The sequence below is a fragment of the Tenebrio molitor genome, chromosome 4 (genome assembly GCF_963966145.1).
Source record: "Tenebrio molitor chromosome 4, icTenMoli1.1, whole genome shotgun sequence".
In the NCBI taxonomy this organism is placed as follows: Eukaryota; Metazoa; Arthropoda; class Insecta; order Coleoptera; family Tenebrionidae; genus Tenebrio; species Tenebrio molitor.
In genome coordinates this window covers 24,034,325-24,106,413 of record NC_091049.1, presented here as the reverse complement: position 1 = coordinate 24,106,413, position 72,089 = coordinate 24,034,325, and the positions used below count along the sequence as shown (strand labels likewise).

Below are 72,089 nucleotides of genomic sequence, written 5' to 3'. Positions count from 1 at the left end.
TTAAATAAAATTTAAGTGAAGTGTGCTCAATCGTTTTAATTCTATTTTTTGAAAAACCTCCGAAGGTACAGCCTCTCGTTAGAACCTAATTAAACAAAATAAAAATAAAACACAACGTAGGATCCATAAATATTTCTTTTCTCATTATTTTTGTTTCGTATGTTTCCGCAAAATTTCATTCGAGGGAATGCGGCAACCAACAATACACCAAATGAGGGAAAAAAAATCATGGAGGAAAAGTCAAGGAAGTCGAAAGGTTACAATATTTTGAGTTATTTATGACGGCTGACAGCAACGGACTGTCCCTAAGGTTCTAACCCTCATAAAAGCATTAGTAAGTTATAAAGACCTGCATAAGACGTGTCCAATATCTTGTTGTACTCTTATTATATCATTTGAAATTGTAATATCAAGACTTAGAATATTGATAATAATTTAAAAGTATTGTATATAAAACCAAATATTTTAATACTAAACTGAAAAATAAACCCCAAGGAGCTTATAAACCTTGAGTTCTATTCGAACGCTCAAAATTTCTGGGTTGATTTTACGTCACGAGTTACTTTTCCCCCCGCCCCCCAATTTTCAATGAGGCAAACCTACTATACTAATTAGTCAATTCTACCAACCTTGATTTTGTATTACATATTACTTATTAGTTATTATTATGTAAAATACTATGTATATGTTTACTTATGCCAGATTAGCATATAACTTTACTCAGTGGTATCTACATACACATCTACATACACTCGGTAGTACATTTTTGAACTGCTGAAAAACAAAAATAAAACAAGGAAAACTAATCCTTCATTGTATTTGTAATCAAAGCAAATGTATTTATTTATTTTACAGAATTATTTATTAATAATTTTTAAATTTATTGACTAGCCAGTAAAATTTTCTCCAGAAGTGAAAACTTCTATCACGTTAGTAATTGATTTTAAATAATATACCGGGTGATTCAGTTTGGTATTCGCGGCCCTATATCTTTTTTGTTTTAAGAAAAAAGTATAGCAAACCATATATATTTGTAAATTGCTTATGAAACTACAATAGATGAGGTTGTCAAATCTTCTCTACGATGACATATGTCAAAGTTAAGACAGTCAACTTTTTTTTTTAAACAGGACACTATACATTTCTTAGCCTATTCTTGTAAAGCTTTTTTTTCTACATTTGAATGTGTAAAAAAAGTTGACACTTACATCAGAAAAAAATCGAGAAAAATAATAAAATATGATTTAATTTATTCGAAAGCGTTATTTTCTGAAAAGAGCTGGTTAGCCAAACATTTGTAAATTCGCATTATGTTGGTTCCATGCATGTCACTATTTACAAGCAACCACGTAGCCAAAAAATAAAATTATTGACCTTGTTTGTTTTGAAGCCTCGGGTGCGCCTCGGCCAAAAAACTGAGACTCGGACGAAATACCAAATCCATACTGAATTTACTATGCTAAATTCGCGTTATGTTGGTTCCCTGCATCTCACTATTTTAAGAATTACATAGCCAAAAAATAAAATTATTTGACAGTGAAATACCCGATCCATTCGGAATTTACTTTATTCGAATATTAGAATTTACACTTATTCGAATTTTACATAGTCACCTCAAATATTCGAATAATTCGAATACGATTTCCAAGACTCATCATGTCATTCATGCACTATCAAAATTCAACTACATATTTTCATCGGATATGCATTCAAAGCGGTATAGTCAGGAAGAAGTTAGGTTTCGAAGCCAGATGTTGTATCATAGTTATTTATTTAAATGTAGGTTATAACATAGCTATTTATTTAAATGTAGGTACGTTAATAACTGACGCTATTAATGTCAAAATTCAATTGTCTCCATGGCTAACTAGCTCTTTTTAGAAAATAATACTTTCGAATAAATTAAATCATATTTTATCGTTTTTCTCGATTTTTTTTAATTGCAAGTGTCAACTTTTTTTACACATTCAAATGTAGAAAAAAAAGCTTTACAAGAATATACTAAGAAATGTATAATGTACTATTTAAAAAAAAAAGTTGACTGTCTTAACTTTGACATAAGTCATCGTAGGGAAGATTTGACAACGTCATCTATTGTAGTTTCATAAGCGATTTACAAATATATATGGTTTGCTATACTTTTTTCTTAAAATAAAAAAGATATAGGGGCGCGAATACCAATCTGAATCACCCGGTATATACATAATATTATACTCGTATAAATTATATCATTAGGGATGACAGTACTTGGAGGAATCAAGAACAACGGGTTTGTGTTAGCTAAAATGCGAAATAAATAGCTCAATTCAATTGTAAACTAGGGAAAAATGAAGGGATTTTTTCATTTTTAAATTTTTTATAATTACAATTTAAAATTTATAATGAAATGTGTTAGAAATACGGAATTATTCACGTAAGATCACGAGTCTGACCAGATAAAAATGCTACCCAAAAGACAATTCACAAAGCAATCTCCAACACTATTATATCTGTGGCGGTCGTGAAAAAGTAGGTAAGTCAAATAATTTCAAAAATGAGTTAACGATGTTTACACCTTAATAATAAATCATGGAATTAAATAATTTAGATTTTCACAGTTTAAAATTTACTTATATTGAAAGCAAGTACAGGTAGAAAGAAGTTTCTATTTAATTACAGGATTTTAGGAATGATGTGGAATTTTGAATCGTTGCCCTGAAAAATTTACATTTTCGACTTACCTACTTTTTCACGACCGCCACAGATATTATCCGGCATTTCGAAGCGGAAACAGGAGGTCGGTCGGTGACCGCGGAGCGGACCACCCGTGCCGCCCGTTGTGGCGCGAGTGAAAATTTTATTTCGGTGATCATCCGAGAGTTTTTGGCGCTACAGACCGCGAGGTACTAAAGTCCCTAGATTACGAGGTACGTGGGACATTGATCGCCGGGAGGTGTACCAGGCATGTCAGGTCCTAGCGAGGGATTGTCGACTTTTGGTTTACGGACCGCGAGGTATGTCGGATGTTGGTCGCCGGGAGGTGAGCCAGACTGCCGTGGCCGTAACAAAAGGTGAAAATCATATCGTATCGTCTCGAAGGGGATCACCGGATCAAATCGCCGGAAGCCGCTATCGTTAGGTCGCCCCTTTTTCCATCCGGAGAGATAATTATCGAAACATTCCATGTCCTCGTAACTAACGACGTTCATTAGGGGTATTTTGGTCCTATTTTGGTCCTGTGGAAGCCGTTGGCACTATTTTGGTCCTATTTTTTGTTCTGTGGAAGCCGTTCGCAGTATTTTGATCCTATTTTGGTCTTGTGGAAGGCGTTGGCAATATTTTGGTCCAGTTTTGATCGAGTTTGGTCCAATCCGTGCTGCAGAGTTCCGTGCATTTTAGTTGAGGATACCGTACCGTCTACCGTTACCGAAGGGAACGTAGTACCACTGGACCAAGTCGGAAAAGCATCTTTAGGTCGCCCCTTTCAGCGGAAAGGTAATTACCGAATCGTTCGCATTTCCGTTACTAACGACATTCGTTAGGGGTGTTATGTTCTTGTTTAATTTCGCACCGTGCTATGTTCGGTCCTGTTTTGGTTCAGCACCGTTTTGGCCCATGTTTTGGTTCAGCACCGTTTTGACCCATGTTAAGATAAGTCGTTTTTAAGTTATCGTTAAGCGCAGTTACGTCGCAAAAAGAACTCGCTATTTTCCAGTTCTCAATTTTAACGTCACTAATTTGAATTTACCACTGCGTTCGGCAGCCAATCTACCAGCCGCAGCACATAAAACTTCATTTTTGCTCCTCATAACCTAATATACTGTTATCCGTATAACAATTTAAATATATATTTCAGTACGCACTTCTATATGAAATGTTTACACAATTTCAAACTTCATTTCTTTATAAAGATACCGAACCAATTTTCACACGAGTTCAAAGAATTGGCGCCGATTGTGGTCATCGACTGTTCTAAACAGAAGGAAGAATTAAAGAGAAGTCCAATCGATATAAGAATTGAATTTGAAACCAGCGTAGTTATCCCCAACAAATTGCCATAATATGTTCCAGTCAAAAATATTGTTTCTTTAGTTCAATAAATACTGTGCATAATTTGCTTATTTAAAAGTATTCTACCTTTAGGAATAAACAGTTTTATTTTTCACAAGAACCTCAAGTTAACAGTTCAATAAAGATATTGTTTCTTCATAATCTTTTAAATTGATCGAAGACCATCTCGCAGAATCCGAACCGCATGTCCAACCCAGCATAGCTTCGAAATCATTTTTTCGTTTAGAAATGTTTTTCTGCAACCAGGTCATTATGGCAGCATGTGATTTTTTTAATACGAAGTATTATTCAACAATAGAGCTTGCGTAAACATTTCCAGGTTTTGACTGTCCGCCTGGTACGCTGCTCGACAGATAAATTCATCGATGCATGGGTTGATGTCATTATTCTTCAAAATATTTTTCACAGGATACTGCAAAACGATATACGTCGATAAGATTAAATCCAGATATACTCTATTTTTTAATCAAAGAACCACAACACCGCAATTTACACCCAAAATAGAGCTGACAACATTGTACACTTTTGACCTACATAACTAGTATGAAAAATCTTATCATATAAAAATTGAGGTTAGTAGAGATATTACTAGGGCAGCATTTTAGTAAAGTTAATAACAACTAATTTGAGAGTTTAATAAATGTCTCACTTCGGGAGGTATTTTTATTAACACGTTCAAATTTTAAATGCGACTTTCAAGGACATTAAAAATGACAGGCGTTGGTTGGTATAGCCAACAGATATCGTTAAATTCTCCAAATTTAGTAAAATTTTATATTTGCAAACCTAAATCAACAGGTCGTGGTTTTTTGATTAAAAAACAGACTATAGAAATTTTATAACATGTAGTTTATGAGAAATATTACGTTCCAAATTATGAGCAATTAAAAGTTGATCTAATTTGATTAAACTTAACTTTTCACAATTTTCCTTTACACATACAGGGTGTTTCTGAAACACGTGTGTTAATTTTAACCAGTGAACGAACTCGCCAATTTATGAAACTTTTCTCTATAACATTTTGTAAAATTCGTAAAAGTATTCCAAAATTTTTTGCCCCACAATTTTTACCAAACAAGTCGTTTTGTGTGATTAACTAGTTTCTATTTTTTGTAACCATGAGAATCTAAATTTTGATTATTTATTTTTGTCTATAACAATGGAACTGTTTAAGAAAGCTCTGTTTCTATCAGAACAGAAAATTTTCGCACTTACCCATAGGCGGGTATACACTTTGATGGTTAATTTATTCCAAATTTTAAATCAATTTGTATTGCTTTTTCGTAAAAATGTTATAGAGAAAAGTTCTATGATTTGGGGCGTTCTTCCACTGGTTAAAATTAACACACGTATTTCAGAAACACCCTGTATATCAACAATGTTGTTGACATAATTATTGTCTACATATATTTTTCGGTTTATCAACCGACACATGAGGGGCGGCATATAATACAACTTCACTTGATATAATAAAATCTTTCTTGTTCAACAAAAATGCAAGATCAATATTGACATTGTTTGGTTCCGTGCAAGAAATGGCACATTGAAAGAAATTTTGTAAACGGTTTCTACAGCCTCTTGTGCTGCAAGTTCAACTTGCAAGGTAATAAACAAGAGCACAATGAACAAAAGTATATCTCGGTAGTGCGTTTGTATGTGTGTATCTAAACTTATACTTGTCCTTTATGAAAATACCTCGAAAGTTTTGTGTTTGTACTGATCTAGCTGAGCATGCGCTTATCAACATATAAATTCAAAACAACTTTTCTCTGCTCGATTGAGAACATGCTTCCAGATTTGTTTTGTCTCCATCGGTTGGTTGTGCTGCTAACATTCTTTAAATTGTTCTTTAGCGTTACATAGAGTTAACTGATACATACGCTTAATATCGCTTTACAAACGATTTGAAATCGCTTTGTATTCAAGTGTTAAATAAAACGTTCGCTTTGGAAGGGCTTTGAAATACAAATAAGTATATTATACTATGAATTCGGAAAATAAAGTTTTATAGAGTTGGCTAAAAAATTAATTAAGAAAAGCGTTGCAGCACATCCCTTGAACGAATGCAAAACCATTCACTTTCCTTCTCGAATTTTGTTCTTGAACCTCCTTTTGTTAAATAATATATAATTGCTGTGGCGTCATTTTCGAAGGAGCAGTAATACAAAATGCAACTATTTAAGATGCAGACGTTTATTTGAGGACTGTTCGTCTTGTTACAAGCGACTCAAGCGACTGCTTAAAAGTTATAAGTCGGGGGTGAGCGATGAGGGTGGTTACCCCCTTCTCTAAATAGGCGTCAACAATTGCAACATTGCGATTCTCATGGATAGAAGGGCCTTCCCACATCATCTAAACACTAAATTCTTGTGGAAGATAACATTCTGCAAATCTACAAGTACCGGAGTGCGTAGACTTTTCCCCTGCCGCATGAATCGTCGACAAAAATACTTAACAACATGATGTTGCAATTAGTCAAACTAGTGAATTTGTAGATTATTTATTGTTATCTGAAATAATTTTGTTTTTAAAGCCGGATTTAAAATTACTTGCTTGTATCCTTGCAATTCTCCTTGCAAACCACAATCTACTCGTATTTCGTATTTCTCGCATAAATTTCCCAGTCAGATTTGCGACATTCTTCTTTATCGTTTAAACAGAATACGTGCTAAAGTGCTAAATCGCACTTCTTTTTTCATTATGTTCTCAATTGATTAATTGGTTTATTGTAGTCTCAACTGTGTACTCAGTCTCACACAATTGTTCGCTTCCAACCGAACAATTTATAATACATTATTTGAAGGTTTAGGGTTTAAAAATATACAATAATTTTCTAGAGTCACTTTTATTTCTCATCATTTATATATTTATGGGAGACTTCAATTGTCACAATAATCAATGGGGTTATGCAGACAACGATGAAAATGGAGAATTGTTACTTAGATGGGCAGAGTCGCATAACTTATATCTAATCTTTGATGCTAAAGACAGGAAGGCACGGTGGCAAAGGGACTACAACCCCGATTTGTGTTTTGTGACTTCAAATAACAATGATGAACCTTTGCAAACATCACGTTGTGTGCTAAATGACTTTCCCCATAGCCAGCATAGGCCAATATTGTAACGGTCCGAATAGGTTCGATAAATTTAGAATTTTAATTTATAAAATTATTTCAACGAAATGTTTTAAAAACCGTTCATTTGCGACGGAAATGCTGGTCAGTTGTAAATTTTATTGATGTCTTTGTCCACAAGAATGGTCCTACATTCCTCAAGTGAAATCTGCCAAACTGTTGGGACCAAACACCACCACACTCGATTATTTGTTAAATAAAATTTAAGTAAAGTGTGCTCCATGGTTTTAATTCTATTTGGAAAAACCTTCCGAAGGTACGGCCTCTTGTTAGGACCTAATTAAACAAAATGAAAAATAAACACAACGTAGGATCCATAAATATTTCTTTTCACATTATTTTTGTTTCAATTTTTCCGCAAAAAATTTCATCCGAGGGAATGCGGCAACCAACAATACACCAAATGAGGGAGAAAAAAAATCATCGAGGACAAGTCAAGGAAGTCGAAATGTTTCAGTATTAATAACTGTCGGTATACAGATCCCGTTATCCGACACTATTCAAAAACCACGTTGGAATTTTCAAAAAGCTGACTGGAAAACATTTCAAAATCAAGTAGAACAAACCGTTCGTTGGATTCCACCAACCAGCAACAATTATCAAAGATTCGTAGGAGCGATTAAAAGTGCCGCTATAAAGTTTATTCCGAGAGGATTCCGGAAAGAATATACCACATGTTGGTCGAGTACTACTAATAATCTGTTTGTCAAATATCAAAAAAGCCCAAATCTAGACACAGCGGATCAATTATTTAAATCACTGAATAATTCAAGAAAAGAAAAATGGAATGAACTTATGGAAAACATGAACTTCACTCATTCTAGTCGCAGATCTAAATCTACTATTAGTCCAAATTCGGTTGCTTCTCGTCTGGTTAACGTCTCAAATTCTATTAAATTAAACAAAAGGGAAATTAGAAATAGAAATTAGAGATGCAAGAAGTAGGTAAAACACTGAAGAACAGAAAAGCTACGAGTTTCGACGGCATCTATCCTGAATTCATTAAACACCTGGGACCAATTGGTTTAAACTGGCTTAGATCTTTTTCTAATGACATACTTTCAACAGGTAAAATATCAGCTGAATTCAAGAAAGCAAAAGTTATTGCCATACTATAACCCGGAAAACCAGCCAATGAAGCTTCGAGTTACAGACCAATCTCTCTACTCAGCGTGTATCATAAATTTTTGGAAAAACTTATCTACAATAGAATTTCACCTTTAATAGAAGAAAATCTTCCAATAGAGGAAGCAGGTTTTAGACCAAACAGAAATTGCTGTGACCAGGTGCTGACCCTAACATCTTACATCGAATGTGGCTTTCAAAAACGTCTAATATTCCCCGACATATCTAGGAATAACTCAGGATTCATCTCTAACCTTCAAACTACACATCGAAAAGTTACGATAGAAACTGAGAACGAGAAACAACTTTATACATAAACTCGCAGGCACAAGTTGGGGAGCGAATGCACACACTTTACGTGTCACAGGACTAGCTCTAGAGTATTCTACGGCAGAATATTGTTGTCCTGTCTGGAAGAACAGTGCACACGTGAACAAAATAGATGCTCAATTGAATACCACACTTTGAATAATAACGGGTACTTTAAAATCTACTCCAACACCATACGTCACAAAACGAATTTGAGATAAATTTCAAAATTCACCGAACATGTACTCCATTGCACAAGACTTGGCAAATTTACCACCCTTTAGATTAAAATCGCGTAAACCACTTTGGAAAGAAGAATTTCTCATTCAACCATTTTCCAAATCTGAATACTGGAAAGCAGCCTGGGAAGACGTAGATATTTTCAATAAAAATCTAATTGAGGATCCTACAAAACAAATTCCGGGATTTGAACTACCCAGGAAAATCTGGTGTAAATTAAATCGTTTTAGAACCGGCCATGGGAAATGCAATAATATGCTGTTTCACTGGAACATTCGTGAAAACCCTTCTTGTGAATGCGGTGCAGAAAAAGAAACCATCCAACACATTGTGGAAGAATGTCCCCTTACTAAATTCCAGCAAGGTTTCTCCAAACACCATCTACTTACCGAAGACGCCCTAAATTGGCTACAACAAATTAAAAACATATAATTTACCATAATTATTTTGTGAATTTCGAATTTTAATTGTATTTTTATTCATACGAATATACAGACTGTCTCAAAAATGGCGCCCAATCTCTTGAGGGGTTAAACTATTTGAAGAGTTGAGTTCAATTTGGTTGTGAATTTTTTTTCCTTTTGCTATTTTCCAAGTTATACACATTTTAAAATAAGCAAATTTGGCAACATCGGTTGGTATGCATAATCAACTAAACCAATTCTCTTTTGAGGTCAATGTTGCCACTGTTATTTTAGCGTATTTTGGTAGGTCATTACTCTAAAAAGAAGGCCTTTGGTGTTGTTCCACTACCCAAAGGGGTCTTGGAAAAAGTAACATTGTAAAGTAATTTATAATTCAGCTGTAAAATTTGGTAATAAAGGAGATACATCTCTTTGAAATTACCATATTTAAGAGCAAGTTATACTAAATCTGTTGGTCCGATCAAATTTTGTATTGAGATTTATATTCCCAGACTTCTATTCTTTAAGACCCTTAGGAGATTGGGCGCCATTTTTGAGACAGCCTGTATATACAGGCTGTTTTCTAAAAAACGCCGCAAGCCATATTTCCGTTATTTATGACTCAATTTCAATAAAACGAAACTGTAATAAATCACTTTAAAAACACTATAAGCACAAGATATATTTTTTTTTTTCAAAAAGTCATTCAAGGTCAGATTTTTTTTTTTTTTTTAAATATTGTGAATTATTAAAACTGGTCACTTGGACCAACCATTAATTTACTTTTAGATAGGCAAAAAAAATAAAAATATTAAAACTAATATTCACCCAATGGTGTCAAAAAGATTATGTTAATAACTATCACTCATTGCACTAGGTCACTAGGTCTTTTTCTTTTTAGTCTTCGGGTTGAACCGTCCTTTACCAGCAGTTGTGTGACCTCTGGGTTGACATGGTCTCTCACTCTTTGTTGGTGTTTTTGGGCTGAGCGTTTTATTTCATCGGCAACATACGGGATGTTTAGGTCCCGATGAATATCGCTGTTTCTCTCATATCTCGGTGCATCGACAATATTACGGAGCACTTTGTTCTGGAAAGTCTGTATTATTTTTATATAACGTTGACTAGTACAGCCCCAAAGCTGAATACCATACAGCCAGGACGGCTTTAGCATCTGATTATATAACAAGACTTTGTTATATATAGACAACTGGGAACTTCTACCTATCAACCAGTACATTTTCTTATATTTTAGGACGAGTTCTTTCTTTTTCTTTTTCACATGCTCTTTCCACTTCAACTTTGTGTCCAGAGTCATTCCGAGATATTTCGCCGTATTAGCGTAGGGTATTACGATGCCATTCATGTTAACATTATGCTGGCCCTCTATTCGTTTATTTGTAAAAGTTATATTTACAGATTTTGCTTCATTCAATTTGATTCGCCAGACACGAGTCCATTCTGTTATTTTATCACTAGCACTTTGCAATCTTCTAGTGCTACTGCTAATTTCTCGACCAACTGCTAATATCGCCGTGTCATCTGCAAAGGTGGCCATGGTGATGTTGTTTCCCTTTGGTATATCATGCGTATACAGTAAATAAAGCACTGGGCCTAGAACGCTGCCTTGGGGCACTCCGGCCTTTATATCTTTGAACTGAGAGTATTCATCTTCTTGTTTTACCCGAAATATCCTTCCAGTGACGTATGACTCCAGCAGGTGCACATATTGCTTTGGCAAGATCTTGTTCAATTTACTCATCAGTCCTTGATGCCAGACCTTATCGAAGGCCTGGGCAACGTCCAGGAATACCGCCGAGCAGGTTTCCCTTCCCTCTAATGCTTCTTCTATTACGTTTGTTATACGATGTACTTGGTCGATTGTATTATGTTGTTGCCTGAATCCGAATTGATGGCTCGGTATTAAGTTTTTATTTTCAATAATTGGTTTTAGTCTTTTTAAGAGCAGTTTCTCAAAGAGTTTGGAGATAATTGGCAAAAGCGATATAGGCCTATATGATTTAACCTCGTTAGCTGGTTTTCCTAGTTTATGTAGCATTATCATCTCTGCCACTTTCCAACAGCTGGGCATATGTTGCAACCTGATTACTGCATTGAACAGGTATGTCAACATTACTATTGCTTTTTTGGGCAGGTTTTTTAGTAATTCACCGGTTATAAGGTCATACCCCGGGGTTTTCTTTGGATTAAGATTTACTTTAATCTCGTTGGCGATTTCCTTTGGAGTAACTAGGGGAATTTTTTCATCGTCTTGGTTATTATATTCTTCCTGACTCATGGAATTATTTTGAGCTGTATAGTGTTGGAATGTTTGCTCTAGATAATTAGCAAAAGCCTCCGCTTTTCCTTTAGCGCTTTTTGCCCAATTACCATTCGTTTTTCTTAATGGCGGTATATATGTTATTGGTTTCTTCAGCTTCCTGGTAGCTCTCCATAGTGAGTAGTCCGTACTTCTTTCATTTGTCAGTTCTCTCAGGTAACACTTGATTGAGGATTGTTTCAAGTTTATAATTTCACGCTTTAATTGTTGGGTAAGGTTGTTTAATTTGGTTTTGTCTGCTGCGTTCCTAGTTGTCTGCCACTTTCTCCTAGCCCTTCTCTTGTCTCTCACTAGTTCTCTTATTTCGAAGGGATAATTGTTGCCCACTGTTTTGTATGTGTATGGTTTCGTGTTATTCCATGCTGCTTCTTGAATTTGTGCTATGAATTGTTCCGCTGCAGTATCCAGTTGCTTTCTATTTTTTTAATTGTACGTTTAATTGAATATTTTTTCTTAATTCCTCTCTAAAGCTCTGCCAGTCTGTAGTTCTATTAGTTAAATAGGGTTTGTTTTCTTTTTTTATTATATGATGGCTGAGGGTCAAAATTACAGCTGAGTGATCCGAAGTAACATCGAAGTTATCGTTCACATCTGTGAAATTTAGTGCTACTTTCCTGGTTATAAAAAAATCCAGAAGATCTGGTGTTTTTCGTGGGTCCGACGGCCAGTAAGTAGGTCTGGCGGTTGAACAAATGTCGCATCCTTTCTCCCTGAGTGCTGCTTTTAATTCTCTACCTTTGGTCGTCGTGATTCTTGAACCCCAATTCAGGTGTTTGGCATTATAATCACCACCCAGGATAAATCTTTCTCCAAGATAGTTCAGCAGGGTCGTGTAGTCCGGTTTTTTAAGATTATGTCTAATTGGACAGTAAACAGCCCCTATTATTAATTTTTGTTTTACCGAGTTCACGCATATTGTAGTGAGTTGATATTCTTCTCGTTGTACTGTCTGTTCCATATGGTGGTTAATATGTTCTTTAATTAGTATGGCGCTGCCCCCGTTGGCCTGGTTTAATGGGTGGTTTGCATTGTAAGTTTTATACCCCCTAATTTTGAGGTATGATTGTGTTGTTAGATGTGTTTCAGAGAGAAGGCATATGTCAATATTTTGCAGGTGTAAGAAAATCTGTAATTCTTCATTTCTATTCAGAACACCATTGGCGTTCCAAGTAGCTATTCGGAGATCATTTTTGCTCATTATTTACTGTGACAAGTTCTGCTAATATCGTTCTCTATTGTGGTTAACCGTGCTGCGAGTTGGTCTACTCTTGTAATTAGATTTTGCATGAGAGACGTTTCCTCCGTTGGGTTTGGATTTTTGGTGTTTGCAGGCGTTTGGTCTGGTTCGTTTCCTTTTTGGGCTACTTGTGAATATGATACTCCAGGTTTTATTTCGTTGGCTGTAAGTGTTCTAGGTTGTTGTTTTCTGCTGGCTTCATCTCTTCTTTTTTGTAATTCTTTTGCAACTTCGCATCCCCTGTAACTCGCTGGATGATTTTTGCCACAATTTGCACATACTGGTTGTATATTTTTTGCTTTATTACATTCTGTTGTTAAATGCTGTCCAGCACATTTAACACACTTTGGTTCGTGCCCACAATATTTCTGGGTGTGGTTATATCTCTGACAACGTTTGCATTGTGGTATAAGTTTACTACTTCTGACAGCTTCAACTGAGACTTTCATGTCACACAAGAATTCTATATCATATACTTTTTTGATGTCCTGGCTAGATTCAAAAGTTAGCATAAAGAGAGGTAGTGGTATTCTTTTATATTTTCCATTTTCTTTAATTGTTTTTATTTTGTTCACTACATCTGTAATTAGAAATCCTCTTTCCTTCAGTTCGTGTTGTATCTCCGTTGGTTGGCATGATGGGTGTAAGTGTCTTACAATTACTCGTAATGGTCTAATTAGCTTGTTTTCATAGGAGTGCCACTGGTATTTTTGCTTATTCCCTACTTTGGTTAATGCCCTGTATTCCCATTCATTGTCTACATTCACCTTTACTTGGTTATTATTTAACATAGTGGTTCTGTAATTAATTTTTTCGCTTTTAAGATGTGTGTTTAGTTGACTGTAGTTGTTTATATTGCTAATTATTACCGGTGGTGGTTTTTGTCGTTTTGATTCTTTTTTTTTTCACTTTGTTTTTCTGGAATTATTCTTTCCGGTGACTTACTTTGTTTTCGTTTCTTATTCTCCCTCAGTATCCATGCAGTTTCTCTATTAACTAGCTCTTCTTCCTCCTCTGAGTTTGCAGGACTAAATCTTGTGCGCGTTGGTTGCAGTTTAGCTATAATTGCTTTTAATTCTTTGATCTCCTGTTGAGCTTCTGCAAGATCTTGCTGTAGTTTCTCTACGTTACTTGTGTCTGGTGTAGGTACGTAATTCGCTTTTGGTTGGACGGGTTTTGCTAATGCCCCTATTTGTTCAGATATGTCCGTTCGTGAGTGTCTTCTGGCTCTCATTGGAGACCTTTCGGTCCTACAACTTTTGCTGAATGGATTATCCTGGTCCATTTTTTCTATTTCGTTGTTTTTCATTTATTTATCTATTTGTAGTATGTCAATTAAGCACATATTCACCAAGTTCTCGGACTTTTTTGTCTTTGTTATCTTATCACCGTACCGATATCACGGCAGTTTCTTATCGCAAATAGCTACTGTTATCGCGCGGGCACTTGATATGTCTGTCGTGAGCACAAACAAATACGTCTTCACTTAACGAGTTCGAGTCTCACACTCAATTGACATATGTGTCATATCAGGCACGGCCGTTAGCTATAAGCAAGGCGGTCTCTATTTTAACAGGCCAGGACACTGGCTGTGTTGCCAAATTTCTTAGTGGGCCATTCCAGAGCATCCTGAGTTTCAAAAATATTGGCACTTCCATAGAAAGGCGGTTCATTCAAAAATCATTTTGACAAGACAATTAATAGTGCAATTAATTTCAGTAATTGAAAAATAAACATGCCACACAAATGTTGTGTTCTCGTAGATACCCAATTGCAAGTCAAATTATGCTTCAAGTAAGTCTTCCTACGTTAGCGTTTTCAAATTCCCATCGAAGAAGATTAGAATGCAAGAATGGATGCGGATTTTGGAACTAGAAAACTGGCGCGTGAGATCTTTGTTGCTCGTTCCATTAGGTCTAAAATCCATTTTAAATTATAAACCTGTATTGATGGTAGGGTCCATACACCCGAGTGGGTAGCTTTTGCAGTTCTTATTTATTTTTAAAAATTCATACTGCACCTTTATTGGTCTTTAATGGTCTCTGTGTAAGACTTTAGAAAAAAAATCTTATCCTGAGCTGTACAGTGTACAGGTGGCATGCGTTGGAATTTGCACTCGAGCTAATGCAATCAGGGTGAACTAAAAGGACTTCTATCTTTATTTTGGATAGGACACTTGTTCAGAATACAGTACTCTATTAAATTTTACTAACAATAGCTATCTTATAAAACAGGATACACATAATTACCTTGACTTGGTCACCTGATATACTTTGACTGAAGTAAAGTTGCAATACGAGAATTAGAAAAATCTTTCAGTGATGATTAACTGACAGCTAACAATGACAAAATAGTGAGTGACAGTGAGTGATCACAAAACTTCAAAACTAGTAACTTTTTTTAAAGGTTGGCGAAGCAACGTTGTCAGACGTTAGTGGGCCATTCCACAGACCACTTTCTGAAGTCAGTGTCACGGCCTGTTAAAATAGAGACCGCCTTGGTAAAAACCATCCTGGTGGTGACAAATATTTATTAAGGGTTTTCCACATATATTCCGTTGCTATGATATTACGTAATTAAGCCACAGATGACTCGTCAATTATATTAGTGATGAAAGACACGCAAAATTTACGAGTCCTCAAATATTAAATATTAAAACAGACTCGGCTGATTATAAGAATCTAGGTAAATTGCTCGAATGCAATTGCTCGAAGACGAATTGCTCGAAAGTCAATTGCTCGGATATGACTGCTCGAATTGCAAGTTCCTCGAATGGCAGTTTCTCGAAAATGTTTTGCTCGAAAGTAATTATCATACACAGGATAATGCGGTGATTGTTATTACAAAAGCCACATCCGTATTGCATTTAATAAACTAGCCAAAAATGAATAGGGAATTTTTCCATTTTGGAATTTTTTATAAATACAGGTTAAAATTTGTAATGAAATATGTTATAAATATGTATCTATACACATTAAATGTAACGTTTCACGTACTTGTAACGTTTTAAATTTATCTAGAGTTTAAGAATACGCAGGAGGATTGGGGTAATTATTTTGCTTTTCAAGAAAAATTGTGGAATTCCCTATTCATTTTTGCCTAGTTTACATTAAAAAGTTTAAACAAGGAAGGTTCCTTGAAATGATTGAAAATTTTAAATTATTAATTTGGCGAATCTATCTTCAATCTGATTATATTGAATTACTTTTCTTTAAATGTAAGATTTACCTAGTTGAATATATTTGAATTGTCTTGGAAATTCCTTCAAAGTTTTAGCAGCAGGAATATTATATTTTTAATATGACGATATACCATTGTAATTTACTAATTTACAAGGTACAGCTCTTGATTGTCAACCGTGAACGACCATATACAGGCACAGTTAAAAGCGTTCCAGTGGTTGACAATCATTATGAGACAATTTACCTGAACGGCCATCAATTCCCAAGGAACCCTCAAATACGATTCCTAGAACCTAGAAGTGAGGTTCTATCAGAACGGTTTCCTGAACTTCGACGTCCAACAATTTCTAAAGAATCGGGGTAACCGGCGCAAACGAGTTTCTCCAAATGCAGATACCAGGGTGGATATTAGGTCAGGTAGCGAAATGTAGAGGATTATCAGGGACGGGCTAATACGACACCGCTTTCACATAACTAAAAATGTCAAGAACATTATTGTAGTATTTACTAAGCAAATACGTCTTTTATTCATTTTTTATTAAAAGTGTTTGCCCTTTTTCTTTTGTTTTAATAGTTATTTATTATACAAATTTTATAAGACACCATTTTGTCACACGCGTTTTTTAGAGCACGAGGAGCGCAGCGACGAGTGCTATAAGTAAACAAGTGCGACAAAATGGCTTATAAAACAAGTATAATACAATATTTTTTCTATTTTGTCCCTTAAATTAAAAAAAAGTCCAAAACATAATGCTAGGAAAATTATATTTGGCAAATATAAGGGTTGGTAACGCTGGTAAATAGACGAAGAATTGTAAGTTTTGAATTTAAAGTGTCGTGAAATGCAGTGATCACCTAGCAACAACTCACTATAAGTTACTGCCAACATTAAAAATTTAAGTAAATGTTCCTGAAACCGCGTATCGAAAAGAGCTCCTTTTCGAAACCCGTTTGAGTGTTATACTGACTGTGTTATAGGTGCAAAATAGAAAAATGAACGTTTGAAACCTCAAGAGAACATCAACAAATATCAATATGGAGGGATGGCTACTGTAAAATTGACTCTTAAAATGAAAAGATTCACTGGCATTTGTTGTACGTGTTGTGCTAGTTGATTAACAGGTGGCCAATGGTCAGTCCAGATCAAGGAGGTTAAAGTAAGAGAAGGGAAAGCGCCCTATGCTGGTAATGCATTGAAAGTGATGCCAATCGTTCCTTCTCTAGCAACCTTTTATGACCGCGAACGTCCTTGAACGGCCCACCGGGTATCGCATCGCTTTGGCACCAGTGGCGTTCCTTTAACCCCGGCAACAAGGTGTTAAGCGTTTTTATGTTACAACAAATGCTCCAGTGCGCCCCGTCATGTACATATAGTTTTTTCTGAATTATAAATTTACTTCTTTTATTTTTGTTAATTTTTTTCATGTACTTTATGTTACAAATTACAATAAATGCATCTGTGCGCCCCGTCTTTTATACGCCACTGGTACCATCCCCACCAACCACCCTTGTTTAGCAACCTTTTATGGCTCTGCACGATTTGGCGGGTGGCATCACTTTTTCAAACTGGCTTTCCCTCCTCTTACTTTAACCTCCTTGGTCCAGATGGACCGCCAGTCTCTAATCCAATTACAGGTACTTGGAGGAATTCGTTTGCCGATCAGGGTCAAAAAGGTAGAGACCTGCAAAAATTTGACCGCGTGGAGGAACTCATTTGCGACCGGGGTAACATTCTCTACCGCATCCGGGGAATCCCAACACACTCATTAACGCCTACAACTCGTTCATCCGCCGCACTGCAGAGTATCGAGCACCCATCTGTGCCCCGCTCTAGCCCAGCCTTTTAAAACAGATCTTCGCCTGCAAGAGAAGAATCATCCCCAAGATTGTTCGACTCTCGTACACCCTCAATCGAGTCCCAAAAGTCTCAAAGCGGAAACAAAAATATCCTCCGGCCGCCCTTCTGGCAAATTATTAGTGTCCAAATACTTTTAAAATTTAATAAAGTTGATATGGTGCGCAATGAAAGTAAATTCACTCGTAAAGAATAACGTTTCTGCAGTTATGTCTACTGTAATTCTGAGAGCGATTTTTACTCAAGTTATTCAATTCCAAGCTTTTCGTAGTTGGGTGTTATCTTGCTGAAACATGGTTTACTGCAATTCATGAAGATATGACTATAAGCGACAAATAATGAAATAACTTTTATATAACATTGTCACTATATACAAAGCAAATCAACCTTTACTATACGTTAAAAAATGTCTTACTCCCTTATCTAGCAAACATTAATTTGGTGTCTCGCTATCTGAATCAAAATAATTCATTCTGTAATTCCTCGATTTAACTGAAATTTCCTAAAATGTCGAACTCGTGTTTTACTGCAACATTTTTCTCATGAACATTTTTTAGCCTTCTTTCCAAAGAACTCTCAAATTCTAAAGAACCCGGCGAACATTCTCTACTGCATCCGGGGAATCCCGAGACACTCATCCACATCTATTCGCCTCATCGTAGAGTATCGAGCACCCATCGCCCTCGCTCTAGCTCAGCCTTTTAAAACAGGTCTCCCCTGCAAGAGTAGAATCATCTCCAAGAATGTTCCTCTCCCGTCCAGGAATCCAAGCAACCGCTTCTATCAAGACACGCGCACCATCTCCATCGAAAACCAAAATTGTATTTTAAATTAAGTACCTACCTATATTACACATGAAAATCTTTAAACACGTCACAATTCATATCTCCATTATTTATCGTTTTCTCAATCCTTCCAAACTCAAACGATCGTCCGTTTATACTCGTATCTTATCGTATCATAATCATTCGTATCAATGTTTACACTGTTTTTTTTTTTCGTAATTATTTAGGACGTCAACAACCAACCTTCGTTTCAAGGCCGGAACAATAAAAAAAAACATCACGGAGGTAACGCTTTTCTTGATATGGGGTAAGTGTGTAGAACTTCATTAAAAGTTAATTCACATTACGGCAAGAATCATTTGAAGAAAATGTAAAGATTGCCAGTTTTCGATGGCCGGGCACTTGCATTGGATGAAACAGCAGAAGTTAATGAAGAAGATGTTAGGAACAAGAGCACGAAGCTAATGTGGCAGTTCCAATTCAATAATTGTACTTTTGTGATAATTACTGTAAAAATGATGAATAAAATGTTACTTGAATTATATGTGTGAGCGTATTTTATGACTCTATAAGATACGAGGGTCATCCAGAAAGTAAGGTTACAAGGGCTCCTGAGGCCGGGGGAAATTTTTTGTTTCGAAGATCGGTGTTTAATTAAATTCTTAGAGGGTCGCTTAATTTGCGTATCTTAACACTCGTTATGGAAAAGTAAAATTACTGGGCATATTCAAGAAACCCTTTCATGTGGACGAGCGTAGTTTAGCTGAAAAATGGATTTCTGCAAATCGTTAACGAATTTTATTAACATCCGGGTTATGATGCGCCCACAAACAGTATCGAAATTAAACACTAAAGATAATTTGATGTAACTGGTAGGTCCAGTGAATTCTTTGTTTATTAAAAAAAAGGCAGCTGACTTGTCTAACTTCGTCTACAGCTTGTTTATTATCAATATTTTATTAATCGGAATTCGCTCTCCTAAATTATAATGAGAATCTCAGCGATAATGAAAATATTCTGCGATCAAGAAAATTTGTAATCGCGTCGGTGATTTTCAAACTTGTAATTCAACAACAAATTACGTATATTCGGTTTGGTCCTAATAAGAATCAAATTTAAAACATTCAAAATAATGGTGAAAAAAAAAACGGTTACATAAAAAAAAATCAAGGAGTACCTATCGAAAAGCTCTTGTGATTAGTTGACGTAACCAATTTCGAATGTAACAGAGTTGATTGGCCATTTTGGTCAAGTAGGGGATGTGAAAGTGGAGTGTTCGTGAATAATCAAAGAAAGCGAAACTACTACAGGGAAATCGGGGTTTGAACTATAAAGTAATTGGTAAGTTCCCTACCGAACTGTCAGATACTTGTAATTAATACGTAGATAGCAGAAAAATATGGAAGGGAACGAATGAAATCGTAGAAGCGTTAGATTCGTGGGCAAAGTTTTTCAGAAAGATAATTATAATAAGAAGTTATGGGTCGGTACACCTAATTTCAGGTAATAGATATTTGAAATCAACTTTTTCGAGTAAATAGATTCCTAGTTATTTATTTTGTTTTTAACACATAAGTTTTAACACCTTCAGAGTATTTTACATGGAGATTAAATTCGAAGTGTCTACGTAATTCGATGTGTCTACGTATTGGTAATATGATGTATATTGTACATTATTGTTTGAGACAATGGTGGCCAACCTTTTTGTTCTCGAGTGCCACTTTATTTTATTAAAAATTTATTAAAAATATTTGATGAGCCACTTTTTCATTTCTGTTTCATTCTTTTGAATGATAATGCATTATGTACCACTGCCCTACTGTTTCATCTGAATCGTATAACAAGAAAAAAGTTTTTACTTCGCGCGAGTATTGTCACGCGTGCCGCGGGTTGGCCACCGTTGGTTTAAGATGATATTTTTTAATTAAAGTTTGTAGGGATATTCAAATCCTACCCGTTACGCTGAATTGATAGTACAAATGCGCCCCGCTACTACCCTCATGGTGTCGCTAATAGTACCTTGCGGCAGTACCCTCCCTCACACCTCCATTGGTCAAACGTTCTCCCCGCTGCCTCATCATCGAGGGGAGGAGGGGACATCAACAGTCGTCAAAACGGCGCCAATTGTCGCCTATAAAAGATCCACACCCAGCCGGAATTAACAAGAAGTTTTGCTTCCGCAGGGATTTAACTTCTCTAACCTCTCTCCTACATACACTGCTTGCTTTTTGTGACTTGTAGGTATGTGTTTAGTTCATTTCTTAAATAAACAGCGATTATATTAAACCCCACAAATTAGAATTTTTCTAACACTAATATCTTATACTGTTTCCAGGGTGCATTTGAGCTCACACCTTATGTTTCCCATAAAATACGCTTTTCTCTATAAGACACGTCGTCAATAGCAACGTATCTTATTGAGTCATAAAATACGCTCACACACATCATTCAAGTAACATTTTATTCATCGTTTTTACAGTAATTATCACAAAAGTGAAACGTACAATTATTGAATTGGAACTGCCATATTAGCTTCGTGCTCTTGTTCCTAACATCTTCTTTTTTAACTTCTGCTGTTTCATCCAATGCAAGTGTCCGGCCATCGAAAATGGCAATCTTTACATTGTCTTCAAATGATTCTTGCCGTAGTGTGAATTAACTTTTAATGAAGTTACCCCATATCAAGAAAAGCCAAAATGACATCTTCCGTTACCTCAGTGATGGTTTTGTTCCGTCCTTGAAACGAAACATACACCTTTTCGTATGCACTTTTAGACTTCATTGGTAACAAATTGCCCCTTTTTTCTTATTTCTTCTGGAACGTTTTGTCACATTTCAACGATGGAAATTGTTTTTTTCCAAATTTGTTGATATTATTACCATAGTACCCACGACAACCTCCGCATTTTGTGTATTGTGACGCGCCTCGAATAATTTCAGAATTTATTAAAATTTCTGATAAGATGTTAGTGTTAGAAAAAATCTTGAAGACAACGCGTGTTTTATAGTTTAAAAATCGTCTATAAAACTCTTGTTGTCTTAATAGCTATAATAGAAAAGTAACTAATTTTAAAGCTACTAAACGATACTACATTTCATAGAAAATTCTGTTAAAAAGACAGACAGACTATGATCCTGATCGTTCATTGGTCCTGATCGAAGGTCTCTCTTATTTTATTTTCTACAAAATTTGGCATGGTGTCATACAGCCTTAAAATAAAATAAAAATAAACAACATAACATAACGACAAGTGGTTTGTATTAATAGTTAGGTATTTATTGTATAAGTGTTTTAGATAGCATTTTATCGACTATAACACAAATGTAATATAACGTTTTATCCACAATCACAAGCCCAAATTATTATTCAAAATATCACAAAAAATGTCCCTTCTGAAACTCGGTGAAACTCAGAATGAGAGGTGCTGGTTGCAATAGTTATTTGTATCACAAGGCTAGAAAATGCCATTTTGCAAGTGCAAGTACGGTTTGTGGGGCAGAGGTGCCAGCCGAGGGCCACAAGTGCAAGCATTCGCAGAACATTTTCTGGCCGTGTAATACACAAAATTTTTTCGGCCGACAATTTATTTAAAGCAAAATATAATCATTTTTGTTAAAAAATTACCAGATAGAGAATTTATTTTTCTTCCATTGGCAACATAAAGGATTCAAGAAGCGACTGTCACGACAAAAATCAACCAATTCCTCAAATATTCAAAACCGTCGTCGTCGTTTCTGTTATTCCTAAACCATCGCTTGGTACCCCCTCGGCCCCTACTCCTATACACAATGTACAGCTTGCGATAAAGGATACAAATTTGCCCGACATCAATATTGTACACTTAAAAAATTGTACAAAAATGCCACATGACACTTACATTTTGTGCTGCCAACCTAAAATCTTTCATTATTAATCTAAATAAGGACATTTTACAACCCGTTTTAGCTACAATGGATCAATGGATTCCATATACGAGTACCTAATGACATTAGAAAACTGATGAACATTTTTTGCACAGACCAATGATGTCAAAATAATAAATGTATGTGCATGAAGGAAGACTTAAAATGCTGCAGTGATTGTTCTTGCAAAAAATGTCACAACAATGTTTCTTGTTTAGGTATTGTAACGGTCCGAATAGGTTCGATAAATTAAGAATTTTAATTTTAAAATAATTTCAACGAAATATTTTAAATCCCGTTCATTTGCGACGGAAATGCTGGCCAGTTGTAAATTTTATTGAAGCCGTGTCGGCACCACATTCCTCAAGTGAAATCTGCCAACCTTTCTTTGAAAATGCAGGTACACGTCCTGCCCGAACACAACACAAAGAAACATTGCAAAATTTACTCGTTTGACAATTTGGGTGGTCCAGTTAAAATCAAGGGATAATTGAATTAATAAATTTGATGTTAGCAGGTTTCAAATTGAGACAACCACAAAATTAATGTTCATTGGGTTAATAATTTACTTTTTTTAGCATTCTCAAATTTGTGGCATATTTGTAATTAAAGGGCGAGAATTGCAAATTAGAAACAGAGCGCTTTATCGTAGAAAATAACTAGAATCGTTTGCACTTTTAGTTAGAAAAGTAACAAAGTAAAATAGGAAAGGAGTAGGTAGAAAAAAAACAGAGACAACAGGTTAACGGTAAAGCCAGGTAGTCGTAGAAATCAGATGTGTGAGTGAGAGAGAGAGAATGAAAATTACGAAGTAATTATTAATTAGAACTGTTTTGGGGAATCAAACCAATGTAGAGCAAATTTTAGAAGTAGCAGGTCAATGCATGATATAACATTTGCGTAACAGCGTTTCAAGCCCAATTTAGGTTTCATTTTAATTATGTTTGTTTCATTTTAATTATGTTTGTTTTATTTTAATTATGTTTGTTTCATTTTAATTATGTTTGTTTCATTTTAAATTATGTTTGTTTTGTTTTAATTATGTTTGTTTTATTTTAAATTATCTTTGTTTCATTTTAATAATGTTTGTTTCATTTTAATTATGTTTGTTTCATTTTAAATTATGTTTATTTCATTTAATTCTGTCGAATTCTTGTTGCTGATTTTTATTATTGTATAGAGCCAGTAATTCAGTGTTCGTGTTAATTCGGTTTGTCCCAATTTTAGATTGTGTTTGTTTCTTGATGCTGATTTTTATTATTGTATAGAGTCAGTAATTTAGTGTTCTTTTTCAGGCTTCTAATTCAAGAACAAATTTGTAAATTTGGTCTAGTCCTAACAAAAGTCTAAATTTAAACATTTAAAATAGTGGTGGAAAAACGGAAACTGTAATTTCATTATATGTATATGAGAATGAGGATGACGAAGAAAGCATTTAAAATAGGTAAATTTTAGCAAAAATACAAAAATTTTACCTACTCAAAATTTTACAATTATTGTTTTTAAACTGCTGAAGTCCTCGTCGAAAAATAGTCAATCTTGACTTAAATTGAATATCATTTTATTCGGAATCGTATTGTAATATGCACATTCCTAACATTATACGAGGGCGGAAAGTTAACCATTCCTTTTTATCTTTACTTCCCTCTCTTGGTCAGTAATAGGCCACTTTCCACCCTATTATAAGGTTTTTCCAGTGGAGTACTTACTGAAAGTCAAAAAACAGTAGAAATGAAACTGCATCAAATTAATTGTTTATTTTGCTAAAAATGTAATGATTCCGAATAAAATAGTATACAAACCTCGGTGGGAATGTGTTTCATTCCTGTCTCGAGCATTAGTTCACCTCGGTTACGCCTTGGTAAACTATCTTAGCTCTCGACAGGAATGAAACACTTCCCACCTCGGTATGTAATCTACTATTCTCGAAAAGTATACGGGCTATCGACTTAGTTCTTTTTTTAAAAACTTGTCTAATATCTTAGTTACATTTGACTCGCGACATGTGTATCAAAATTTTCAACATTTCAGATGGGTTCCAGCAGAGTGAAGAATTATTTTTTTCAAAACTATCAATATTTGCGAAATTTTCAATTCACTGTTGGATGCGCTGTACTTTTTAGTATAAACAGGTACACAGAAAATCAGAATTATACCTTCAATAGTTGAATTAACACAGCGTTAAATGTTATGAGAAGCGTAGTTTTTCGGACTACACCTCAACTATGTATAAAGGCCGTTTTCAAAATTCGGTCCTATTAAAAAAAGTTGTAGATCACCATTTCTTATGCCCCAAAATGTTCTCAACAAGATAATATAGGTCTCATTTAGTTATACCTCGGTATCACCTACCCTCAGAAATAAGCGAGCTAGATATGTGATTTTACTCCTTGAAACGAAACATACACCTTTTCGTATGCACTTTTAGACTTCATTGGTAACAAATTGCCCCTTTTTTCTTATTTCTTCTGGAACGTTTTGGCACATTTCAACGATGAAAATTGTTTTTTTCCAAATTTGTTGATATTATTACCATAGTACTGTAACGGTCCGAATAGGTTCGATAAATTAAGAATTTTAGTTTTAAAATAATTGCAACGAAATATTTTAAATACCGTTCATTTGCGACGGAAATGCTGGCCAGTTGTAAATTTTATTGAAGCCGTGTCGGCACCACATTCCTCAAGTGAAATCTGCCGACCTTTCTTTGAAAATGCAGGTACACGTCCTGTCCGAACACAACACAAAGATAACAGTTTTTATGGGAAAAGAAACATTGCAAAATTTACTCGTTCGACAATTTGGGTGGTCCAGTTAAAATCAGGGGATAATTGAATTAATAAATTTGATGTTAGCAGGTTTCAAATTGAGAGAACCACAAAATTAATGTTCATTGGGTTAATAATTTACTTTTTTAGCATTCTCAAATTTGCGTAATATTTGTAATTAAAGGGCGAGAATTGCAAATTAGAAACAGAGCGCTTTATCGTAGAAAATAACTAGAATCGTTTGCACTTTTAGTTAGAAAAGTAACAAAGCAAAGTAGAAAGGGAGTCGGTAGAAAACAGAGAGGACCCGGTAACGGTAAAGACAGGTAGTCGTAGAAATCAGACGTGTGAGTGAGAGAGAGAGAATGAAATTTACGAAGTAATTATTAATTAGAACTGTTTTGGGGAATCAAACCAATGTAGAGCAAATTTTAGAAGTAGCAGGTCAATGCATGATATAACACTTGCGTAACAGCGTTTCAAGCCCAATTTAGGTTTCATTTTAATTCTGTTTGTTTCATTGTAATTAAGTTTGTTTCATTTTAAATTATGTTTGTTTCATTTTAATTATGTTTGTTTCATTTTAATTATGTTTGTTTCATTTTAATTTTGTTTGTTTCATTTTAATTATGTTTGTTTCATTTTAATTATGTTTGTTTCATTTTAATTATGTTTGTTTCATTTTAAATTATGTTTATTTCATTTAATTCTGTCGAATTCTTGTTGCTGATTTTTATTATTGTATAGAGCCAGTAATTCAGTGTTCGTGTTAATTCGGTTTGTCCCAGTTTTAGATTGTGTTTGTTTCTTGATGCTGATTTTTATTATTGTATAGAGTCAGTAATTTAGTGTTCTTTTTCAGGCTTCTAATTCAAGAACAAATTTGTACATTTGGTCTGGTCCTAACAAAAGTCTAAATTTAAACATTTAAAATAGTGGTGGAAAAACGGAAACTGTAATTTCAAAAGTTCTAGAGATTTCGAAAAGGCGTCGCGATCAGCGTAAAGTAGAACCGAGCTGATTGGTCACTTTGGTCAAGTAGGGGTTGCGAAAGTGGGGTGCGCCAGAAATGATAAAACCAATTGCGGAACGGGAAAGGGGGCTTTTTTAATCCACTCGGGGTTTGATCTCCAAAGTAGCCGGAGGTACGTTCAGTACTTCCAGCAGCCATTTTGTGACCACGTGCTTAACATTTACAAGGTAAATTATTTCTCTAATTCTGGTACATTATTTGCAGGCGTGATTTAATTAGTCAACCAGCATTTAGTTCTTTATCGTTCTAAAGTAAAGATTATATTAATTTCGTGAGTATCGGATGACCACGTGGCTCTTTAGAATCTTGTATTAATTTCTTTATCGCGAAGTATGTGATCTTCTTGCATTTACCGATTGGGGAACCGAGCTTTCATCAAGGGGAACTAATATAAATTCATTATAAAACATTTCTATTTATTATGTAAGCGTTGGAGTCTCGAGATCGGGAAGCTACCGCCAGTGTCCGTCGCACTCAATTAGCTGTGGTCCGGCATAAGTGCACAAACCGCCATGTCACCCGTAAACGGGACAGTGACCAAACTAGGCCAGCTGACACGTGAAGAGAGGTACCCTTCGGCCCTGTTAGAACCTTTTTTCCCTTTTATTTTCGACCACCGGAGTAGACCGGGGTGATCTATGAGATTCCAGGGCATCGCGTCGGGTTCAATTTAATTGGGGTAATTGAAATCTAAATCGGATCACATAGTTCGCATCTCAAACTTCCATAATGCTGTTCGCGCCAGAAACTTCTGTATTTGCCCAGCGTAGTCATTTATTCATGAGTCAGGTCTCAATTCGAGGGCCGCGAGTCAAATCTCATTAGGTCAAATTTCCACCAACTTCTGTTATCAAATTCATGTATTTATTTCTATAATTTGTTGGGACCAAACACCACCACACTCGATTATTTGTTAAATAAACTTTAAGTGAAGTGTGCTCAATCGTTTTAATTCTATTTTTTGGAAAACCTCCGAAGGTACGGCCTCTCGTTAGAACCTAATTAAACAAAATCAAAAATAAAACACAACGTAGGATCCATAAACATTTCTTTTCTCATTATTTTTGTTTCGTATTTTTCCGCAAAATTTCATCCGAGGGAATGCGGCAACCAACAATACATCAAATGAGGGAGAAAAAAAATCATCGAGGAAAAGTCAAGGAAGTCGAAAGGTTACAGTACCCACGGCGACCTCCGCATTTCGTGTATTGTGACGCGCCTCGAATAATTTCTGAATTCATTAAAATTTCTGATAAGATGTTAGTGTTAGAAAAAATATCGAAGACAACGCGTGTTTTATAGTTTAAAAATCTCGATCTATTAAATCCTCGCTCCCTGCGGTCGCTCTGATTTAAACTACGATCTCGATTTTTAAATCGTCTATAACACCCTTGTTGTCTTAATAGCTATTAAACCACTAGAGCAATTAAAATTTTATTCGATTCATTAAACAAGTGCTTCTATCCCCTGTATCTAAGTATTTACACATGACTTTATAAGGCAAAATTAGATTAAAAAATTTCATCAATTTAAGGTAACCAATTTATCTCTGAATTTGGAAACAACATGTCTACGAATGATTATGTATTGATACGAGTAAAAATAAATGGATTAACGTTTGAGATTGAAGATTGGAAAAACGATAAATAGAGATATGAATTGTGACATCTTTAAGGATTTATCATGTGTAATATAGGTACTTAATTTTGGTCTTCGATGAAGATGGTGCGCGTGTCTACATCAAGACATCCAACTCTAAAATTTTATTTCTCAGAAAATATGCCTTTTGCTTAGTCTTTTTGGAATTATCTTCAGAAATGTGTTAGCAGTACATATTTTCGTATGAATTTCGGACTGAAAATTTTGCAAGACATTTATAAATACGAAATTGTTGGGATGACTGAAATAAAAATTGGAATTAAATCTTGAATGAAATGATTCACACGAGTTTGTTGTTCTATTTCTCACTCAGCTAAAAAAAAGAGAGTGTGTCGTAAAGACACACGATAGAAGTGAAACTTTTGTATTACAGGGAAATCAGAATATAGTAAATTATCACTGATAGGTGCGAGAGGAGGTGGCTGAGCCGAGGTGCTAGTTGCTGGTTCTTTGTCTTTATTATTTACACCGTTTTTTCACATTCTGAACTGTCACTTCACTCGCACGTTTTCTTTTTACATTCTGAACTGTCACTTCACTCGTATGTTTTCTCTCACGCCACGCTCTTGTTCTTTCTGCGCCTGACTTAGGCATATTTACAACAAAATTTAATATTTTAACGAGAACACTAAACAATATCGAAATGCGTAAAACATTTTTTCATAATTTTTCAAATTAAATATAAAAATTGTTTGGTTTATTATCATGCATGACGTTCAACAAAAATTGTCAAATTTCCATGGCATTCTTGATATTGAATTTTATTACTTAGTAAGTTAATTTTATCACCTTTGTTTTTTTTTAAATTTTATTCTTTTTCCCCATAATGGCAAAACTGTATTTATGAATACAGAAAGATGCGCTTCTTTGAAAATCACACAAAAAATGTATGGGTGCTATTTAAAAAACCAAAGTTGGTTGCCATAGCAGCGAAACAAAAGAAGATAGGAACAAACTAGAAAGACCAGATGATGCAGGATAATACACTAATCAACTTTGATATTAAACATTTTTTCATAAATTGTCAAATTAAAAAGTTACAGCCAATATTTGATACTTTTGTTCCACCCTGTATGTTAATACGTGAAGGAAAACCTTTGCACCCCTTTTTAAGCAAATTGCGCGCACGGAGGAGTGTGAGATTTGGCGTAGTTAAAGTTTATGTCGAGAAGAAGTGCAGAAAGATAAAATTTATGTATAATATACAGGGCGTTCCCAAAAAAAGAGACAAATTCATAACTCCTTTATTTATCGGAGAATTTTAATAATCTATACACCAAATTAAATGGTTGTGAATAAGCTACAAAATGGCGTACTAAATTCACGTAAAACCCAGAGTGCTTCAAGGTGAAACTGTCAAAATATTTTTTTCAAATACGGACACATACCATTTTTTAGTAATTCTGATAGAGATTTTTATTCTGAAAACAACAATGTATGACATGTGTAACTTCATAAAATAAAAAAAAATAATAAAAAATAACACTACATTTTGAAACAAATGACGAGCATGAGAAGCTATCAAAATTCATTGCGTTACAATGTAATAAATTAACCAAATTAAGTTACTTGAAAAACAAATGACAAATATGTAATAACATTTGGGATTGCACGTACAGAGCGCAGTTTAAGCATCGACCATAGAAGCATTTTTTAACTTTTTTTGTATTTTGGGTAGGTAATTGTACACTTGTAATAGACTGTTCTTTTAGAATAAAAATCTCTATCGGAAGTGTTAAAAAAATTATGTGTTTGCATTTGAAAAAAAAAATAGTTTGACAGTTTAGCCCTGAAGCCCTTGGACTTATATGTGAATTTATAGAGCTTTTTGTAGCCTATTTAGAGCTATTTAATTTGGTGTATAAATAATTAAAATCCTCCGATAAATAAAGGAGTTATGGACTCATCTTCTTTTTCGGGGACACCTGTGTGTTACAAATATCAAAACATTCATTGTTTACGTTCATACACTGTAAAAAATTTGCGGAGTAAATGCGGAGTGAATTTGAAGCGAATGCGGAGTGAATGGTTTGTAATTGATTTAATCCCCCCCTCAATGAAATCCACTCCAAGAGGGAGTTTATTTAGATTATTAATAAAAAAAAACTCTTCGGAGTGAAATACAAAATTCTTTGACAATTAGTGGTTTGCCACCACATAAGTTAGTATTGAAAGTTAATTGGACGTTTTACTGATCAGAAACTTAAATACAAAGGAAGCATCAGTCTATGGAACAAGAATACGCATCAAGTTTATGCATCGCAATGCTATTGATTCCGAAGTTTTAACTGGAACCGAACGCAATAAGAGAATTTTGATTCCACGTATAAACTTAACATATTCAGGTACTATTTTACCATTTAATTTTCAAAGAAGTCAATTTCCAATTATAGCTGCATTTGCGATCACAATAAATAAGTCTCAAAAACAAACATTCGAAAAAATTGCAATTTTATTGAGGCAGCCAGTTTTCAATTGTACGTCGCAGCAAGTAGAGTTCGATCATTCAATGGTTTGAGATTTTATATTTCCGAATATAACGGCCAAGGGCATTTAGCAAACGATGAAATTTTATTTTTTTGTTCGACACTGTCAGAATTTGAGAATTTTCTCCTATGTGGACGGATTTTGATAAATTTGACAACTTGTCAAAACGAAACGTCAAGCTAATTTTAAAGATTTTCAGCGATTTGGAGCCTTTGGGGGACTCGTCGAACAAAAAAACGTTGTATTAAACTCGTTCTTGTGTAATTTGGGCTTTTTTTGGCACTCGTGGACCTTTAAAACTCTCGTTTCACTCGAGTTTTAAACTGGCCCACTCATGCCAAAAAAAGCCCAAATTACACGCGAACTCGTTAAATAAACTACTATTAAGTTCAATGGACAACATTTTATTTTTTAACCGCCAGGTTTTTTTGTTTCAATATAAAATATAGGTAGGTAAAAAAAATAGGAAACACGGCCAGTATAGCAATAAAAAACCTAAGGAAATGTCAAAAAACGTGTTATTGTTTTTTAAATATGGCATAGCCAAACAATACCTCATTTTTCCTATCGTTCGTATTTTTCAAATAACTCGAAAATTAGTGCATAATGACGTATTTGTAAACGCTCGCAGCTGACGTAATAGAACAAAATTCAAAAAAATTATATGCGATAATTATAGAGGTAGAGATATTTTCATATTTGATGGCGGAAACAAAAGACTGAGAAATGTCACAAATTTGTATTGTCAGTGTCAAATTTTCCAAAGACGTTCGTGATTTCGACAGAAATGCAGCAAATTGGCAATAAGAAAGTTATTCATCGTCGAACTAGAGAAAAAATTTGTAATACGTTTGATTATATGAGAATAACTTTTCCTTTTGAACCACTGACAAAAATTGGTTTCCTTAGAATTTATTTTTTCAATCAATTTAGCGAAAATTTAAATTTACCTAGATATTCCTTTTTACGACGTTTATGAGAAATTTGACACTGACAATACATTTTTGTGACATTTCTCAGTCTTTTGTTTCCGCCACCAAATATGAAAATACCTCTATACTCTGATAAAAAAAAACCTCAGTAACGTTCGAATTTCGACCGCTGGGCGACCTCTAGTACGAATGATTATGATACGATAAGATACGAGTATAATAAACGGACGATCGTTTGAGAGTGGAAAGATTGAGAAAATGATAAATAATGGAGATATGAATTGTGACATGTTTAAGGATTTATCATATGTAATATAGGTAGGTACTTAATTTAAAATACAATTTTGGTTTTCAATGGAGATGGTGCGCGTGTCTTGATGGAAGCGGTTGCTTGGATGCCTGGACGGGAGTGGAACTTTCTTGGAGATGATTCTTCTCTTGCAGGGGAGACCTGTTTTAAAAGGCTGAGCTAGAGCGAGGGCGATGGGTGCTCGATATTCTACGATGAGGCGGATAGGTGTGGATGAGTGTCTCGGGGTTCCCCGGATGCGGTAGAGAATGTTCGTCCGGTTCTTTAGTATTTGAGAGTTCTTTTGAAAGAACGCTAAGAAAATGTTCATAAGAAAAATGTTGCAGTAAAACACGAGTTCGACATTTTAGGAAATTTCGAGACACCAAATTAATGTTCGCTAGATAAGGGAATACAATTTTTTTTTAACGTATAGTAAAGGTTGATTTGCTTTGTATATAGTGACAATGTTATATAATACAGGGTCTCTATAAATGATTGTCTGGTCAAGCCAGCCTTGGAAAAAATTTTTACTGTTCCGCTTTTTTGAAACCGATGCCAAATTCTAGTTCGTTTTCACGGTCACTTCTGACATTAGTGAATGACGTTTCGTTTGCTCTTGTCAGTCGAGTTTTGGTTCCTTATATTCGTTTTATCGCAGTTAATCACAGTTAATATACACCAAAAATCTGTATTTTTCAATAAAAATTGCAAGTACGTCCGCTTTTAGAGGTAAATACACTGGCAAAATTTGTGTGGTTATGCTTTAATGATTTATGTTTTATTTTAGCTTTATTTTCTGTACAATGGTTTATTCTGTTGAACAGAACACGTTCATTGTTGTTTTTTACTTTCGAAATGGAAGGTTTAGTAATGGGGAATTATCTGTTTGTAAAAATGAATTCCAGCAAAATATCCGAACAACATTCAAGATGATTGTTAACTCACATTAAGCAAATTGTGAACAGATTTTTAACACTCAGAACAATTAGCAAGGGTAAATCATTAGGACAACCACCAGTATCTGATGAAATACTTGAGGATTTGAAAGAAATGGTGGAAAAGCCTCTACAGATATCTATAGCCTGTTTATCTCAACAATCTGGTGTACCACGAAGCACTTGTCACAAAATCATTAAAAATAGGCTACAACTGCATCTTTATAAAATTAGTGTTGTACAAGAACTCCAACCTGCAGATTATCAAGGTTGTGTTTAATAATGTAATCAGTTTGAAAATTATCTCAATTTCAGAATTTGGAGTGCTGAGAATCCACACCAATTTGTAGAGACTCGTTTACATGTTTTGAAAATTGGTGTGTGGAACTGTGGATAGCCTTGTTGCTGTACCCTTAACCAAGAAATGCTGCAAAATATTTTTGAAAATAAATAAAGAATTGTCAAGTGTTTAGAAGTTAATGGGGGACATTTTCAATCTATTTTATAAAAAAAATACCTATTTGTTATCGTTATTTAGTGTTGTAAATTATGTTGTTGAATACATTTGATTTTATTGAAAAACCAGTAAGACTTATTTATTATGAAAAACACTGTTATTTACATTGGAAGAAAAAATGGGACAATTCAGTCTAAGTCGTATTTACCACTAGCATAAAACAAGAAATGTGAAAACACTAAAGCAGACAAAAAGGCAGTATTGTATTGTGGTATCCGGGGACAAGGTGTTCTCAATATTTATCTGTTTGGATTTGTTCTCATACCAATTCCTGTACAGTGTGTGGCGGTACGATGGGGGCAATAATTGCTCCCCTGTTGGTGTTGATATTAAATAATAAATACATTAATGTTAACAGGAGTAAAAAGCACAGTTGAAACTTGTCTCTGGTTAAAAGCAAACAACCTAACCTGAAAATGTGACATTCATTATTTGCCGAACAAAGCGGCACATTCAAAATTTGACAAGTTTCCATGGCTGGCTGGACCCGACAATCATTTATAGAGACCCTGTAGTATGTTATACACCAAGGTAGAGAACATATTTTTCTAAGCCGAGCTGGATCATTATCCGAGACGCGAAGCGTCGACGGGAATAATGTAAGCGAGGCTTAGAAAATGTTCTCTACCATGGTTTATATACAATTTTTTTCACTACTAGATATGTTAAAACCCTTTGTGATAATAATTATTAATTAAATTTTTTTTTTTGTTCGACACTGTCAGAATGTGAGAATTTTCTCCTATGTGAACGGATTTTGATAAATGTCACCACTTGTCAAAACGAAACGTCAAAACGAAACGTCAAGTTAATTTTAAAGATTTTAAGCGATTCGGGGCCTTTAAGGGGCTCGTCGAACAAAAAAACGTTATATTCAACTCGTTCGTGTGTCAATTGGGCTTTTTTGGCACTCATGGGCCCGTTTCACTCGCGTTTTAAACTGGCCCACTCGTGCCAAAAAAAAAACAATTTACACAAGAACTCGTCAAATAAACTACTATTGTCTAATGCGACGATCCGAGTTCTCATTTTTCAACGGTTGCTATGAAAATCGTCTACGTTAACCAATGAAATCAACGAAAATCTTTCGTTGCTAGGTGACGGCTGTTCATTATTAACCTAGGTTAATAATGAAAATTATTATTAACCTTTGGAGAGAAATTCTACTTCTGGGGTTGGTTCGAGAGTCAATAATGAAGCCTTCTGAGACTAGTAGTGGAAAAAAGATATTTCATTATTTGTCGCTTAAAGTCATATCTTCACGAATTGCAGTAAACCATTTTTCAACAAGATAACACGCCCAAACTACGAAAAGCTTGGAATTGAATAACTTGAGTAAAAATTATGGCCCAAAATGGGTCAGTGACTGCTCCGGGCTCTCAGGGGGTTTTTCGGGGCAAAGGGGTGGGTTCGTATGTGGGCCCCAGGCCACTATTCGGGAGCACGTTAACCTTGTCTAGCTGCCGGGACAAGCGCTCTAGTCTTTAGCGTTGGAAGACGAATGAAAAATTTAATTTCGTTTGAAATCAAATAATTTCGTTTATTATTGTTGTTTAGACAGTAATTAAATTCACAAGTTCTGAACGGGTGTCGTGCACTGGTTCATAGCATTAAAGATAACCTTTTGAATTGGTAAAAATGGAATTAATGAAATAGAACGAACCAGTTCACTTGAAACCTTAGAAATTAGCACTTATTCTGGTCTTTTAGAAAAGCTTTTCCTTACAGGGACCTTGTAACTTATAAAATAATTCTGCTATGAATAAACTTAATAACTTAATACATCTTGTATGTTTCCGAACGTAAAAACAAGGTCTTATAAATTTGACTTTTCCGAAATGAAAATGCTGTTGAACACGGGGTGTTCAATGATTCCTTAAATGAATTACAAATTCTGATAAATGATTTGAAATTGAATGCAATGACCTTGACAAAGAAATTATAAAAAATGTGAAAATGTCTAACTTGAAATCGGAAAGACTCCGAGAATCTGAACTACAAATGTTACATATTTAACTATGAAAATATGAGAGTTTACAAATAGTAATGAATGGTTGTGAAATGTGAAAAATAATTTTAAATACGAAAATTTCCTAAATATGAAAAATTTACAAAATGCGGGAATGTTCGAAATCTGAGAAGCGGGAAATTCGAGGCGTCTCGCTCGATTAAAGCCGCGTCGCACTGAACGATAACGAAATGAAATTTGGCTATTTATCTGAAGACTTGGAGTCGTATCCTCGACGGGTGTCCTACGGGTTTGCGGCGTGTAGCGACGTACTAGCATCCCTTCGGTAGGTGCGATTACGGTAATTGGTGGCTGACGTCCTGACGGTTCTTTACGCCAGTGGCGCATTGCTGAACCAGTTCACGGACATCACGGACTCGGGAGCTCGGGACACGGAGCCTCCCCCACCGCTTTCGAGGTAAAGCCCCACGGGTCCGCGACTCAAAGAAGGGTCCGTTGCAATGCACCACCGACCACGGGCAGGAGGTGACGTAGCCGATTCGGTACTTTATTGGGCATCATGGCGTGCTATGACTTGCACGGAACTTTGCACCTCGAACGAATGAACGTTAGTATCAAAAAATGCGAATTGCACGGTAATTACCTTTCCACTGAAAGGGGCGACTTGACGAATGAAAAAGCAGTAAGTTAGTAAATAGAAACAATAATTAACGATAACTCAGACATATTATGGATTTAAAAAATCTACTCTCATCTTCGAATTCTTCCGGTTAATCCGAATCGTCATCAGACTCTCCAAGGTGTATAATCAGTGGTTCCACGGTTACTCCAATACGCAGATCCAATTCCCACATGTGCTCTTCTTTAGTTTAACCGTATACCCAACCTGAAGTTCCGGATGTTCATCATAGACATGTTTGTAAATGTTCAAAGTCATGTTTTTTCGAATACGGATAAGGGCGACTTACTTTTTCGTTGAATATAATTTGTTCTGTGCAGCCCATCGATAATTAATCAAGTATAAAAACCCTTGACCAAACTAGCCTTTAAATTAATACCTAATTGACAGTGACACAAATTGACATTAGTGCATTTATTGTGGCATATGGCATCATGGATTGAAGTAATTTACAAAATTGAAATAGTAATCTAGTGAACTATTGAAAGTGTATATTTGGCTGCCTGACTTTTTCTACAGCATTAAAAAATGAACTATAGGGACGTGAAATCCCTAATGTGCGGTAAGTAAACTCCGTCCAGCGAGAGATTGGGAGAGTTTAAATTGTAGGGTTGTAACCCAACACTACAAAATGCACTAGAATACAATAAAAAAAAAATTAATAAAATAAATTATTGTGGTGGTACCTTTGAAATAATTTCGCGTGCATTGTAATCCTACGCCAATTTATGCTGTCAGAGCAAATTGTCAAATTTCAGCTGTTGTCGTTGCCGCTGTCATTTTGAATCGTCAACACCGTGTGTGATTTATTTGCTCTTTCGTCTTCAAGTGAGGTATTTTGTTGTGTTTAAAACTTCTTAATTATCTGGGATAAGTTAGTTTGTTGGTTTGTATTGACTAAGTTCTGTATTGTTAACCTCCGAGTAATGTGTGTTTTGTTCGTTATTTCTTGGTTAACTATTTTTTTTGTGGTGTTTAAACTTTCTAAGTTTTTAAGATTAGTTAGTTTGTTGTTTTAGTTTGTTTCTGTTCTATAAGTTCCCTATTGTTTACCTTCGAGTGCCTTTTTTAAGTGACATTTCTATTTATAAACATGAATCCCTTTAGTGATATCACGAACAATATCTAGACTGATGCAAAGGTATGAAGATAATATTTTTAATTTAATTATATTGCTTTAAAACTGTTTTGTAGGCAACCCGAAGCTATTTGACTGTAGCTGGCAACCCAGCAGCCCAGAAGATGATGCAAGTGCTTATTCATTTTTCAGAAATGAAAAACTTACAACTGAAAGTCCACTGGAGGTTGCTTTTCATACCTTTATAACACAAAATAGTATTATACCTATCATAATTTTATTGACATCATCATTGATTAGGTCAGATTAGTCAAGGGTTAAAAGTATTTTTCTTAAAGGTCACTGCGAGATGCTTAGGAGTTAGCAAAAACACAGTGTCAAAATGTAAAGGTGGTCCAACTAAAACATCCTCAAGAAAGTTGACGAGGCAGCGTCCCAGAAGAGTTACAGCAGACTTGCATTGCAATATTAAGCAAGAAGTTCATCTTGTACTCAATGATATGGTTGTGTACTGTAAAGCTAGTTTTTTTTCAATGAAATATTTCTTTTTTAAATTTTCAGTCTTATTCCGCCACAGGCTCTTCTGATGTTTATTCAATAAGTAAAGTTAATATTCTAAAATATATTTTAATAAGACAAATTGAATTCGGACTGGCGCACGATAGTCGGTCATTCAGACAAACGTCTGCAGGAAGTCTCAGGATTTAATTTAAATTAACCTTGACGATCTCATTGTCCATTTTTGTTTTATGTTTATATTACCTACGTATTATGTCTTCTTGAGGATACTTGAGCAGTACTGTCCATAATTTTGTGTAAGTCAGAAATTTAATTTGAAATTAACCAGTTACTGCAGGTGAAAACAAGAACGTATTTGATTTTATTTATTTGAAAAATTAAATACAGGCGTCCTTCAACCCAAGGAATTGTTTTATTTTAACTCCTAGCCCTCTGAGAAGTTCCCCATATTTCGCTTTCGTTATTTTGAACACAACAATTTCGTAGACATTTCACGACCAGCAAAATAAAGTCGTTTGATTTCGCATTGATATAAAATTGATATATAAACGATCTTGTTGGTTGAGGTTTTACTTTTAAATATTCTTGACGCAAGTAGTTATCAAGAGTAGGTACTATCGGCGCCATCGAAATGTGAACGCCAAATTTTCATAGTGTGTGTTGAAACATCAATCATAGGCGTGCGTTAATGTGTCAGATTTGTGACATATTTTCACAAACATAATTTATCAGCAGATTTAATTTATTTTTAAACGATATACATGCCGCGACACTTGACCGATGCGGAAAAAAAGCGAGTATGCCAAACTCGGGGAAACTTGTAATATGTAATTGTAATAGAAAGCTATAGGTAATAGAAATCTTCTCTTATCTCCCATACATATAGTACGCCACTGAACAAAGTTTTATTTAATCTAGACCAAAACAGAAGACGTTTCTATGGCACCAGAAATTCGTTCACATTTCGATGGCGCCGATGGTACACGTCTTCGTGTAAAATACTGCAATTTTAATATTTTCATTCATTTTATCTCTTATTCGTTAAGGTACTTCATTCATTAGAGCATAATTTCAGGGCACAAAATGTTACTGCTGGAAGGATATATTTCAAATTTTACGGGCGCTAGGTACTACTTTCTCTGCGTAGAATTTAGTGATTTTTACGTCAACCAATCTCTCACTGGACAAACTATACCAACTGAGCGATCTGCTGCAGCGGCATGAAGAGGTTTTTGGAAAGTCCACCCAACCTACACCGTACGCGGAGCACACGATTAACGTTACGAGCGATGTTCCTATTGCTTCCCCTCCATGTCGTTTATCGCCTTCGCGGAAACTAGCATTGCAAGGGGAGCTGAATTCAACTGAACTCAGTGACGGTCCCGGATCGCTATCCTTTGCCGCGAATTGATGATTTATTAGTTATTACAGATTGCCATGAAGACTGTATACATGTCAAGTTTAGATTTGAAAGCGGGCTATTGGCAGGTTCCTGTGCGAGCGGAAGTTAGAGACAAGACCGCGTTCGTTACGCCGTTAGGACTGTTCCAGTTTACGCATATGCCCTTTGGACTACGAAACGCTCCGTCCACGTTTCAAAGACGTTTCAAAGAGGTTATTTAAAAACTCCAAGCACGTGAAAGAGCTTTCGCAGCGTGTAGTGTTTTAAAGTTTTCATTCTCCCATCGACATTTAATAAAATACAATGATTCAGTGATTATAATAAAAATTAGTATAAGCTGGCTTGTTGTTAACGTTACTTTAGTAACAATACAAAAACATTATTTGATGTTTCAGTGCCTAAAAGCGGACATTTTAAAAAGCGTCAATATACACCGTGGATCTCTCGCAAAATTATTAAAATACCTAGCTGAGTTAAAAAGGAAACCTTGGATTAGGTACAAACGCCATAAAGACATAGAAATATACAGGTGTCCCAGAACTCGCGGATCAAATTGAAACTGTATATTCCTTGATGGTAATGCAGGTAAAAAACGTTTAGGGTGCAACAGCTTTTTAGTTATGACTTATGAATTAATCAAATTGACCAATAGAGCTCGATCTAATTTTCCCTTTATGAGAAAATTGAGTACCTTCCCTCAATTGCCAAGCAACGTATAATTCGATGAATAATAAAATTATTTTCAATATTTATCTGGTCAACTTGTCGAAACAGACGTCAAAAATGACAGCTACTTTTAAAATAACCAAAAATGGGATAATTTCGCCAAAACAGGTGAACAAATGTATAGAATCTGAATCAGGGAACGCAAGAAGTTTCTTCTTCCGGCAATGAATGAAATATGGTTTGTTATGAGTGAAAATTTCCAGAGCAATTGTAACCTTGAGGGGTATGGGAAATTGACGGGAGGGATATGATGAATTGAACCTTTGTTGATGGAAGGTAAAATGGCGACGTAGCGTCAAGTGAGTAATATTACTAACTAAAAAATCTTAGTAAAAAGTGAAATATGCAGGGCCTGTGAAGTGAATCGGAACCACAAGAAATTTATCCTGACTCCTGTGCATACACTCTGCATCTGCAACATATTAGCGCAGCTACACGAGCGGGACTCGTCATCGTCGAAATGAAAGAAAAGACTTTTAGGAACATTCTTGAAAAGCTGGAGTTACACGTAGGTTTTGAAGGACAGATCAAGCATAGTGGCAGTTCTGAAAGAAAGAAGACAAAACTGGATTGAACTAAGCTATTTATTTTAGCATCATTATTACTAAAAATTTAAGATCAATTTTTATAACTAAACGATGTAGAATGCAACAAATGAAACAAGGAACATGCAAAATAAAAAGAATAATTTATAACAAGTCTTCAAAATGACCACCTTTCATCTGAAGGAATAGGCGAGCTCGTTTGATTAAATTTTCCCTTGCCAGTCTAAGCATATTAGGAATAACATTAGCCAGTGTTTCGTGAATTTGGTCATTTAGTTCTTCTAAAATATTGATAGGTTCGCGGTAAATATAGTTCGTCAAATATACTTCTTCTACCGTCGTCATCAAAGGACTGAAGAACAGCATCTTCAGTCTCTGGCGTTCTAACTTCTCGCGGGGGACCACAAATTTTTTGTCAGGTAGGCACCAAGGACCCAGTGTCTCGAGCACGGTACACCAACCGTAGAAATACGTTATAATTTGGATGTGGCAAACGTCGTGGAAAACGTATTGCATATTCCCTTGCATCCTCACGTGCATCGCGCCGGCACTCTCCATAAATTGAGCATTTCGGCATACTCTGCAGCTGTATACATGATTTCAATACGAAGTTTGACAATTTCGAATCAAATTATAACTTGACGTTGTCAAAATCTTCACAGTTGCCCAAACATTTACTTGAAATTCCATACCATTCTTATTAGAATTATGTTGCTAGGCAATTCAAACCGTTGCGTTGGTCAAATTTACGTGAAATTCAAATTAACAGCGTTCTTCTGATTGGTCAACTTTAATTATTCATTACAAAAAATCTAATATACCCTGTCCTTTTTTTTAAACGCTATTGCTTTCAGTTATCACCAAGGAAAACGCATTGTAAGTTTGATCCGCGAGTTCTGCGACACCCTGTATAAATACACTAAATATTTAAGGATATGCCTTGAGTGACGAAATTGTAAACGCATCCAACCCCAACATCTTTAAAAACAAACTTGATGAACATTTTGGATGATGAAGCAGATGCGATCAATTGAAATTGAAATTACGGAAATAGTTATTTACTTTTCCGTTTTGATCTGGGAGTTAAATAGACTTCGGTCTCAGCTTCTATTTTGCGTAATAATAATGATAATAATACAAAATAAGGATAGCATACAATCTGTTCCGAACCTATTTTGGCAACATATAACAAAACATAAAAAATGAAAGTTTTATTGCAAGAAAAATGCATTACAACAACAAAAAAAAACAAAAGTGCTTCTGTGTCTTTTTTAAAATTACTTTTATTTAATCTACTTAATCCCATTTGTTTTAGATCCTCTTCGCTGCCCTCCTTTGTACATAAAATCTTTCGGTGAACATGAGGTATATATTGTCCTGCAGAAAATGAAATTTAAAATGACATTCGGAATTGAGAGCTTTTCCTCTCTTTTCTATGAAAGGACTGCGCAAGTCCATTATTTGTCATTTTCAATATTTCTTTCACACACAGTCGAGTGTCTGTTTTGTTCACCAAAATGGGAAAAAAAGAAAATTGAAAATTATGGAATCTCTATTTTATTTTATAATTTTTCCAAAGTATTGTAATGATTTGAATACATTACTTTTTCCGCCAAATATTTGAACCTGCGCAAAACGGTAACAAATGTGGTCGTGATCGTCATCGAATCGGAGGAGCCCTACGTTGTGATTTTCTTTTGGCGGAAAAAAAAGGTTCGGAATGCAAACGATGAGGGTTCCAGTTGGAAGAGTGCCGCAAATAAAACACACATTTGAGGGACGCAAAATACCTTTTATTAAAAATGCCTGTAATAACTTTGATGAAAAGAAAATTGAAAGGAACCCAAAAAGACAGAAACTAAGTTTCACGAAGTACAAGAAATTAACTAGTTGAGTACATCACAAAGATAAACAACAAGATGAATGCAACAATATTTAAAATAACAGAGAACGGGTACATAACAGACAAAATGACAGGTTAAAGCTTGCAAAACAAGTAAACAAATTATAAGGCAGTTATTACAGACAGGGACGGATGAAAAACCCTCTTCAAAAACCGTATCCCAGGTATTACTCATATTTTACAATTCGATTAATGACAAAAACAATGTTTAATCTGGAACTACGCTGTCAAGGTACGCCAACGGGAGCTCAGAGCTGGAGGTAACAAACTTTCGGCCGAACGTCAGACTATTTCACCGACCAAGCAAGAGTGACAGAGCGTTTCGGAGTCGTACGAGTAGCATTCCTAGACCGCAGCCGCAAAGACCTAGGTCCGCCGTCCCCAACCAACCGTTTCCGGACAAAACCCTGAAGTCTCTATAACCGTCGACGGAAGCTTCACGAAAACATCCCGACGCCGCTCCCGCAAAGACTAAGGTCCGCCCCCGCTAACGGCTCTAAATAACCGTAGCTTCCACAGAAATTTACTAAACAACCCCACGACTTCCTGATTGTCACCTAGCTCCCACAGGGGCGCACTTACAACATTTTAATTTAACTTTTCCGAAATCTAGCAACAACACAAAGAAGAAAACCGAGTTTAATTCAATCGAACAAAGCGTAACATTAAACGATGAGAAAATCCAGCAAAATAAAGCGCAACATTAAACAATGATAAAATAAGCAAAACAAAACGCAACATTAAACAAGGATAACATAAGCAAAACAAAACGCAACATTAAACAATGAGGAAATAAAAGAGAACAAAACGCGAAGTTAAATAACGATAAAATAAAAACGCTTTAAACAGGAATACAATACTCGCTGGCAATACTAAACAAAAAAAATATGGAGGGTCGAGTGCCGTTAAAGAATGTTAGTGAAAGAAAAACAAAATGGACGCACGCGGTTCGGACGACGGCTCCGAATTTTTGAAATTACCAGATTGCTAAAAAAATGAACCTCCCGGGAGAAAGATAACGCTTAAAATTAACAAATGGGCGCTTCTTAAAGAAACAGCATGCAACAAGTTACTGCGCAATGAATTTAACAGGCGTTTTACATGAAATTAAACGTTGCGGACATGAATTTAAATCGGGGGTATTGGATCTCTTATGCGCAGTAACTAGCGCGGACTTACAACTGAATACAAATATTTTGCGGAGTGCGACTACTGCTTAGAATGTATTGAGATAACCGCTTTTGAATTCAAACTAACCGCCAATAAAAGCTATAGAAGTACCGCCGGCGACCGCTTGGGGGCGGGGGTGAGAGTCGACAGGGGATGAACGGCCATGTTTTTTTTAGAGACACTTTGGTCTTGACCGCAGAGTAGTACCGAAGTACCGTGTATTTTTCTGTGTTTCAATTGTGCGATTTTAGTTGTTTTTTTTGTTGAACTGTGCTAAATGTTGCTGTCCAGCTTCTGTTTTGAACTAGGTATGTTTGCGGTACTAAAATTATGTCTGTTTCGCGCGAAATGTATTTTAACTATCATGATGGTTCGCACGTGGGTCGTTGATGTTCCCACCATATTGTATAAAATCCGCAATTATCTCGGCCGTCCCCATGTATCACGCTTTTAACATTTGTAAGCTTGTGAAGGAGAGTAAGGCCGCCTGGTTCTAGTTTTGCAAATTTTATAAAATTGTACGGATCACGTTTTTTTGTTGTCAAATCTGGTTTTACAATTCACTAACTTTCCTAGAAGAAAAGGGCACCAAGTCCTAGCGTGGGTCTGTGGCTTTCACTTTTATATGAGCGCACTCCCTCATTTTTGATCCTTTTTAATTATTACGAGTGACGCAACACTTTAATCAAAATTTCAAAGTTTCCACTTTCCATCCCGGTAGCAACCAAATTTGTTTATATTTCAGGTGTCTCCGTGGGTTTTCCTTAGCTAGGGATCTACTACATTTAGTCCCGGGGCGCCCTCCATATTATTCAGGGCGCCCCCCTTGTCGATGATCCGGCTCTAGTATGCTAGGGTCGACCGGACTATGTTTTTTTTTATTTTTATGTATGTGTTAATAACAAATATTTGTCGCGTTTCTTTTTTTGTTTGTTTGTCCAGTTGCTGTAAATGTAAATTCTTGACCTTACCGCGAGGGTCTCTCTCTGTTTGAGGGGTTTTGTTTCCTCTAACCTCCAAGCGTTGAACACGGCCTCGCGGTCCTCATAAAATTTGCACCCCAAGGGAGACCCAAAAACCTAACGCTTGGCAGGACTTGTTGAATGCTGTGTTATACCCGAGCTCCATGGCACACTTCCGGAAATGTGATCAGGTCTATTTTCCCTGAGTCTGTGTAGCCTGGCAAGCGCGTTTTGTTTTTCTTTTGCTTTGGAAAAGTCATGTTCACTTCAACCGATGAACTTAGAGTACCTCAATTTGTTGACGTAACGTAAAGCAGTTAGGACTTTTCCCTTAGCACTAAATCACGGGTAGGCGGGAAATGTTAAAGTCGTAAGGATAGGTGCCACAGACCATCGGATCACACAAAGCCACTCGCTCCTTCTATAGCGTATCTGCCGCACATTGTAAATTAACTTGAAAAAAAAAAGAAAAACATGCTAAAGTTCTCGTCTAGTGCTCGCTCTCGCTCGAACGGTCCGAAGTAACTGCATTGTTTGTAATGTTCATGACCCCTCTGTTTTTCCTGAATTTTAGATTGTGTTGTTTATGAAATCAGGTTTGCTCAATTTTCAATAACTGTCCCGTCCACGTTGTCACTTCGGATTTGTTCGTATTTTTCAGGAGAGGTTTTAGCGGAGCCTCATTCGGGGGTCTGGGAGAATGGCCAGAGCTCACCATTTTCCTAGAGTCCTAAATGAGTAGTCTTCTCACATTTGGGGAGACTTGGGTGCCCTCTCCCGAGACGTTTATTATTCATTAATCCCGGCGTTAACAAAAATCATAATTTTGAATAAATAGCTGGTTAAAATGATCGTGGTGTTTTATTTGCACTCTTCTGTGTGGTTCACAAACCCTGTTGGAACGAATCTGGTAATGTTTAATTTGTATTTAAAAAAAAAACACAACGTAGGGAAATTAACTAGGTACGATCACGCGTTCTTGGCCATTTTTGAATTTCGCGGGTTTTATTTTCATTGCGTATGTTGGTAGAAAAAAAAAGTGAGATGGCCGCTTGGTGGGAATTTTGAATTACCCACTTGGTTCATCACAGTATACTGTGCTTTTATGTCATGTTCTAACGAGAAAACCATTTTATTAATAAAAGATTACAAAAACCAAGACGTTTAAATTTGAAATGTATACCAGCTGTCAATAATGTCAATAAAACAAACCGGAATAGGTACAATTCACAGTCTTGAAAATTGTATGTAATTTTTTTTTGCCAACTGTAACAGTTATTGTTGCTCACCCTGTAGAATTACTATTGGGGACAAAATACTTTGGTCGTCATTCTTCTGTCACTTCAAAACAAATTAATGTAAACCAAGCATTAACGTCAAGTCAATAGTGATGACAATTTCAAATTATTGATTTTTCTCTTGTCAAAAATATGGCACCTTCCACCATTCAAAAATTTAGAATCATCTGCCTTGTTTCTGGAGGATTGTCTATGGGCCAAATTGCCTTGTGGAAACCTTTTCAATTTTTCCTCCTTGGAATATCTCCTTCAGTTGTCCATTTTTCGGTATTTAACATTTTGCAATGATGAGTTTGACAGTGACAGTGATTGGCAGTGGTAAAAAATAAGGTTAACCGTCCTAATGCTTGCTTTACAACTTTATGTCAGTCAACTGACTTTGACGACCAAAGTAATTTGTCCCCAATAGTACGTATACATTACGTGTTTGTTTGTGTCTGCTATAATTCTCGTACACAAAAGTGATGCAATTGATTCAGAAAAATAAATATTTTATATACTATCGCGGCCAAAAAAAAGTAGTACAATACGTTACTGTGGACACTTCCAAAATGTATGAGTTTGAATGAGTTTTGGAAGTGTCTACAGTTCTAAAATGCTAAAAATATTGAGATGCAGATAACGAAAATTATTGCACTTGAAATTATTACTAACATCATAAAGTGATATCTTTCAAAATGGATTTGAAAATAATATGTTCTACAAAAGCTACGCCGTATCTCTTTAGTAAAAGTATATAAAAAATAAATACTATAATATCCTTCCACTTAAGATAAGATAATCTGGCAGTTACTCGTATTTATTTATTTTTAAATCATTTAGTACAATTTTACAATGAACACGCAACGCGAAAAAATGTTATTTTGGTTAATTATATATTGTTATTTACTTGTAAAATTAATGTCGGCTGAAGTGATTACACTAATTAAAGATTCAAATGTCACATGTCTAATAACTGAAAATTCAGTTGCCTATTACAGTACATCACCAGATATTACAGGTACATTTTTTTTATCTCAAAATTTCGTATAATTTACTATTCCATATAAAAGTTAACCGCCAATCGAGTGACATTAACGTAACTTGGATTTATGATGATTGGAGAAATATACATTCGAAAAATTCCTCGCATGGCCCTGTTACAGATAGGCGATGGAAGGGTAAGTAACACTCAATTGTTACACAACAATTTTGTCATTCTAATTTTGATTTTAAAGGATTCACTAAAGGGAAATTTGATGGTTTTATTATGAATAATAACGTGCGTTGCTTCTCAATATATGCTGATGGTGGTAACGTGACACTTGAATTCACTTCTGGAGATCTGAAACAGGACATCAAATCACTTAACATAAAAGATGATGATAGCATCGATGCAAGTTTTTGATGAGACGATATACTAATATTATAAGTTTTTAATTTTTAGGAAAATATTAGAAAATCTTCTTTTCATTGGTTGCATTACGCATTAATACGAAAAAACAATAGTGTTAACATATCAACTAACGGTAATGTAATTCAAACCATACATTTGGACTTTGTTCCACGTTCTCTCGTAATTTACAGCAATTATTTAAAATTTCATGACTGTAAGTTAAATTTTTAGCATATTATTATGCTGGAACGATTAATATTCTTATGTTTTTAAATCAATGTACGAGTATATTAGGGTCTATAAATTTTGCATCTTAGCCTCGTAATTAATCTACAAATTTAAAATTAAAAACAAAGAAAAAAAATCACTTTGGTATAACTTGCTAAACATTAATGAATTGTGAATAAGCACTAACGCGATGTAATGTGTGATAATTGATAAAATATACATAAATGGTGCTTCCAAGAGATTTTTAAAATGTAAACTGTTTTAGCATCAAATTTCCAAATTTATTCTATAAGTACTGATTTTTGCTATTTTTAGAGATTAAATTGTAGAAAATTAACCGTTCTAGTGTTTTCTAGGTTGCATAAATTCTGGGTAAGTAATACCTGAACATCTATTACAGATTATTTCAAATATTCTGACACAATCACCACGACCAAAAATTTTTCAAGTTATTTAATTTTTGATACTCCTAAAAATATGTGTCTATCTTTTTTTACATCTGTGGATAAAAACTGTTATCTGGATGTAATTGTTAATGTCAATAAAATAAATGTTTTTAACCAAACAGTTAAAGGATTTAATGAAGATAATTTGTTGAAGAGTTGGAAAGAAATTGAAATAAAAACTAATTTAATTGGAAAAGGAGAAATTATATTTTTTCGGAGGCGGTTAGATAATAATACCACAGGGTACTGGGCAATAGATGATATCCGTTTTTGTAATAAAAACATAGGTAATACACCCAATTTGTGTATTTGTGTATTTGATGGTAGTACAATAATTTTCAGAAATTATTTCCACAGACTTTTCTCATAAAAGTGACAATAAAGTTTTATGTAAAAATCTAAATGCAGAATATAAACCAGGAGTTAATATGTTTTGTAATAAGACTGGGTATTTAGGAAAAAACTGCAGTGTAAGCTGTGAACAATTGCTAGGAAAATCCTATTCGAATTGTGAAAATTATACAGTATGTTTAGAAAACGAATTTTGTTACTGTGCTTCGGGATATACCGGAGCATCTTGTGAAAGAAGTAGGTATTGTAAGGTTTAAAACTAGAAGTAAATTTAACGTAACACATTTTCAGCTTGTAATCCGGGCTACTGGGGAATAAATTGTAGTTCATTGTGTAGTTCTGCATGTGAAATTTGTGATCAGACGAATCATTGTACAAAATGTAAAAGTAAATTTTTTGGAGAAGAATGCTCAGGTTCGAGATCTTTGTTATTTTAATATTTCCTAAAAAGTAAAATTTTTAGAACAACTGCCAGTTGTGTTGGAACCTCCCAAACTTAATTTTATTACAGACGAATCAGTAACTATTGAAATTAGTAACCTAAAATGTAGTGATGATGAAGCAAAACCGGACCATTATCAAATCCAATATAAGCAAGTAGGATAACTTGATACAATATATAAAAGTAATTTATATTACTGATGTTTTAGGTTGACGAAAAAATTTACAAGAACTTTTCGGATCCAGAATTGGTTACATTGAGTACCACCTACAGAAGTCATATTTATAGGATTAGTAATTTGACGACAAAAACACACGCATATAACATAAGAGTAATATTGATGGTTCAAAATAAATCCTTCACAGTTGATATACCGGAGTTAACAACATTTAGAAGTATGTAGTACTAAATTTTAAATCCACCAGAATAATGCATTATATTTACTTGTGGTGCTTAAGTAATTGAAAGTTTTTTTAAATATAAATTAAATATTTCTCTATTTACTACATAAAAGAAGAATTTTGTATTTTCTCATCATTCATCAGTGCATTATATCTCTACTTTAGAAACTCTGCAAGCAACTATGGATGATTCTAGTCTGTTATTAAGATGGACAGGCATCGAAGAAGGAAGATCCTTTAATTATTCCATAAATCATAACGTAAGTATAAAACAAAAATAAAATCCGAAACGCTTGATACAGCTTCTTTTAAAGTAATGTAAAAAATTAACAGCTCGTCAGTTGAAGCGAGCGAAACCCTGCATCACCTAGAATTTCTTGTTAAATATTTTTCCAATATAAATACTGATACTGATTAATACATTAAAATTAGAGTTCAAATGAAGTAAATTCAATGAAGTAGACAGGTTTTAAAACACATTTTTTACACTGAAATAAAAAAAAATTAGCAGATTTTGCGGCTCCGGGATACCCTTTTTTTCCATCACGGGTAGAATCTGCTTCACCCGTTCATCGGTCGCCTCTGTGTTTTAACCTGAATAAATATTCACAAAACTTCGTAATTAATTAAAATTTGACTTTTATTTTGTGCATTTTAACTAAAAAAATATTTGTCTTTTTGCAAAAACTAATCTTTACTTTTTAGTGCACTGGAAAATTTTATTCAAACGAAATAATGATAAACTATACATCAACAAACGAAATAACAACCAGAATTGAAAATAAATTAACGCTCCAAACTTGTGAGATACAATTATGGGTCAGAATAAGAAACAGCACTGAACTAATTGACAGTATTTTAATTGTACCATCGAAGCTTCCTGAAGCGACAACAACGGATCATGATTTTCCAAAAGCAGAACCAGAATCCAAAGAGTCTGCAAGAGTTGTGGTCCCCGAATTGAAAAATAGTACTTCATTGGAATCTTCAACCGTTGAAGTACCGTTAACTTCAGAAAATATGGATAAAATTTTTAAAAAATATGGAACTCACTACAACCAAATAACTCTGACTTCGAAGTTGAAAACGACACTTAAAGGTGAGTGTGTATGTTTTAAACTCTCATAAATAATAAACAGGCGTTATAGGAAAGCGTCACATCCAACATCACGAAGTTAAAAGCAGTCTTACCAATAAGAGCATCTTATTTCTTATATCAGGATTAATTTTAACATTGGCAATTATAATTTCCTTATCAAGTATCTATTATCATTATGCATTGAGAAAGGGTGACGCCCAAGAGACTGTTATGCTGGAGGAAATAGTGCCTATAACTAGTGAGCATGATCAAACACATAACACAAACATAAAAGTAGCAGATTTTGAAGATGCTGTAAGAAAAATAATTTTCACAAATATATTGGAAAACGAGCTTCACGTATGTGTTGTAAAATTTATCATAATGGCAATTCATTAAAATTTTCTATAGTCCATACCTCACACAGCAACGACAACATGTCACATTGGCTTAGAAAGTAAGAATATTAATAGGAACAAAGATCGGTTTCACATTCCATGTAAGAAAGAAAATTTATTAATAAGGTTACCTTTAAAATTAATATAAATGCATTTTTCAGATGACTGTACTCGGGTTATACTAAGGCCACTACCGGGGCTAGGAACTCATGATTATATAAACGCCAGTTACATAAACGTATGAGGATAATGGAGCAAGTATGATTTGTTTAATTCGTTATTTCAGGGTTACGACAAACCTAAAGCTTATATTGCTTGTCAGGGACCTAAATTTTATACAGTGAAAGATTTTTGGAGGTTAATTTGGCAAGAGAATGTCGAAACAATCGTAATGGCCACTAACTTGTTGGAAAATAAAAAAGTCAGTTACTAACCATACAACCAAAAAATGTGCGTATTTTACTTTTCATTTCTAGAGAATGTGCGCCGAGTACTGGCCGCAAAAAGTCAATGCTTTGTACGAATGTGGAAATATGACAATCAAACTAATTAAAGAAGAAAACTTCGAGTACCATGACATTCGGGTACTTGAAATATGTTACGATATCTACACGAGAAAAATTGAACATCTCCATCTGAAATGGCATTCCAGCGATGAAATTCCATTTTATCCAAACGATTTGATACCAGTAGTAAAACACATAAGGAAAATTACTGAAAACAGTGAAGTCCCAATTGTGATTCATTCAGGGTATACAAGTCGGAAAACGTAGCTTGATACTAACTTGAGAAATGGATGCGCAGTGAAATTGTAGGAAGTAGTGGGGAGAGACCCACAGTAGGTAAACGAGGCCATGGGAGGACTTTCGGCAAGGAGGTTAAAGTAAGAGGAGGGAAAGCCAGTTTGAAAAAGTGATGCCACCCGCCAAATCGCGCAGAGCCATAAAAGGTTGCTAAACAAGGGTGGTTGGTGGGGATGGTACCAGTGGCGTATAAAAGACACAGATGCATTTATTGTAATTTGTAACATAAAGTACATGAAAAAAAATTAACAAAAATAAAAGAAGTAAATTTATAAATCAGAAAAAACTATAAGTACATGACGGGGCGCACTGGAGCATTTGTTGTAACTTAAAAACGCTTAACACCTTGTTTAAAGGAACGCCGCTGGCGCCAAAGCGATGCGATACCCGGTGGGCCGTTCAAGAACGTTCGCGGTCATAAAAGGTTGCTGGAGAAGGAACGATTGGCATCACATTCAATGCATTACCAGCATAGGGCGCTTTCCCTGCTCTTACTTTAACCTCCTTGATTTTCGGTCTTTCTTGCAAGCTGGATTTCTCATTTTATCTGCGCATCTCAAGTATCAATCAAGCCACGTTTTGCGACATAGACTTTTGTGTAACAAATTTGTAAGTATCATGTTATGGACTTTACTTTTCCAGATTTGGGGTAAACAGAACAGGAACTTTAATTTTATGCGATCTAGCTTTAGCAATGGCAAATTCAACAAATGAAGTTAATATTTATAATTTAACAAGAAAATTAAGAGAACAAAGACCTCGTATGGTAAACAAAACGGTAAAATTGAATTCTTTCACTGAAACTGCAACTACTCAAACAAAAAATTTTAGAAGAACTATTTACTAGTACATTTGGTTGTTTTGGAAGTTTTCGTAGAAATGGAAAATCCATTTAAAAAACGTATTCAGGAAAACTTAGATAAAAATATTATCAAACAACAACTAGGCTATCTAAATAGGTTATGTTGGAATGACAGAGTTATTGAATCCCCGATGTCTCAATGTGCAACCACCAGTCGACTGCACCCGAGTTTTGGTTGGTTTAACTAAAACACAGTTAGCTATTTGTAACATTGACATGTTTTTAAGTGGACGGTTACGGAACGAGAAAAAACTTCATAATTATACAACAACCAAACGAACAAACTGTTGCAAAATTTTGGAAATTAATTGTAACAGAAGAAGTTACTCATATTTTATTTTTGAAAAAAGTTAACGTAAGTGGTAGAAAATTTTAAACTAACTGTCAAAAACTGAATCATTTCAACTAATATTTATTATAAAAACACAAACTCATGCTCATTTTTATGTTAGTCGGAAATAAATATCTGTGCACTTTGTTTCAAAATTTAGAAAAAAATTTCGCTATGGCCCCACAGGAATGTTGGTTCTACTGGGATAATTTTAGTGAGATTCTTAGAGGAAACCAGAAAATCCTATGGCACAATAAATTACTTACACGTCCGAAGATTCAATAAAACGACTGGACAAGTAAGTTTTACTTTAATTTAATTTTAATTAATAATAACATATAAAACAGAAGTCTTTACATGGGAGATACTTTAAAGAACTAGAACAACCAGAAATTAATATTCAGGCTTCTCAGCATGGCTTAAGAAATCAAATATTCACCCTGAGATGGAGGGTTTTATATTTGCGATACAAGATCGTGTTATAAATACAAGAATTTATAAAAAACACATATGCGGCTTGCAATCGATCATTGATAAATGTAGGATTTGCGGAACTGAAGGGGAAACAATTGAACACATCATTTCTTCTTGCAGCGTTTTGACTCAAAGCGAATATAAGAAACGTCATGATATATTCGCTAAAATTGTACACATGAATTTAGCTGTTAAATTCAATTTATTAAAGAATACACAACCACATTATAGTTATACACCAGAAAGTTGTTTGGAAAATGACAATTACAAATTATATTTTAATCGAACAGTTTTAACTGACATTAAACATTAACTGATATTAAACATAACAGACCAGACATTATTATTTTAAATAAACAACAAAAGCAAGCATGTCTTTTAGCTATAGCTGTTCCAAATTCACATAATATAACACAGACATATAACACAAAAATTAATAAATATTTAGAGCTCTCCGTTGCTATGAGAAATCTTTGGTGTTTAGAAAAAAAATCGATTTTACCACTTTCAGCGAAGGGAACAGTACCGCAATCTCTTTTTAAAAATTTAAAAATTTTGGAGTTAGGTAACACATTGGTAGTTGAAATTCAAAAAGGTATATTATTATGATACAGAACATAATAAAACACAACAAAGTCAAAATGTGGAGGGGAGACGCCGGTAATTATGTTGATCAGCACTGCACTATTATTTGATAGTATTATCCGTAATAGTGTATGTACTCCGGCAAAATTGCCGTGCCGCCGGGCGGTGGAGCGTTAAGAATAAATATATGAATGTACTCATACATAACATTTTTGTTTTATAATACAAAAATTTCCGATAATAATGCGGAATCTGGAAAAGTGCCCCGAATGCTGGCAGCGTTTCCACGTTGAATGGCAAGGGAAATCCTTCTCTCAAAAACGAATTTCTTTGATTTTGAACCGCTTGATTCCGCAAAAAGTTGATTTCCTTTGACATTAATGAAATCGGTGGCTTCTTTGTACCAAGGGCCTAAGGTTTCAAAGGCTAAACCTTTAAATACATAATTTGACGAAATAATTCAACATTATTTACTATGTTTGCGTTTACAAGCCATTTCAGCGGCAAAACCTGAAACTTCAGAAGTTTTCAAAACGTAACTGTCTGCAAGTGTATCTACAATAGTAACGTCCCAAACTAAAGATTGACCGTTAATCCATGGTACTAAAGTCATCGCATCTGGGCGTTTTCCATCATTCCGAGACAGTCCGTTTGGTTCTAAAGTTGAATTATATGTTATCTTTACAGATCATTTACGATACTAATATTTGTTTGTTTATACTGAAGAATTGGAATGAGCAAAAACAATCACCAAATTCTGTTGACAACTTCCTTGAAATTACATTAGAATTTAACAAGCTTAGTAAAGGCCAGGAACCCTGCTTAATCGCGTGTAAGTAAGTCTTTCTAATTTTAGAATGAATTTTATTTTCTAAGTCGTTGATTTTGTTGTAAGTGATGGAATCTGCGCTTCTGGTTTATTTGTGGTCATTTCGTATGTTTTAAATAAGTACGAAATGGAATTGAAAATCGATGTGTGTAATGCTATACGTACTGCGAGGAGAAGTGGAACACAGTTTATACACAATTCGGTAAGAAAAAAAAACTTTTCTCAAAACAGAATTTAAAAACACACAGATGTTTACAATAAAATAACAGATGTTCAATTGAATAGTTCATCGAATTGGCTTTGATCTTTGTCGCTATCTTTGTATAAGCAACTTAATTTACGATGTTGTTGTCTTTTAAAAAATAAAGTCAAAGCCAATTCGATGAACTTTTCAATTGAACACGTGTTAGTTCCACCAAATTACGCATGCCATTTTATGGACTTTCGTCTAATATTCCTATGTTCATTAAATAATAATTATTAATTATACAGGCTGGTCCCCATATGTATAACCTGCCAAAATAATTCTGGGTCATTTTGTAGCTTGAAATGATAAATGCAAAATTGTGGAAGAACTGCGTAATAAGAGTATCGTCTTAATTGTAGTTAAACAGTCAAAATGATGTATTGAATAAATGCTTTACATTATACACACTCAACTTTAACTAAGAATAATACTTAATAAAAGGTAACTGTAAACTAGATTAGAAAAATTATGTTATAATAAATGTTCTATGTGCCTTCTGTTGGCACTTATACACATTTGAGTAAGCCGGTACCAATTTTCATAAACAGAATTCAGCATTTCTGGGTTATAATAACGAATCTAGTTCGCAGCGTTTGCTATCATTACCTCCTAAAGTACAAGGCCTGACGGCTGGCCCGAGATGTGTTTACTAGTAGTCGTACCCGACTACTGCTTTTGCACGGACGATCGCTGTATGCATTTATAGAAAATTTAATAAATGAGGATTTCCTGTAGAAACGGGGCTGTCAGTCTTGAACTGAACCCTCAGTCACACCCCATTCGATTTTTTTGCAAAATGGTAAACGAAATTACAAAAAAACCATTATAAATAACAAATTTAAAATAATGTTGTGACTCGAAAATTACTTGTGATTTAAAGGATACACACTTGTTCGATATAAATTTTTATAATTTGAAGGATTATGACCATAGTCCAGTCAATAGAGACATAAAAATGGCTCCACCTTGCAAAAGGTACAGAAAAGTTTATACTTGGCAGGTATTTTCTATTAGGCATATTATAAATATTGCCGAGTTTGCGACCCCGGGGGGTTGCCGCTCGCCCCGCCATACTGGAGAATAGGGGTGGAAAATCACATTTCTGCGATTATTTCATTATCCGTGCGAGATACGTCTATCTAAGTTATTATAGAAAATGTAGAGCGTACAATTCTCTACATTTTTGTTCTTTATGTTTTTTTGTCAGATCAATAGTTTCGTAGTTACAGCGTGTAGAAATCGAGATTTTCTTTTATTTTTGTACTTTTTATTCTTTTCCACACCACCACAGAGGTACAGCAATAGGGTGCGGTTTTTTTTTTACGAAGTGTCCCCGGTGGGCATAGTCCACGATGCAGTAGAAGTTTACTGTTTTACTCTTTTTGATCTCTTTGTAACGTAGACGGATCCAAATGATCGGTGGCAAAACCTTTCATACTATACGAAATATTAAGTATGAAATAAAATAACAACATTTTGAAAACCATTTTATTACACATGTATACATAATACCTATTACCTACTTAATGGGTTTAGAATTATCCTTTAAATCAATTATGAAACTAAATAATTTATTATAAAGTAGAAAAGGAAATAAAATTATGAGGAAATTCACTTATTTTCGTCTTCACAACTATCAGAATCGAAATCCGAACTGTCTGAATCTGAATCACCATTAGTATTTATAATCATGGGCTCAACATTATGGCCTAAAATGGGCCAGTGACAGCAGCGGGCTCTCAGGGGGTTTTTCGAGGCAAGGGTGTGGGTTCAAAATGGGCGCCAGGCAACTTACTTTTCTGAGCTGGTGTTGTCTTGCCCAGTTGCCGGGGTAAGTACTCAATACTTATTCGTCGGAGGATGCGGAAAGCAAATTCGTTCTGAGCGTTAATAAAAATCAATTTATTCGGTCACTCTAATACTTTTCACAGAGCAGGTTTCGGTGGCTTAGTACTGGTCTGCACGAATGCGACAATGGTTCGTTTGTAACTATTCAATGAAAAATGGAAAATGTGGAACCAGTACTTTCAGATGGCCTTAATAATTAACTTGGTCGTAACCAGAAAAGCTTTTCCTTACAAATGACCGAATCTTAAACTAAACAATGAATTCTCCGACAAAATAAAAAGGTATTTGTTCCTTAGTAAAAAAACTTTCCGAACTTAATATTCCCTTTTGATCGAGCTAACAAATGAGTGAAAATAAATGAAACCCAAGGTCAAGATAGGGGTATGACCTTGACGAAAAATTAAAGAATTGATCCTGATGAGAAAATTTAAATTCGGTAAAGTTCCGAAACGTTGAATTTGACAATATTTCTAGATTGACATTGAAAATTGAATCTGATGAAAAGGTTTTACAAAAAAATTCTTAATACATGCAAAGTCTTAATTATTAATGGTGAATGTACAAAAAAATGATGAACGTGAGAAGCGGGAATTTCTAGGCGTTCCTTAAATTTTTACAATGCCGCAGTTACGTCACGGCGTGACCTTGAAGTTTTCCTTTAACATTTGGCCGAGAAACGATATGTTGCTGACGGTACTGATGGCGATACGAATGACGATACTGACGACGGTAGAAATGGTCGACCTGACCATTTGGCAGCGTAACTAATTACTCTCGATATTGGAGGAACGACGATACGGGACTCCAGCAGCTATACGAACAACTCCACTGGAAGAGCGGCCTAGCGAACAATACGCCAGAAGGAACGACCCCTAACGAATTGACGTTAGTGTTGCGAATTTCGAATGGTTCGGTAGTTACCTTTCCGCTGAAAGGGGGTGCTCCACGATAATTTGAAGAAGGACTTTCCGGTACTCCTTCACGGTACGGTACGGTACTTCTCGATACGATAAGATGCGGTACGATACGATACTGGTCGATACTGGATCGAACTACCCCTAATAAATTTGTTACACAGTCTAGGACTGGTTTACAAATCCATGAGGGGCATGGTGACCAACTCAATAGACCGGGACCAATGGCTTAACGTGACTTCCGAATCACGAGACAGAATATAGCCTTTTTTTTTTTAAATTTCGCCCTGGGTCGGAATCGAACCCGCGACCCTCGCGTCCCTGAGCCGAAACGGACTCCCTTAGGCTATATTCTACCTATTATTAGTATTAGTGAAGTGAATTCGCTAATGAACGATAATTACCTCTATCTCACTAGATGACGAGGGGTCTCTCGATATCGGTAAGACGGCAAAACGGTAATCGGTACGGTAAAAATCTTCGGGCTCCTCGACGGCCCCGAAGCCTGGCAGCGCCGGACGATATGCACCATGGCGTCGGCAATCCGCTCTCGGGGATGATTGCGGATCCCGAACGCAACGCACGTAATTCGCTTTTCCGCGACTTGCGGCACAGCCGCCCGCTCGGCGGTCGCCGACCGAGTCCCCTGATTTCCGCTCACGATGGTTTTTTTTTCGTTACCTCCGGATCTAGGAGAGCGCAACACGAAATGCTGGACCTTATTTTCCGCTGCAATAAGGCGTCCCGATAATTGCACGAACAGCCCATCTTGATGACCATTTCCGGCGGTACTACACGTGCGCGCTAAATGACAGATGGTCGATCATGGCGCTGGTTTGTTTACGTTGGATTTTCACCGACCGGGAAATTCAGGTGTTGAAGCGGTAAGGTGTGGGTGAGTCCGCGCGCAATTCACGATAGATGGTAACAGCCATTTTCCGCAGGATCTCGAAAGGTTGAACACCACGAACAAAAGGAAGAAGGTTGGGGAAAAGAAGAGAAGAAGATAAGTTTCCGGCAAGTCACGGGAACAAAAGGGAATCGGAACTAACTTTGCCGTACGGTTACCCGAGCTGAGAAGAAGAAGAGAGGAATTGAAGGAAAAGGAAAGGAGAAAGAAGAAAAAGAGAACGATAAAAGATAGGCCGCAGCTAGACAGCCTAGAGGCGTAAAGCCACTCAGCCTTAAATTTAGGGGCCAACGTGTGTTTTTCCAGCCGCCCCAAAATGGCTGGCACAGTTGCTACAAAAGAAAACTCTAAATGAAAACCGCGAAAGAAAACTCTGAACAAACGAAAACCGAAAGTGAAACTGAAAGCGAAACGATAAACAAAAAATGAATCCTGAACCGATAAACTAAAAATGAACTGACTGACGACACAAACAAAACTGAATGATCTCGAAATGAGCGTCCCGAAAAAGGTTACAGCAGGGTGGGCGCGTCGCGTCGTCATGTGCCGTGCGTTATCTTGCTAACTCCAGGTCTTTGAGCAGCGATCTGATTGTCCCGCGAGCAAAAGTAGGATCTCTAGGGCCTCCTACCCCGGCCAAAAGAATAGTGGTATTTTGACATGCTACAACATCTATGACGTCCATTTTTTTCTCAGTTTCCCATGCAGCATTAATTACTTTCTCAGTATGTGCTACATAATTTTTCCAATGTTCGGCACTTACTTTTTTGATTGCCATATTCCAAATCTTCAACACATCGTCTACAGTTGATCTTGTTTTGATTATTTCTTCGTCATAAAATCTTTTGCATTCAGACTAAACCATTTCGATTGCGTTGAAGGGGCAATGATATGGAGGCAATCTTAAGACAGAATGCCCATGTTCTTCAGCATATTGGTCTAAATGGTATATTTTTTCTGGTAAATTACACGAAACGATTTTCAAAATTTGATCTTTCATATCGCTGAGTGAAAATGTAACGTTTTTCTTCTGTAGCCATTCTTTCATCTTCTTTTTTGTCCAGCTTTTTATAGGAATTTCTTCCTGGAATTACAAATATTGTATTTTTTATACTAAATGGTACCTAGCAGAAATCAAACCTGCAATCCGCTATGATAACTTGCGTTATCCATTATGATAAGTGATGGTTCTTCTAAATTGGGTATCAATTCTGTTTTTCCGGTTCATGTTGTCGTGGTAATCTCCGCTTCTTGTCGTACTTTTAAAAATGAGCCCCGCATTTTCAACAAAACCATCTTCTTTTCCTGCATGTAACACAATATATCTGCATTCATCTCCAGTCTTTTTCGACGTCGTAGCCATCTTGCCAAGATTTTCTATTTCCGCCTTTACTAAATACCCAAGTTTCGTCAAGTACCACAAGCTGGTATAATTGCATTCTCTTATGACGTTAATATTGTCTCAGAAAATGTCTTCTTTTTATTTGAATACAGGGTCTCTCCATGAGGAACTTTTGATTGTCGTTTTTTTTTAAACTTGAATCCAATTTGACGAACCCATGTATGTATTGATTTGACGCAACACTTAAAGTCAGGATTTTCTTCCATAAATCTTGAATGCAATGATTTCATTGTAAGGTGTTTTTTTCAGCACACATTTTATAAACAATTTCTCGTATCGAACTTTGCATTATTGGGTTTATTTTGGTCTTCAGTTCTTTAATTTTCTTCGACATTGAAGCTCTGAATTCGCTATCAGATTTTGTCGGCTTCTTTAAGCGGTAAAGGGATCTTGTTGAGATCTTTAAAACTTCAGCAGTCTGCGATACAATCATTTCTTCAGCCTTCAGTTACCTTCTGGTCTTGTTTTTCGATGGATTGCTTGCGGAAATACTCGTAGACATGCAAAATTAACTTTTTTGAGTGGTCGTTAAACCTTTTCACCATTTTAACGATTTATTATTACCACTTTCAACAAAATGTCTGAATTTGACTGTTGTTTTTAAATTTTCAAAAATTGTCATGATTACCGAATTATTTGGATCTAGCACCGATATACGTATTTTCTAGTTCTTTTCTGTTTCATCCAAAGTCTTTAAGTTAGAAAAAGATAGTTTACTGACCTGGGGTATTACATGGACACTCTAATATGGACTATACCACGTGCTTCGCCATAGAGTAAATGTAAATCGGCGTACTCTTCTTTTGTGAACTTCATAACTTTTTGTAGAATTCGCAAATTTAAAATTCAATTTGACAAATGTCATAGAAAAGAAATTACAGCCAAGCAACCGGAATTACCTTTTTAATCCCGATTAAATCATTAGCGTACGGCAAATTTTGACCAAATTTTCAATTATTTTTATCTCGAAAACGAAAAGACATTTATTAGAATCATTTTTTGTATATAAGTTTTACTCATCGTCACTTATTACTGGATTTCTTTTGGCAGGTTATATCGGGACCAACCTGTATATCAGTTCTTCAGCGCTGTACCTCAGTTAAAGATCACTACAGTAACCTGTCAGTTGCTGCTTCTAAGTCTCTGGGTTTCATCATTCATTGCAGTCGTGATCTCAAGGAATCAATCTTAAAATTGTATGTCTCATTTGTGCGTTCCAAGCTTGAATGAAAACCCATGGTGTAACATGGTCACCGGGATAGAATATTCATCGAGTAAACTTGGAAAAAATACAGCGACGCTTTTTAAAATTCTTATATCTTAGGGTATATAATTTTTATCCTGAGTGCGGTTTTCCTCAAGACAATCTTTTGAGCCTGTTTTCTTTTATGCAGCCTGGAAGAGAGACGTTTGAGATTATCGCTGCAATTTTTGTTCAAATTAAACAATAATCAAATTGATTGCAGTATGTTACTGGAGAAGTTGCTGTTTCATCTTCCTTGCCCTAACAGTAGAGATCATCCATGTTTTTATTTAAATGTGGCCAGAACTAACGTGCACCTGTTTTCACCGCTTCATAGCATGTGTCATAATTACAATCTTTTCCGCCACAAATTTGATTTATTTAACACCAACGTCTACGAAATAAAGAGAATCACGAGTACCTACAACTTCAATTTATTCTGTTTTTTTTTTGAAGTGAAACTTTTTATGGGAGGGTTTTGAAATTCTGATCGGCAACCTTTTTGTGTGACGAAAAGTGGTGGGGGTAAACACGATACAAACATCCCTTAAAATTGTGTATACTTCTGTCTTTGTCACACTCACGGCATTTATCGATAATGTCTTCTCTTTAATTTGGAGGCTTAAAAATGAACAATGAGTTAAGCATTTCGATATTATTTAGTGTTATCGTTGTTTATAATTTATTTTCTTCATTAAAATATAGAATTTTGTTGTGAATATGCTATTTAAAAGTGATTGATGAATAATTACAATGTTTCCCTGTAATACAAAAGTTTCACTTCTATCGTGCGTCTTTACGACACACTCTGTTTTTTTTCTTTTTAAATCTAGCCCCAATAATTAAATTTCATCTGTAGGGACTTCTTAATTAATAATAATAATTAATGGGATAAACAAAATTAATGGTGTTTTCAGTAATAGTTTAAGTGTCTCTTTTTAAGTTTTAGTAGCAATCAATCCTGCACATTATTCACCATTTTGTGTGATAATAGGATAAGAAATTTTGTAGCAAACATTCGGAGCGGTTGCTTAGCAAATGCGTGTCGGCAAGGAGTGTGAAGTTGAGTTCGTTAATCTAAATTTCTACAATGATAATTACCACTACATTTATATATGCTTGAATTACTTAGGTATACATGATCGCTAAAAAGTATGGGTACAGCTAAATATTTTCAGAACGGTTTAGTAGAGCTCATTGAAATTTGATAAACAGTAAATTCTATCATCTGAGATTTTTTTCATTTTTCTAACATCTATTTATTTTGGCGATACAAGGGTAACTTGATTTTTTTTAAATAGCTTGGGAGGTCAAATTTAATATTTTTGACAAGAGTGTTTTTTGTGAATTCAGTCCACATCGCCGCCATTTTGAACATCTTTTTAGCATCAAAATTATGTATTTCGTTTTTAAATTTTAATTTTTGTTTTTTTATTAAAATGTATTCTGTTTCAGTTAAATGTCTTATTTTTACACTTATTATGAACTTTTATTTATTTTTTGGTCAAAGTACAAGCCGGCAAAGGACTAACGACAGCCAAAGGAAACATTTCCATGCTAACTAAATTTTAAATTTGATAATTCGATAATTTTTTATAAAACTTCGATTAAAATAAGATTTGCATGTGTTATATCACTGAATTCACAAAAAAATACTCTTTGTAAAGACATTAAATTTGACTCCACGTGCCATTTAAAAAAAAATCAATTTAGCCTTGTATCTTCAAAATAAATGATGTTAGAAAATTGAAAAAAATCTCGAATGATAGAATTCAAACACCTCTAACTGTACGCCAAATTCCAACGAGCTCTACTAAACCGTTTTGAAAATATTTAGCTGTCTCCAGTAAGGGTGTCCCTCCCCCACCCTAACTTAGCGCTTATAATAAATGATGAGACCGGTCCGTCTGTCTGTCTCTCCGTCACTTTGTCTTTTACCACTGTCTTTTACCTCTGTATTATACCTTCTTAACTCAACACAACACGCGTTAATATACCGGGTGAGTCATGGTTTACCGCCCGCACGATTAACCCTATTAAAAAATTAATAAAAATTACGAAACTTTAGGGTTACAAACCCTTGATATAAGACTTCAAATGTGTGCAATCAGTTTTCTGTTATCACTTCATTCAGAGCCATAAAATTTAAAAAATCGATTTTGAGCAAAAAAAACATTTTTTTTTCGTACACGCTCGTAATTCACAGTTAATTCAAAGAACACATTTATGAAATTCGCATCAAAAGAAAATTATTCGTTTTTGAATTATTCCAATTTTAACATTAAGAGCGAAAAATTACCAAGATTTGCAACTACAGTGTCATAAATAAATATCTCATTGTTGGGAAACATCTGTTGACAACTTTTCTAGTAATTCTTAAGCCCCTAAAGGGTACCATAAACAACCTACCTCAACTTCTTTTGTGGAACTGACCGCCCAATTTAATAATAAATCATAGCTAAATTTTGAACTTTAATATTAAATTCCATTTATTTCAAAAACCTGTCATGTTTTCATGATTTTAATGACACCACATTTTTTCTAAATGTTTGAAAGAACTCTCAGTGAAAAATTATGTAAATTAATGTAGCGGTTATTGAATTAAAACGAAATCTTTACCTGTTTCATTAAAAATTTTCAAATTTTTACATATTGTTCTGCAGTGATACACAATAATTCCTGAATTTTTTTAGAATTTTAATTTGATTAGAAGTGGGTGTTTACGCTCGGGCGGTAAAACATGACTCATCCGGTACATTTGTTAAGTTATAGGTACATACATTACATCATTTAAATCATCATTCATCACCCATCAAACCAGCAAAACTACACAAACCATAGCGACCTCTATAATTGCGTCTTATACTTATAAAAGAATACTTTTCATTTAATTCTAGCAAATTAGGTTATCACTTGAGGTTTTAGATGTTATGTACACACTTTGATATACTCCGTACGCTGATAGATAGTACGTTTTTAATTCTAGTTCCAAAACATAATGCAGTGAAAAGTACTAAACTATCCATCTCAACTGTTTCACGTTATGTAGAAAACCGTTGTAGCCTTGCAGATTAATTCCGACCACACTTGTTTGTGTGTCTGTCTTCTGTCAAAAAACGTGCAATCTATCAGAGTACGGGGTATAACGGTGTAATCACGTATGTAATCCTTTAAAAAAAGTAAATAAAAATAAAGATGAAGGTGAAATCCATCGAGGCGAAGCGGGCGAACAGTTAGTATTAGATATATTTTTGCTTTAATATTAATCAAGTATCATGAGAATGAGTTTCCAAATATCTACATTTCAAATTTACTCTTATGTAAAATAAATATTTTTTTCAGAAACAGCTGAGAATGGTATATACGTATATTCTGTCTTACCTCCACAACCATGCGAATTACCAGCATGTGGAGGAATAATATATTTTTGACGAATTTACCAGAAGTTCAGAGTAACTAATTTTATTACAATTTTGTGTAGAGTTATGCAGTAATATTCGAAATAATTTATTGTTCTGTACATTGTTAATTTTATATTTTGATATTTGATAACAAATAAACAAGATTGATATAAAACGGATGAAGGACCATTTTTCATTCCCTGCCTAAAGAAAGTAAAGCGGGCTGGAGAAACGTTACTCGTTTTTCAGCCCGCATCGATACCTAAAACACGACCCATAAAAATCCGAGTTCCGTCCCGGGTCTTTTTGGGGCATGGGTCAATTGCGCGCCGCGGTCAGAAAATATCCCAAATAAAGATAAATCTCATAGGACAGTTGCGCGAGCTATGGTCAAATTGGAAACAGGTCAATTGCGCGCCACGGCCACGAGAAAGCCTGTAGGCCCAGGTAGCACAAGTCTGAACACCATCATGTTTAACTGTTTATATCTAGACAATTAAAAGAAAACCATTCAAATTAAATTAAAATAATAAGGAGATATTGAATATAGTTTATTTCTTTGCATGTTAGTAACTAATACATTTTACAAAATTGAATCTGTTAATTAACTTAATTTTATATCAACGTACTAAATTATTGTTATATTCAACACGTTTCTTATATTTTCTGGATTTTTACAAGTTACAGGTAAATCGACACTGTTTATTTTGATATTGAAACGTTTCGACTTCCTTGACTTTTCCTGGATGATTTTTTTTTCTCCCTCATTTGACGTATTGTTGGTTGCCGCATTTCCTCGGATGAAATTTTGCGGAAAAATACGAAACAAAAATAATGAGAAAAGAAATACTTATGGATCCTACGTTGTGTTTTATTTTTCATTTTGTTTAATTAGGTTCTAACGAGAGGCCGTACCTTCGGAAGGTTTTTCCAAATAGAATTAAAACGATTGAGCACACTTCACTTAAATTTTATTGAACAAATAATCGAGTGTGGTGGTGTTTGGTCCCAACAAATTATAGAAATAAATAAATTAATTTAATAACAGAAGTTGGTGGAAATTTGACCCAATGAAATTTGACTCGCGGCCCACGAATTGAGATCTGACTAAGCTGGGCAAATACAGAAGTTTCTTGCGCGAATAGCATTATACAAGTTTGAGATACAAACTAGGTGATCCGATTTAGATTTGACTTGTTTCCCCAATTAAATTGAACCCGACGCGATGCCCTGGAATCCCATAGATCACCCTGGTCTACTCCGGTGGTCGAAAATAAAAAGGAAAAAGGTTCTAACAGGACCAAAGGGTACCTCTCTTCACGTGTCAGCTGGCCTAGTTTGGTCGCTGGCCCCCTTGGGGGTGACGCGGCTAATTTTGAGCTCTTACGCCGGACCACAGATAATTGAGGGCGACGGACCCTGGCGGTAGCTTCCCGAACTCGAGACTCTAAAACATACATAATGAATGAAAATGTTTTATAATGATTTTATACTAGTTCCCCTTGACGAGAGCACGTTTCCCCAATCGGTAAATGCAAGAAGATCACTTACTTCGCGATAAAGAAATGAATACAAAATTCTAAAGAGTCACGTGGTCATCAGATACATAAAGAAATAATATAATCTTTACTTTAGAACGATAAAGAGCTAAATGCTGTTTGACTAATTAAATCACGACTACAAATAATGTACAAAATTAGAGAAATAATTTACCTTGCAAATGTAAAGCACGTGGTCACAAAATGGCTGCTGGAAGTACTGAATGTACCTCCGGCTACTTTGAAGATCAAACCCCGAGTGAATCAAAAAAGCCTTGTTTCCCGTTCCGCATTCGGTTTTATCATTTCTGGCGCACCCCACTTTCGCAACCCCTAGTTGACCAAAGTGACCAATCAGCTCGGTTCTACTTTACGCCGATCGCGACACCTTTTCGAAATCTCTAGAACTTTTGAAATTACAGTTTCCGTTTTTCCACCATTATTTTAAATGTTTAAATTTAGACTTTTGTTAGGACTAGACCGAATGTACAAATTTGTTGTTGAATTAGAAGTCTGAAAAAGAACACTAAATTACTGACTCTATACAATAATAAACCTCAACATCAAGAAACAAACACAATCTAAAAAATGGAACAAACAAAATTAACAGGAACACTGAATTACCGACTCTATACAATAATAAAAATCAGCACCAAGAATTAAACAGAATTAAAATACAACAAACAGAATTAAAATGAAACAAACAGAATTAAAAATGAACAAACAGAATTAAAATGAAACAAACAGAATTAAAATAAAACAAACAGAATTAAAATGAAACAAACAGAATTAAAATGGAACAAACAGAATTAAAATAAAACAAACAGTATTAAAATGAAACAAACAGAATTAAAATGAAACAAATTAACATTATTTTGAAACCTAAATTGGGCTTGAAACGCTCTTACGCAAGTGCCATGTCATGCAACTAAGTTCCGTTGTTCTGCTACTTCTAAGAATTGTTCTACATTGGTTTGATTCCCCAAAACTGTTCTAATTAATAATTCATTCGTAATTTACATTCTCTCTCTCTCTCACTCACACCTCTGATTTCTACGACTACCTGGCTTTACCGTTACCCTGTTGTTTCTGTTTTCTACCGATTCCCCTTTCTATTTTGCTTTGTTACTTTTCTAACTAAATGTGCAAACGATTCTAGTTATTTTCTACAATAAAGCGCTCTGTTTCTAATTTGCAATTCTCGCCCTTTAATTACAAATATGCCACAAATTTGAGAATGCTAAAAAATTAAATTAACCTAATGAACATTAATTTTGTGGTTCTCTCAATTTGAAACCTGCCAACATCAAATTCATTAATTCAATTATCCCCTGATTTTAACTGGACTCCACAAATTGTCGAACGAGTAAATTTTGCAATGTTTCTTTTCCCATGAAAACTGTTATCTTTGTGTTGTGTTCGGACAGGACGTGTACCTGCATTTTCAAAGAAAGGTTGGCAGATTTCACTTGAGGAATGTGGTGCCGACACGGCTTCAATAAAATTTACAACTGACCAGCACTTCCGTCGCAAATGAAATTATTTTAAAATTAAAATTTGTGACGTTCACTTCCGGGTGGTGACGTCACGGGGGGGATTGCTATTTGACGCTGGTCGGTCGCGGTATGCCTCGAGCGCCAGTCCCTTTTTTCGGCTGTGGTGGGACGCCACACGGCCGGGGTAGCTCCGCGGAGATGACGGTGTCCAGGGGTCAGCTGTCAGGGCGCGGGGTAAGGGGGGAAACAAACAAACAGTCGTCGCAAAACCTTTATTTACACTCTGTACAAGGGGACCAACTGGTGAAGGCGAGATCCTCCGGGGATAGTGCCCGTGACCTGGGGGATGTCCTCGGCGGCAAGGAAGATAAGGGGGTGTTCGTACTTACGCCGGTCGGCCCTGGAACTTCCTCTTGGCGGCGTGCTTCCTCTTGGCGGCGTCGCGAGAGAACCGGTCGGGGGTGACGGTGTGCGGGGGTGTGACGGGATCCGGGGGGGGGGGGGAATTGGGGGAGGCCTGGTTCGCTCACTAGGGGAGCGAACGGGCCGGAGACAAGGGATAAGCGGGATGACCTGGTTCGCTCACTAGGGGAGCGAACGGGCCGGAAACAGGGAATGAGCGGGATGACCTGGTTCGCTCACTAGGGGAGCGAACGGGCCGGAAACAGGGGATGACCTGGTTCGCTCACTAGGGGAGCGAACGGGTCGGAAGTCGGGGGTCGGAAGCGGAGTCGGAGGTGTGTTGGGAGCCGGTGCTAGGAGTCAGCTGGATGGTCGGACTTGGGATCGGAATCGGAATCGGAGTGTGTGTCGGAATCGGAATGTGCTCTGCAGGCTCGGCGCGGTCGTTTTATTGCCTTGATGGCTGCGCGCGGCCGGCGACTCGCGACTGGGGCGGTGGGGGAGCTCGGCACAGCGCGGAGCCCGGGTACTGTCGGCCGGAAGAAACACGGGTTCCGGGGCGGATTCGGTGGACGCGGTTGAGGTAGTCGGCTCCGCGCTAATTTTCTGGCCCGGCTCGGAGAAAGAGCGGAATTTTTCCGCCACCGGGAGCGTTTCTTAAGTAACTTCGTTACAAATTCTTAATTTATCGAACTTATTCGGACCGTTACAATATTAATATATTAAGTATAGAGAACGGTAATGACAATGTACCGATCGAAGACAATAGTCTGAGATCGGTACATTGTCATTAACGTTCGTGATGCTTATGAGATTTTTTGCGCGATTGAATATTTATTACAAAACATTCACATCTAGAATAGACCCAATACGATACGCGTTTATACCCTTCACATCGTGTTGCCACAATGTCGATTTTTGTATCGCGTTTCTAAGGCAATCTGCAACTACAACTACCGCCATTGCAGTTTTTGTGTGCAGTAGAGGGAGTTGGAGAGGGCACGCACCCCCCACCACTTTTTTTGACCTTGACCTCTAAGCCCCTCCCCCTGACCCTGATATCCCCACCACTTGATCTTGATATCCCCACTACTTGACCTAGATATCCCCACCACTTGACCTTGACAATTTCCCCCACCAGTTGACCTCGATATCCCCACCACTTGGCCTTGGAAGTTCCCCCACCAGTTAACCTCGATATCCCCACCACTTGACCTTGTTAATTTCCCCCGCTCCTGATAAAAATCTGTATAAATGTATATTCGTATGGTACGGTTGGTTAAGTGTATTTGATAGGTAGTGATGGCTGGTAAAATGTGGTACCGAATGACGTGTAAAGGTTATGTGGTGTTGACGCAAAGGTTGTATTCGAAATTGGAGACAGAAAAGCTGTTTCTGACTAAAGATGTCATGTGTGAAGGGTGTTTCAAGGAAGATCTGCGCTGTAATGGTTTAAGAGGATCATCGGAGGAGAATGCAGAAAAATTTAATGGGTTTTGCAGCGATATGGTGTGTGACGAGAATGAGTTACATGATTTATTGGAAAATATGGACGAGAGTGTCGGAAATGTAATAAAATATTCTTTACGTTTGTTGAAATTAAATCGGAGGATACATATTTAAAGGAGTTTTTGTTTTTATAACTGTTGTTGTAATCTATGAATAAATGAAAATTATTCTAAAGTTGGTTTGTTTAATGTATTATATTATGTATATAGGATGAATGTTTGTGTGAAAAGTGTCAGTTGATGGTGTTCGATTCACTCAACATAATGAAAGTATATAATATGTTCAATAGAACAAAAGATGTTAAACGTAAGGGTGTTGTCTTGAAGAAAGGAAGTGCTATAGTTAATAAATTGATTGATAAACTTCCGATAGAATTACATCTACCAGGATATAATTTTTGTGGTCCAGGTACGAAGTTGACAAAACGACTTGCTCGAGGTGATAGTGGTGTAAATTTGTTAGATTCGGTTTGTAAAGTTTATGATATAGCCTACTCCGAAACAATAGATTTAAATAAAAGACACGAAGCAGATAAAGTTTTAATTGAGAAAGCAAGAGAACGTCTCAAAGCAAAAGATTCTAGTTTTAGTGAAAAAGCAGCGGCAGCAACAGTGTTAGGTATAATGAAGGCTAAAGTAAAATTAGGAATGGGTTCACGGAAAAGAAGTAAAAGAAGCAAAAAAAGTAAAAGAGGTCGTATATTGGTTGCACCAAAAAGTCGTGGATTTTTACCATTTCTTCTTCCCCTGCTTGGGGCGCTTGGAGCGTTAGGTGGAGGTGCAGCAGGAATCGCGACTGCTATAAATAAGGCAAAATCCGATAAACAACTGTTGGAAGAAACTCAAAGACATAACAAAGCAATGGAAACCATTTCATCGATTACGAAAGGAAAAGGAATGCGTAAGAAAAGAAAAAAGCGTAGACAAGGAAAAGGACTATATGTTGGACCATATCAATGGTATCAAAAAAACTACCGATAAAATTACCACGTCATGCATTGAGTAACGTGGAATTATTACGATATGTAATAATATTAAATATACCAAATTTTAGAGGAATATTTATGCGTAACGGTTTACCAAAACGTATAAAATCCAAAGAAACCGGTATTATAAACTTGGATGATAAGAACGAACCTGGAACACATTGGACAGCATATATAAAATTAAAAAGTGAAATTTTATATTTTGACAGTATGGGAAACTTACTTCCTCCGAGAGAGGTAATACATTATGTTCAGAGTGATAAAAAACAGAACCGCATAAAATATACTTATGATAGATTTCAAAATTATGATACAAATAACTGTGGACATTTATGTTTAAAATGTTTATATACTCATGCAGTATAAATAATGTAATCATTTGAAGTTAAAGTGGTGAGAAAAAATGTTCTTCGTATTAACAGGTCGTTCATCTATTTTATCGTCTGATTTTAATCCTCCAATTAATGCGAGTAATAAAAAGTGCACTTTGGGTTTAACGAACTTTGAAGTTTATAATTCAATACCTAATATTCAAGATGGATGTAATAAATTTTATTTTGGATATAAACAGTTCACAATACCAACAGGATGTTATCAACTACAAGATATAAACAAATATTTACAAGATGCTACAGGGAAATTGTTTCCAAAAAGTTTCCTGGACATTAAGGCAAATAATAATACTTTACATTGTCACATTAAAGCAACAGAAGATGTAGATTTTACGAAACCAAATACGATTGCACCTATATTGGGATTTGGGAAGAAACTGTTAAGAAAGAATCAATCACATGATTCGGATGAGATATAGTGCATTCATTTTAAATGTTGGGTTTTGTAATAAAACTTGTCTGCTTTGACACTTGTCCGAAACTCAGTGAATCTAAAACTGTGTTCAATATATTCGGGTCCAAAATTAAAGAATAGTGGGATCGAGATCAACTTTTAGAAGACCATTAACATTTGTTGCCAATACTTGTGAATCATCTAGTGAATTTGATTCAGATGACGATTAATTTTTTATTTGTTTACGTATTTTATTATTTATTTTTTACTTTAAAAGATACATGTAATGGATACTTTACTAATTACTCTTATTTCTTTATTAAGTAATCTTATTTGTTAAATACATTATTTAAAATTAACAATCTCTTTACATTTTTTTGGTCACTGATCACAAAATGTGTTTTAATTTTTTTTTTACTTGTGGATATTTTAACGTCTCTTTCTTTTGCTCGTCGATAAGATGGTGAAAGTACGACGTGGTAACAGTTTTATATGATCAGAGGGATTCCTACTTTACGGTACCGATACAATGAAAATTTGCCGCTTTCGTAATTTATGGTGTTTTGCGTTTACAACTTTACCCAACGTTTAAAATGAATACCCTATAGCAGATATAATGAAAATAAATTCTATATGTGTAGAATGTAACATAACTGTTAGTAGTTTTCAAAATGGGAAACCAGCACATATAATTCATCAATTTTTTCCTAATGTACCTCCAGGTTTTAAAATTGTAGAATCTCCAGAACATGTAATTTATCTACCAGTCAGTGTAAATACAATTAGAAACATAACCCTTAAAATAAGAGATCAAGATGGTGAGTTGACCAATTTTAGAAACGAAACCGTAACTGTTGGTGTACATTTGATGACGGATAATCAATAATGAGTATTATTTTTAATAAATTATCAGTGAAGTGCAAACCGCATAAAAAGGAATATGCAGTTCGAAGAAAAGTTAGTAGGAAGAGAAACTTGCAACGAGTATTAAGCAAGGAAAACAAACGGTTTTTAAAATCACTTGGGTTAACGTTGTTTGAAAATGTTGAACGTCAATGAAGGAGTTATCATAGATGAATCGATTGCTGGATATAAGGTACAAACTCATGAATCTTATACATCTAGGTTTAATAATAATGATGAAATAAGAATTAATTTACCTGAAGATTTGGCTACATTACCTAGTGAAAGTTATATTTATTGTGAAGGTCTACTCGTAAAAGATGAGCCTGCTCAACCCCCCGCAACAACCACTAAATTTGTGAATAATGGAATATTAGATTTGTTTAGTGAAATTCGTTTAGAAGTTAACGGACGCACAATAGATACAAATATAAAACCAGGATAGTATCATTTAATGCGAGTG

The 72,089-nt window shown here is 35.4% G+C and overlaps 1 protein-coding gene and 4 long non-coding RNA genes across 21 annotated transcripts in view; all 5 read left to right on the top strand.

Moving 5' to 3' along the window:
- Positions 1-15,074: 15,074 nt before the first annotated feature.
- Positions 15,075-19,206, top strand: LOC138128188 (uncharacterized). The gene is made up of 2 exons (XR_011158561.1): positions 15,075-18,969; positions 19,028-19,206. It is a non-coding gene; the product is annotated as an uncharacterized lncRNA (long non-coding RNA).
- A 12,073-nt stretch (positions 19,207-31,279) lies between these two features.
- LOC138129161 (uncharacterized) lies at positions 31,280-33,256 on the top strand. Its single transcript, XR_011159125.1, has 2 exons — positions 31,280-32,465; positions 32,524-33,256. It is a non-coding gene; the product is annotated as an uncharacterized lncRNA (long non-coding RNA).
- Positions 33,257-36,647: 3,391 nt separating this feature from the next.
- On the top strand, positions 36,648-37,836 carry LOC138129160 (uncharacterized). The gene is made up of 2 exons (XR_011159124.1): positions 36,648-36,977; positions 37,031-37,836. It is a non-coding gene; the product is annotated as an uncharacterized lncRNA (long non-coding RNA).
- An 8,392-nt stretch (positions 37,837-46,228) lies between these two features.
- On the top strand, positions 46,229-64,186 carry LOC138129914 (receptor-type tyrosine-protein phosphatase epsilon-like). Of its 17 annotated transcripts, none has more exons than XR_011159425.1 (24): positions 46,233-46,439; positions 46,492-46,599; positions 46,657-46,814; positions 46,866-47,028; positions 47,443-47,775; positions 47,831-48,076; positions 48,131-48,253; positions 48,303-48,436; positions 48,490-48,676; positions 48,848-48,942; positions 49,388-49,781; positions 49,822-50,120; positions 50,172-50,259; positions 50,320-50,396; positions 50,445-50,579; positions 50,635-50,909; positions 51,604-51,739; positions 51,793-51,997; positions 52,051-52,178; positions 52,315-52,452; positions 53,901-54,049; positions 54,109-54,244; positions 57,745-57,935; positions 57,996-59,152. XR_011159425.1 is itself a non-coding variant. In XM_069046240.1 (23 exons), the coding sequence occupies exons 1-23, from the start codon at positions 46,274-46,276 to the stop codon at positions 60,591-60,593; spliced, it is 4,014 nt and encodes a 1,337-aa protein (XP_068902341.1). In that variant the 5' UTR covers positions 46,229-46,273; the 3' UTR covers positions 60,594-60,820. The 17 variants fall into 17 exon arrangements, 9 of the variants coding, with proteins under 9 accessions (XP_068902341.1, XP_068902347.1, XP_068902339.1 ...); XR_011159424.1 differs by having other exon boundaries at positions 57,745-57,940; XM_069046240.1 differs by lacking the exons at positions 57,745-57,935; positions 57,996-59,152 and adding an exon at positions 60,414-60,820 and having other exon boundaries at positions 46,229-46,439; positions 53,940-54,049.
- A 6,903-nt stretch (positions 64,187-71,089) lies between these two features.
- Positions 71,090-72,089, top strand: part of LOC138129918 (uncharacterized) — a 3,752-nt gene continuing 2,752 nt past the window's right edge. Inside the window, exon 1 of the long non-coding RNA XR_011159432.1 lies at positions 71,090-72,089. This exon is cut by the window's right edge and continues 2,072 nt beyond it. This is a non-coding gene — a long non-coding RNA (uncharacterized lncRNA).

Excerpts from the sequence above, each read along its gene's own strand:
- LOC138129914 (XM_069046238.1), top strand. The coding sequence starts at position 46,274 with ATGAACACGCAACGCGAAAAAATGTTATTTTGGTTAATTATATATTGT. Across the intron at positions 51,740-51,792 it reads CTCGTATGGTAAACAAAACG|AAGAACTATTTACTAGTACA; the intron begins GTAAAATTGAAT and ends AAAAAATTTTAG. Across the intron at positions 52,179-52,314 it reads TATTTTTGAAAAAAGTTAAC|AAAAAAATTTCGCTATGGCC; the intron begins GTAAGTGGTAGA and ends TTCAAAATTTAG.